This window comes from Heloderma suspectum, chromosome 14, assembly GCF_057233095.1.
Source record: "Heloderma suspectum isolate Gila_16-S chromosome 14, 16-S_ref, whole genome shotgun sequence".
NCBI lineage: Eukaryota > Metazoa > Chordata > Lepidosauria > Squamata > Helodermatidae > Heloderma > Heloderma suspectum.
The window spans coordinates 5,085,148-5,145,328 of record NC_139471.1 but is presented as its reverse complement, the minus strand read 5'-3'; the positions used below and the strand labels follow the sequence as shown (position 1 = coordinate 5,145,328).

General features: G+C 49.0%; 1 protein-coding gene across 1 annotated transcript; it reads left to right on the top strand.

Annotated features, from left to right (window-relative positions):
- The first annotated feature begins 1,869 nt into the window (after positions 1-1,869).
- On the top strand, positions 1,870-58,745 carry NSMF (NMDA receptor synaptonuclear signaling and neuronal migration factor). Its single transcript, XM_084821454.1, has 15 exons — positions 1,870-5,005; positions 22,234-22,295; positions 23,446-23,982; positions 25,077-25,152; positions 27,868-27,936; positions 34,862-34,914; positions 35,309-35,398; positions 38,215-38,336; positions 38,959-39,042; positions 43,416-43,449; positions 44,443-44,513; positions 45,359-45,438; positions 46,188-46,290; positions 48,881-48,956; positions 50,909-58,745. Exons 1-15 carry the CDS (start codon positions 4,935-4,937, stop codon positions 51,004-51,006), a joined length of 1,626 nt encoding a protein of 541 aa, XP_084677580.1. The 5' UTR covers positions 1,870-4,934; the 3' UTR covers positions 51,007-58,745.
- The last annotated feature ends 1,436 nt before the right edge of the window (positions 58,746-60,181 follow it).

Sequence of the window (60,181 nt, the reverse complement as noted above, 5' to 3'; positions counted from 1 at the left end):
TAGGAAAACAGTGCCACGATTATACTGCCCTTCATGATCCCGGCACAGAAGATCAAGGTGGTGGTGGGGGGGAGCATTTTTCCAAATGGTGCCCAGGAAATGTTGGGGCCAGAAAGTCCAGATTCCACAAGGCCATTCCAATGAGGAGGCAAGAGACATTTCCAGTCTATTCAAATCTGCCCCGTCCCAACATGTGAAGCAAGGAGACACATATTTTCCTGATTGACATCATTTCCCCCAATCATGCTATTTGGATGTTTGCTAATGAGCAGATCCTTTGAGCGTCTCAGCCCCTGAGTGATCGATTGTGCCGCCTCACTGGTAACAATGGCTCGGGAGAACATCTGCTTTAATTTGCAAGCTGGAAACTTTTGCTATGACTGGCAGGTAGAGCTGCATCTGCACCGGCTGCTGCCTCTGTGTCAACCCAGGGAAATGATCTATGACATAGTCTGAAGGCACATGGGTGCAGCTGCCTTTCAAGATCTAGGCAGCTGCCTGAAAAGGCAAACTGGAGTCCCTCTCCGTGAGTAAACTTAGTCCCTGGTAGGTACCCAAGCCTGTATTTCTGCACATCTTTCATTCCTTGTGATGTCCAGGTGGAGCTTTGTACCCATTGGACTGTTTTGGGGTTCCCCCTCAGGGTTTTTACCCCCCTAAAGATTTTTTGGACTTCTGAAAGCTTTGCGGTTCTCCTGAGCCTGCGGATACCTCCCTCTTGTGTGTGAACAGCACCACTTTGGGCTCTATAAGGATCCACAGAGAATGAGCCCTGAAGGGAGCCATTTTCAAAGGTGTTCTAGGGCAGAGTAGGGAAATGGAGTGTGTGACAGGCAGCTCAGAAAACACCGGGCTGGGGGTGATGGCTTGCAGACAAGACTCTCATTGTGCAATCTCCCAGCTGCATTCACAGAATTTTAGCGGGGTCCAGATGTCTTCTTCCACAGCGTGATTTTCCACTGCTTATTCCGTTGTTTTTCTTTCCACAAAGAAGTCCATTAAGGAAGAAAAGACAGAATAGCATCATGTTGCCTGTGAGTCCTCTGCCTGACAGCGCCCCAACACTTCGTGGAAAAGAACACCTGAAAGACCATTCTGGAGGAAAGCAAAGACAGGTGTTTGGGGCTCAGTCCTGCTCTCTTTGGATGAAGCAGCCTCCAAACAACAGGGTCAGCTCTAATTCCTCAAGGCCAATCCTTACAGCTTTGGTGTACACTGTACACCAAGGGTGTCAAACCTCTTTCAGCCTGAGGGCCCCAGAGAGGCACTCTGGGGTCACATTCCAGTGGTGGGAGGAGCCAAAGGAAAAAGAGGTGGGGCCAAAAATAACAAAAAATACCGGCACGTTGGCGCTTTAAGGCTAACAAAGGAGTAACAAGCAGTAACAAAGGAGAGGCATTTCAACCTTTTAGAGTGGGGAGGGGGGAACACAAAAGCTGGGGAGTCAGAGAAAGGGGCTGGGCCAAGGGAAGGGCACCAATCTGCAGTCAGGGAAAGGGGCGGGGCCATGGGAACAGGGCCACCTGGAGGATCAGAATGGAACTCCAGGCAAGCTGGATTTGGCCCGCGGGCCAGAGGTTCCACACCACTGCTGGGCACCCAAGAGGTTTTAACTGCACCCCTAGAAATGTTGCGTGCGAAAGCGGCAGCTGTGTGTTTGCACAGAGGTGTCCGACAGGTGCGCTCATCAAAACCAACATCAAAAGGGAACAGCTGCACCAGCTGAATTCCCAGCATGTTTTGACACTTGGTCTGGATCAAGGGAAAAACACTTGGAGATTCTTTCGGAGGATTCCCTCCCCTTGCTTTCTGTATCAAGGGAAGAAGCAAGGGAGAGGGAATCCTCCGAAAGAATCTCCAAGCGTTTTTCCCTTGATCCAGACCAAGAGTGGAGACGCGTTGGGAATTCAGCTGGCGCAGCTGTTTCTATTTTGACTTTGGTTCCCAGCCTTGCAGCTGTTTTCCCTGCCCCCCCATTGGCAGTGCTGCGCGCATCAAAACACCTGCGACGTTGGGAGTCTGCCGCCTCGAGTCTGATTTTTATTTCGTTCTCCTGCTTTCCTGCCACACCCAAAGCAGCCAATGATCGAGAATCAGTTGTGTTTGCATCTTAAAAAATAAATACGCATAAATATAACATCATGTTATTGATAAGATATTGAGAAAGAGCCCCGTTTGCAGTGGGGCACAGCCAAAATTCATTTGCCTGTCCTGAGCAGAGATGGGAGAGGCAGCGAACAGGTAATGGGCACAATACTTTTTCTGGTGCTCTCTACGGAATATGGTATTGTGGATCTGTTTGCCTGTTTATGACTGATCGAAAAGCAGGGGTGGGGAACCTCAGGTCCGGTGGCCAAATATGGCCCTCTGGGATTCCCCTGATGCCATCAGTAATTTTAGCATTTTAGCATTTTAGCTTTCTGAAGTTTTAGCTTCGCTGTTTTAAACCTGTATTTTAAACTCCTGCACTGCTGCTAGGTTTTATTGTGGTTGCATTGTTATATTGTGGCTTTAATGTTCTATATATTTTAAATTGTTTTATTGTGTGCTGTTTGGTTTTAATTTTTGTGAACCGCCCAGAGAGCTTTGGCTATTTATTATTTTATTTATTTCATTTCTATGCCTCACCTACCTCATAGGGTTGTTGTGAGGATAAAATGGAGAGGGGGAGGAGGCCCACGTAAGCCACCTTGGGCTCCTTGCAAGAGAGAGAGAAAAGGCAGGATATAAATGTAATAATAAATAAGTGGGTGGGATTGGCAAGGAGGGGAATTTTGGCTAAACATTAAAAGAAATGTCCTAGTGGAAAGAGCTGTTTGATAGTGGCCAGCTTGGTTGGCGATGGCTTTCCTTCAGCAGAAGCATTTAAAAGGAACTCTTTCTCCACACAGCGCATAGTCAAACTATGGCGTTTTATGCCACCAAATGTTGTGATGGCTGCCACCATGAGTGGCTTTAAAAGGGGATTTGACAAATTCATGGAGCAGAGGGCCATCCGTGGCTACTTGTCCTGATGGCTACAGATTACCTCCAGGAACGGAGTACACCTTTCACTACCAGGAGCAGGGGAACATGGGCGGGAGGGTGCAGTTGCGCTCACGTCCTGCTTGTGGGCTTCCCACACGCAGCTGGCTGGTCACTGTAGGAGCAGAATGTTGGACTAGAGAGCCCGTGTGGTATAGTGGTTTGTACACCTCTATCGCGTCTTCCCTTCCCTTCCTTTTCTCCACGCTAAACAGTCCCAGCTGTTGTAACCTTCTCTCATAGGGGAGTTACTCCAGCTTAGTTGCCCTCTTCTGCACTGTTTCCAGCTTAGTTGCCCTCTTCTGCACTGTTTCCAGCTTAGTTGCCCTCTTCTGCACTGTTTCCAGCTTAGTTGCCCTCTTCTGCACTGTTTCCAGCTCTACGTTATCTTTTTTTTAGGTGTGCTGACCAGAACTGGACACAGTGAGTGGGGAGAAAAACTGCCAGGAAATAATTGGCAGTTGGGGAAAGGGGCGTGGCATGGGGAAAGTGGTGTGGCCTTCTGGGGACTCCCAGAGAGCCGGATTTGGCCCATAGCCTGAGGTTCTGCCCCCCTGGCCTAGAGGGAAAGAACAGAGACCACGCCTACTAGCGCCTTGTAGGGAACAGTCTCGTGATGGCGGCAGGGATAGGGTCACGATTTGTGGCCGCCCAAAGCTTCCTGAGGTGGAGCAGAGGTGGGCCCAATTCCCTTGTTGACTCAGGCTGTGTTGGAGAAGGAACTGGGAAACCCGGGGCCAGCTTCGTCATGGGGAATGAGCTGCTGCTCATGCACAGGGGCACTCTTTTCTTTGCGGGTGCTTCTCCGGTGGCTCGAGGATGGAGAAGGGCAGCCGTTGGTCAGCCCCAGGAAGATGGAGATGGTGGCGGCCAGAAAAGGGAAGGGGGCCTGCCGTTTCATCCAAGTCGGGTCTGAGCTAGCTGGGTGTAGTCCATCCTTTCCCAGCCAGGGGTCTGCCAGATGTCTTGGACTACAAATCCCAGCATCCCCAGCCAAATGGGAGTTGTAGTCCCAGCCATGTGGAGGACCCCGGGTTGGTGTGGTCTACCTCCCCTTGCATTCCCTGTCCATATGTCAAGCTTGGTGGCAGCCCACTTTCGGCTCGGCTTGCCACGTTCCTACCCAGGGCTCGGAGAATGGGTTCCAGGGCAAAGCCCCAGCTTGCCTCCCCCACCTCTCAATTACTTCCCTTCTTTCCCCGCCATCACCACCACCACCCACTTCATGCCAACTCTGGGGCGCCAGGGCTGCAAACACAGTCTGCACGTGCTCAGAGGCGTCGCCGTTCCCTCTTCGTCTGTGGCTGGAGCTTTAGCGTGGGGGCAGAAAACAACAACCACCCAAAACGTTCCCGGGCTCCCACGTCTTCTTCCACCAACAACGCCTCCTCCGGCGGGATGGGGACAAGAAGACTACGGCCTTGCATTCTGCGCTTCCTCAGAGGCACTCAATCCGTTTGCCCCGACGATTTGCACCCCTTAGCTTGGGCATGGCCGGCGCGGGAGCGCTGCCCACCGCAGCCGGCCCCCGCGCCTATCCTCTTGGGGAAGGAAGGGCGAACGGGCGGGGCGCCTCGGCTCCCCAAACAGAGGCATGCCGCCACCCGGGCTTCCTGCGCCGCGCCCGCCCCGCCCCGCCGGGCTCTCCTGCGGCGCCGGAGCCGCAGTCAACGGACAGCCGCGACGCGCGCCGAGGGGCGGCCGGATCGAGCGGCTCCTCCCCTCCAGCGCCACTCGCGGGGCCCGCCCGGCAGCGGGAGGAGGACTGCGCTCGGCCCGCGGAGGGGGCAGCGGCGGCAGCGGCGGCCCTCGGCAGCCAGCATCGCAGCCCGGCCCCGGAGGGGCGCGCCGGCATGGGCGGCGGCGCGGCGCGGCGCTGGCGGCGGCGATGAGGCGCCTCGCCGGAGACCATGGGCACGGCTGTCTCCAAGCGCCGCTCGCTCCGCAACGAGGCCGTGGCGTCGGTGGCGGCCAAAGTCAGGTGAGTGCCCCGCGGGGGCGAGAGCGGGGCGGCGGGGAGCGCCGAAGGGGGCTGGGGGCGCGCGCCGCCGCGCGTCGAAGGCTGTGCGTAAAAGCGAGCGCGGGCGCAGCGGAGAAAGGCGCGGGAGCCGCCACCCCACGCATCCTGCCCGCGGGAGAGGGCGCGCTTGGGGCCGGCGGGGGCTGGGAGGGCGAGCGTGCAAGCGAAGAGGGAGGGGGTGAGCGTGTAAAGCAAGGGCGGGGGGGGTGCGAGGGTCCAGAGCGTGCACAGGTGCGGACAGATACGGAGCGGGAGGCGCTGGGGACGTGGACCCCCTTCCAGGCGCGTGCCTGTGCAAGCGAGGGGAGCGGGAAGGCAGAAGGGAGGCGAGTGTGCCGGGGGGGGGTCGAGCAAGCGTGCAAGAAAGGCTGGTGTTTCAAGGAGCGCCCAGCCCTGGGGAGGGCTCCCGGCCACGGCTGGTGGCCCTTCAGCGCCGCGCCGAAGCCCAGAGTGGACTTCCCGTCTGCCAGGGCAAAGCGCATCCCAGCGTCGGCGCTGGAAGGCCGCGGCGCGGAGCGGAGCGGGGCGGCGGGCGCGGGGCTCTCGCGTGCCCTGCAATGAGCGGAGCGGGCGCTGGGGCCTTACCGTAGGCAGCGCTCTCCCTCCGACCCGGCCCCCCGCGCACCACTTCTGGGGGGCAGAAAGGACGGCCGGCGAGCGGCTCTCCAGCGCCCCGGTTCTCGCGGAGGCGCCCCGGGCACTGCGCCTCCCGCGCGCGCGGCGCTGGGGCGGCCGGGGGGCGATGCTGCGGGCGCGGCGCCCCCTCGCTGTCGGCCGGGCCGGGCCGGGCCGGCGAGCGCCGCGCTGTATTTTTAGCCCGGCTGTCGCCCCGCGCCGGGTGGAAATAGCAGCTGACGTGAGGCGCGAGGCGCTTGGCGGGCTGCCTGGCGGCGGGCCGCCCTCGGCCGAGCCCCGAGGCTGCTGCTCCGCGGGCTTCCCCGGCCGCGGCTGCCGCCCGGATCTGCGGCGGGGGCGGCCTGCGCAACCGTGGCGGCGCCCGGGCGGCGAGCGAGCCGCGGCTGCTCTCCTCCTGAGCCCGCCCGGAGGGGCTGCCGGGGCCCCGCGTCGGGCAGGGGGCCGCGCCCTCGCCGCCACCTTCCGCGCGCCTCCTGCGCCGTGTGCGCTTCTGCCCCCCCGACCTTTAGCTCGGGCCAAGGGGCACAGCAGGGCGAGTACGTTGAGAGGCCCCGCGGAAGGGCGAGAAGGGCACGCGCCACAGCAGACGCTTCGCGTGTGAGTGCAGCAGCGTCCTGTGGCACCTTAAGGACAGCCGCGTTTGTTCTGGCGTAAGCTTTCGTGCACCATCCGCTGAAGCGCGCGGCGTCCCGGAAAGCTTCGGCCGGAATACAGTCGTTTGTCTTTAGGATGACGCAAGGCTCTTCAATGTTTTTTGCTGCACAGGCTAACAGAGCCACCCCTCTGCAAAACGGAACCGGGCCCTCCTTGGAGGGCTGAAGTCATTAAAACCCCCAAAAGTTCATAACATAAATTTCGAGTGCCATCCTGTGTGTGTTCAGGCGCAAAAATTCCTACAACTCCCAGCGTTCCCCAGCCAGAGCAGTTAATTCTGGTTTGCTGCATTTTAAAATGAAATGGAGAGGGGGGGAGGAAAACAGCACCCCCCAAAATGAGGACCAAAAAAAGAGCAAACTCAGGTGCTGGATAGTGCAAATGATTTAATATAGCTATATTGAATAATAGAAATAGCTGCATTAAAAAGAGCAAACTTAGGTGCTGTATCATATAGCTATATTAAATCATTTGCAGTATCCACCGCCTGAGTTTGCCCTTTTTTTTTAGTTCTCATTGCTGCATTTTAAGAAGGAGGTGATTGCTGAAGAAAGGATGAGAAGCTGACTTTGCATCAGACAGGGAACTCTTTTGCAAGTGCAAGAAGACTTAGTGGAACAGATTTCCAAGAGCAGTAGATAACTTCATCTGGGAGAATGGTCTAGATCTTCTAGCAACCGTCTTCCAAACAGGGTCACCCTTGAATTTCTGCCTTCCTTCCTGATTCTTGGATACCTTTTCTACATTAATCTGTGGTATACGAAGTTGATCACCAACAGAAATAACCTCTCCTCTGCCACATTCACGGCGGGAACAGAATCCCTTATTTGTGCAGTGCAGTGCCGTGCTCTGAGGACCCCAGTTCCCAACAAGTACAGGGTGTAGAATTCTCAGAACCTTGGTTTTCATTGCCAAAAAAGTTTCTAGCCCTCATTGTCCTGAAGATAGGCCTGCAAAGGTGTGGGCGGTGCTTGCTGAATTCTCAGAAGCCAGGATACGGGGGCGGTATTTCAGATCTCTTTGCCCTCCTCTGTAACAAGCCGAAAAAGTTGTTCCAAACTAGCGAATCACGTGGAGATTGGCCTCAGTCACAGAAGCTGCGTCTTTCCATCATCTCCTTTTTCTTCAACCCCCCCCCCCCCCAGCAGGTTCTGACATTTCAGCAAGCACTACCTTTGCAAACTTATCTCGGAACAATGAGGGCTAGGTGCTTTGTAATGGAAATTGAGGTTCTGAAAACTCTACACCCTCTGCTAGATTCCATGCATGGTGCGACATTAGGGTTCCGGGTTTTTTTCGCACACTGAACCCTGGCAGTGCCAGCACCAGGTTTTGGAGGGCCCTTCTCCAAGACACCCTCAGGGGGCCCTTCTCTCAGTGAGTTGATTTTCTCACCGCCATTGTCACCAGCTGCTCTTGCTCCTTGTCCTCTCTCTTGTCATTGCTCCCACTTGCTTGCTTGAGAGCCAGGTGGTCGCGGCATCTCCTCCTCCTCCAGGTTGCAGTGGGGAAGAGGAGGGGCAACTCCAAGGGGCTCTGGTCAGCGGGCCCCTGCTGAGCTGTGGGCCCTCAGCACGTGCCCCATTGTGCCTGCCCTTGGCGCCAGCCCTGAACCATGGCCTTGACCCTGGCAGTCCTTTGGCTTATGTCATGCTGTGTGGCTTCCACAAAAGAGGGGGGGGGGATGTGAGCATGTGTGCAGTTACTCTAAGTCCAGGTGCTTTGGGTTAAGACAAGGGGGAGGAACAGTCCGTCGGGATCTGCTGGTTTTATAGACCTGATCTGTAGGTCCCTGCAGAGCTTTCTTGGTGACAAATGGGCCACAAGCGTTTTCTTGCTCGGGCGCCAGCAATGCTGAAAGCATGGGGTGGGGATTGTTGTGTGTGTGTGTGTGTGTGTCTAGCCTTGGGCAGTTAAAAGGGCCAATAAAGAAGAACGTAAGAAAAATAGGAAGAGCTGTGCTGCATCAGACCAAAGTACCGGCTAGTCTAGCTTCCGAACAGTGGCTACATAGATGGCTCTGAGAAACCCGTGCACCAGGCATGGGGTCGTAGCCAATGTTAGTCCTGTGTAGAGTAGACCCATTGAAATGAGTGGGACTTCAGTTAGTTGTGACTAATTCATTTCAGCGGGTCTACTCTACACAGGACTAACATTGGATACTACCCTGGGCAGTAACAGCTCTGTTGCTTTCTGCCTACTAGAAATGTGAAGGCCTGGAAAAATTCAGGGGGACACACGTGGTTTTCTTCTTCATCATGTTTTTTTTTTCCTTCATCGTCATCTTCTCCTTCCTCCAAGGACTTCTTTTTTCTTCAGTTTTTCCAACGGAAAAATGGCAAATTCGGGATAACACTGGGGAGGAAAAAAGCCTCTTCTATGAAATATTTTCTCCTTTGCAATGAGCAAGACGCTTTTTTCAAGATGAGGTTTTACTCCCTTGAAATGTGTGGCTATGAAGGTGTTTGTGTAAGGCAATCGACAACATTGGAGAATCATTCCCGTGTATGCAGGCAGAGACAGTGCTGACATCCAAAATGCATTTCTGCACCTAAGACAGCTGCCGTCTTCATAATGGGAGCATACAAGCTCTGTGTGAATCGGTTTCTGTCCAAATAATACACTGGCTTTTGTTTGCTACAAAACTGTGGTTTCTGTTTTCCAACTTTTATTCTCCCCCCCCCCCAATCCCCTTTCTCAAGTGGCTTAGGTAGCATGTGGTAGAGATACTGTGCATCTCTCTCTGTTATTGGGTATATTTCCCGTTTTGCTTGTACAGAATGAAGACACTTATACTTTTTCAGGCTGCGGTCTAACTGTCAGCCAGCGCCACTAAGCAGACTTCTGAGTAAACGTGCATGGGATTGCTCCGTAAATGTCATGCATTTGTCACAGAATGGCATTTTGTAGGCTAACTCACGTACAAATGATGCACTGGATGATACAAATGATGCACTGGATGATACAAATGATGCACTGGATGATGCGAGCGCCATAAACTAAGGTCAGGTTTTTATTGTTGGGTTTCTGGTTCAATTGTTTTTAACTTCGTACACTGCCTAGAGTATTTTGTATATAGGGGGGTTATAAAGCCAACAAATTAATAAATAAAAGAAATATTTGCAATAAAGAAGTATTGCATGTATTTCCATCCCCCCAAAGATCGGGCCCTCCAGGGCTCCCCAGAAGGCCACGCTCCCTTCCAATGGCCTCAACCCCATTTCCCCAACCACCAGTCATTGGATGGTTTTCCAGCTTTTGTGCACCCCCCCCCTTCTAAAAGCCTTCTAGAGTGGCTCACTCCTAAGGCTAAATTACTGCTAATAAGAGCAATTTAAGCTAAAGGTTGCTGTTATTTTTGACCTGCCCCTTTTGCTTTGGCCCCGCCCACCACTGGCATGCAGCCCCCCGAGAGCTTCTCCGGACTGGGCTTTGGCCCCTGGGCTGAAAGAGGTTCCCCACCCCCGGCCTAAACCTTTATACCTGGACCAGATGCATCGGGTGGGCTTCCCCCAAACAGCAAAGCTTTCCCCATGCAGCAGTTGGGCTTTTTAAAACAAGCATCTGTTGGTGCCAGTGGAAACTTTCCCCGCAAGCTGAGTGTATGCGTGTGGGGTGATTTTCAGGGGGCCTGAAGCCAAGAAGGCAAAGGTTTATTTATTACATTCATATCCCACCTTTTTCCCTCCTGCAAGGAACCCAAGGCGCCTGACACGGTCTCCCTACTCTCTGTTTTATCCTCGCCACAACACTGTGAGAAAGGTTAGGCTGAGACCCAGTGACTGGCCCAAAGTCATCCAGTGAGCTTCATAGCTGGGTGGGGATTTGAGCCTGGGTCTCCCAATTCCCAGTCCAACACTAACCACTACACCGTGCTGGCTTTGGTCCCAGGTGCTGCTGGTATGTGGCCCGTGATGGAGTTTCACGGAGGGAATGTAGCCATTCCACACTCCACTTTATGAGAATGCCCTTGCGGGAGCAGAGCAAACCCAGAGACCCCCGGCCCTTTTGAGATGGGGGGCATAATGGGAATTTTGAGAGCATGCCATGGGCACCTTCACAAAATGGCTGCCACAGGGGAGTTGGCTTGCCCACTTATTAGATGGCTGCCATGGTGGGCATGGCCGGTCACGAAACACCCATTTCCCAGCAGGCGTACTGGTGAGACTAAACAAAAAGCAGCTTCCCCGAGACCCGACATCCGAGGCAGTGGTGGAGGGTCAAACACAAAACCACTCTTTGGAGCCAAAATAAAGATGGCGCTGGAGGGCAGCACTTTGCTTTGCAGTGTGGCACTCTCCCATTTCATTTTTTTTAAGGTTAAGAAATAAAATCAACATCTGGAGGGGCAGGGAGCCTGGCGGACACCAAGAAAGGTGTCTGCGGGCACATGGGTGCCCCTGGCACCATGTAGGAGACCCCCAGAGCAGTGGTTCACCAAGCCCAGCTCCCTGTTTCCCAGATGCCTCTCTGATGCAGGCGGCCTCTGGGTCTGGAGATAGCATATTGTCATGTCTCGACTGACCGCATCTCGGTCATTTTCTCAGGACGTGGTCTAAAGCAGCCTCTCCCAACTCACATGCACCAGATGCTTTGAACTACAGCCCCTATCATCCCTGAACATTGGCCACGCTGGCTGTGTGTGATGGGAGTTGTAGTCCCAAAGAGCTGGAGGGCGCCGGGTCACGGAAGGCCGACAGCAAATGTTTTGAGCACAGAACGTGCTTTGTGGTTCATCTCTGGCTCATCTTGCAAGATCAGATGCCACAGTTCCCATTTTGCAAGGGCACAAGGAACTGAGGGAGAGGGTCACTTTTGCAGCCGCCCCCACAGCGTGTCTTTGGCAGAGAGAGGGCTTGAATCCAGGTCTTCCATGTGAGGACGTGGGCTCGGCCGTAAGGGAACAGCACATTTCGCAGCGGTGTGTGCTTCTGTGTGAGTTTACAGCAATGTTGACCGGTGTGGTGCACAGTTGAGAAGAGTGATGCTCAGCGAAGGGACGGTTGTAGGATGAATACACCGTCTGGGCCCAAGGACAGATCACTGCCCTTCTCCCCTGCTTCCCCCACGCACCAGAGGTTGCTGCAAAGCCAAAAGCATCTCCTGGCTGGCTGCTTTTGTTGGAGATGCTGGGAATCCGAGCTCAGAGTCTCTGGAGTTCCCCAGAGCTCTGAATTTCAATCCCAGCTCACCCGACCAAACGCTTCCCAAGATGGCTAATTAAGTTCAGCACAGCTTTCATCTTGACCTGGGTCCTTGTAAACAACCGGATTGCAACACCAGTTTGGAGTGTGGTGGTGGGTAGGAGATCTCTGGTTGCCACGGGGCCCTTGGGAGAAGTTACCCCTGCTTCTCCCAGTGGTATGCTGGCCCATGGAGAAAGGGGTGATGTATTTGGGGGGGGGGGTAATTTCCTGTAGCCCTAAAATTTGGGGAGTTGTATGGATTTAAAGTTGTAATTCTTGGTATTATTATTATTGTTGGTCTTGTTGTTATTATTTTCAGTATTATTATTTAGATTTCTTAGACACCTTTCTCCAAAAGGAGCCAAGGCAACTTCCGACAAAATTAAAAGATACAACATTTCAAACAGCTAGAAATGGTGATTCACTGAAATATCCCCCCCCCCCCTTAAATGACTAAAACATCAGTGGACAACCAAACCAATTCAACTGAAGTGTTAAAAAGCCCATCAAATGCCTGGGTGTTGTGAATCTGAATTAGGACCGTGTGTGTGTGTGTGTGTGTGTGTGTGTGTGTGGTTAAGGATGGCCTGATTGAATTGGATTGCTTGGGGAAAATTGCTGGGGTTATTTCAGCAGTGTCTTTCCCTCTCTTCTCAAGAGTAGGCCTGCGCAGGAGTGGAGGGAATAGACAAATCCTCGCAACAATCAGATGTGTGTTCTTGAGTAGCTGCTGCTTCTGGCTTTTGAGATCTCTGGGTTTTTTGTGGGTGATGATTTGACATCCTGAAACTGTCTCGTGGAAATGCTCCTGAGTTCCCTCCCCCTCCCCACACCTTCCTGGCATCAAAGCCTGCTGCAGAAAGATGGATGCTCCGTGCTCACGATGCACAAACAAACATGCGCATGCCAGGTCCCAGCCCCAAGATGTTTCATGCCTGAATTTTGCCAGTGGTGGGCAGGTGACAGAGGGCGGCGAGGGGTGAGGAATTTACGCGGATGTGGCTCTGCCAACACTCGTTTCAGGGAGTGTCAGAGAGAAAGAGAAGGGGGTGTCAGAAAGAGAGAAGTAAGGGGGTCTGTCAGCTTTTGGCTCTAGACCCACTACTCCTGGCTTTGGCCCCCGAAAGATTGCCCTTGAGAGAATGTGGCCTTTGACGGAGAAAAGTTCCCTGCTCTGTTCTAAGTAAATATGTGTAGACATGGGCTTGTTGTCAGTGTGCGCATGTGAAAGGGAGTGATTGAGCCCAGTTTGTGCTGCTAGAGCAGTTCAGCTCATTTTTGAAGATGACATGCTAGTGAGTCATCCAGGAGTCTTCGTTGCCAGCCAGGGACCCTCTAGAGGTAACTGTGGACTCTCACGGTGCCTTCAGAAGATGATGCAAACGCAACTCCCAGATAGCCTAGGAGTCATGCTTTTTCAGCCTAGTGCTCACATCCGCCTTCCCCATCCTGGTGCCCTCCAAATGTGTGGGACTACAACTCCTAGCATCCCCAGCTGTAGTCTGGGAGTTGTCCGAAAAGGCTGGGAAAGCCTTTGAATTTACTCAATCAGAAAATAAGAGACAGACACTTCAGCACGCTATATCTAGGTAGATTTAGGGGTGACCGTGGACAGTGAATTCATATCCACTCCGGTGCCATGGTGGGCATTCTTATAGGATGGCTGTGACTCCCTTTAACAATAAAAAGGCTTTAAAATATGTAATTTTTATATAACTGATGGCATTGATCCTGTTGCGGCTATAGCTGGTGACTCATGAAAAGAAGAGCCATGACTCTTGTATATTCTGGCTGTTTGATCTGTTAGAACAAATAGCGTTTAGAACAAATAGCGTTTCTCAGGGATCCCTTGGGACTTAAAACTGCCCCCTGCAGAGACTGAATTGACCCCCATAGGGAAAGAATAGAGAAAGAAGGTTGAAGATGCTGTTCGAGAAAATGCAACAAACCAAGGCAGCCCTGTGGGCCACAAGAACATCAGAAGAGCCTTTTCCTCCAGGAATTTGTCCAACCCCCTTTTAAAGCCATCCAAAGTTGGTGGCCATCACTACATCTTGTAGCGAATTCCATAGTTCCTCTGCGCTGAGTGAAGAAGCCCTTCCTTTGATCTGTCCTGAATCTCCCACCAATCACCTTCATGGGTTGACCCCGTTGGGTTCCAGTATTTTGAGAGAGGGACAAAGAAAAATGCCACAAGAAAAATGCCAAAATCCATGTTAGTGGAATATGTTCATTAGGCCAGCTTGAAGATCACCCCCCCCCCCAATGCACAAGCTTTGGAGATCTCCAGATCTCTTCATCAGGGAAGGGGTTATAAAAAAAAAACAAAAAACAGGTTTGGGGACGGAGAGGAATTGGGAGGGGAAAGGGGTGACTAGATGTTGTAGTCAGGGGTGTCTGCATGGTCAGAGCCTTAAGATGATGATGAGGGTTTGCAGATTGGACTCTCCCAGGGGATATGATGCTTTCAGGCCCCTAGGACCCCTGGGAAGAAGAAAGTCACAGACAATTGTCAATCCTTCATTTCTGAAACTATAACATCCAGTTGTTAACTCAAATCTGTCTCCATCCTGGGTGAACCAGACAAGTTCCTTGGTTGGTGGAAAACAGAAAAAAAAAACCCAAAAAACCAGTTTCCAGAGGGTAGCTGTGTTAGTCTTCTGAGCAGGGGCGCAGAACCTCTCTTAGCCCGAGGCCCAAAAAGCTTTTGGGGGCTGCATTCCAGTGGTGGGCAGGGCCAAAGGCAGAGGGGGTGTGGGCCAAAACACCCACGTATTTTACCTTGAAGCTGTTACTGCCAGTAACTAAGACTTGGGAGTTGCATTTTGACCTTTTTAGATTCGGGGGTGGGGGGTGCAAATGCTGGGAAAACAGCAAGTGACCAGTGGTTGGGAGAAAGTGGTTGGGACCAGGGGAAGGGAGCATGGCCTTCTGGGGAGCCACAGAAGGCTGGATTTGGCCTACAGGCCTAAGGTTCTGCACCCCTGTTTTAGAAGAAAATCACATATATCCCCCAGGGAAGCAGCTGTAAAGGGTTTCACCTCCAGGGGCTTCTTGAGAGAAGGGGCTTTTGAAGAAGGATTTGGGGGCAGTGCTGTATAAATGTCCTGGGAAGGAGCTCCAGGTTTGAGAAGGGGCACGAAGGGCGAAAGAGCAGAACTGCTGAAAGCAGGGTGATGCCTTTGTGGGCGGCAGAATTGGACAAATGAAGGTCACAGGCAGGGACCTTGGGGTAGATTGTGGTGAATAACCCCTGCCCCCACCGATCAAATTGGCTTAGTGGCCTGGGAGGGGGTAGATTCAGCCCCCTCTTGACCTTCCTGAAAGGGGGCCAGGCAATATTTCAGATTCCTACAATGCCGTTGTATATCTTGACACCCAGACTTGCCTAACCCCCTTCCTTCTTTTTCATGCGCTTGTGTATATATTTTTTTAAAATTTTGGATCATTTTTAGTTATTATTAGAATTGGAAAAACTAAACACTTCTGGACTTGCCCATCTTTATCAATGCTCCTGGTTCTGCGAACAGACTCCGTGCATTGCTTTTGAGTGCTGCATCTTGCCCAGGGCTGTGTGCGGTTGGCATGAGGGTCGGTGCACCTTTGAAGGGAGCCATATTGTTCAACCTGGAGTGGGGGGAGTCAAACAGTCCTTTCTCGTGGCTTACTTTCTGGGCTAAGGCCAGCTTCAGATATCTTTTCCTCTGCTGCTGAGTCTTGTTTTTTTTAATGTGTTCATGGTTTTGGGAGCATCGCGCATAGTAGAACCTTGCGGACTTTGGAAGGTTAAACACATGCCCCAAACTCCCCCTTACTCGGCTGCCATGACCACGGAGTCGTCTCTTCAAGCTCTGGCTTGTTTTGCCTTCCGGCATCTCGTGCTTGCTCGGTTGGGCACCCGCCCGCCCCCGCTCTAAAACTGCATCGCTCCGTTGCTAGAAACCTGACCGGCCGCTTTGTGCACTCGCGCCTTCCCTTTCTCCTTCCTCGGCTTCTGTTGCCTCTGTCCGTCATTTACCTCTGGTGCGGCGAGGCGAAGCCCGTTGTCTGTTCTCTACGGATCCGTCAGCACGGTGCGACCGCCGTTCCCCGGCCGCAGACAGGGCTGCCATGTCCTCACGCCTCTGGAAGTCTGAGCCAAGCTGCTTCACAGAGCACAGCTTGCTTGCCAAATTACTGACTGCCGTGATAACAGAGCTGGAACGGAAAACATGATTTCTGCATGATTTCTCTCCAGCCCTGGCCTTAGGATATGTCCTTACCCAGCAAATCTTTTTTTCTTTTTATTTCATTTTCTGGTTCTAAAGTGCCTAACGCTTTTAACCCTCCACACTGCACTTTACATGCAGTTTATCTTACATTGTCAGTACTGGTAGATATGGGAGACTTTGCGGTGAGTGATATGACTGCAAAATAAGTTTTGTCTTCTATTGCTACTAATGGCATTCCTGGTTCAATTCCCAGACTTCCTAGTTAGGATTTCCTTCCAGAAGTATGGCCCAAATATTTGGTGGGTACTGGTCTATGGAACCCATGTTAGCAAAAATTATGAAGGGAATCCACCTTTCCATGACCTGGCCCTTTTTAATCGTTCCTCTGATGAATCTAATATGCTGTGTTAACCTTTCAGCTAAAGCTACTGTCCACATTTTGAAAAACTGCCCTTTGTTGTCATTGTTAATGGTGCATATATATTGTAGGAGTTTTTGGATACCCCTGTGCTACTCCTGGCATGTTCCCATATTTACCTGATTTTTCTTCTCAGGATTAGACAGCTGCCCTTTTGCTGGAGCATGGGGTGTTTTGCTTTGATTTTTGTCTTAAAAGGCGGATGCTGGCAACGGTTCCTCTTGGTGGACGCTGGAAACTTTGCTGAGATGTACAAAAAATGAGCACAAAAGCAGTGCCCAACCTGGAAGGACATGGAGGCCTCTGTGCAGGATTGAGAAGCAGGCAGAGGTTTTCCAGTGTCACTGGCGAAATTAGATCTCTTTTGGGGAGAGATCAGGGAACAGAGGGACAGCTCTTCTTTTCTCTGTGTTGCTGGGTTTGTTTGTTTTGAAGCAAAGGAGGAGAAGTGTGGGAAGAATATTAATCGAAGCACAAAATAAGGGACAGGTTCACAATTAGCATGGATAGAAGACTTCTGGTTGTTCAAAGTGCTTCATGTACAGTCACTCCGTGATGCATAGAACAGTCCTTCTGATGTAGGTCAGTGTTAAATGCATGTTGCGGCCGTCACAGCAGAGTTAGTACTTGCGATGTGGCATTAACTTTCCCCTCAAGGGCTACTCTTCCCAGTCCCACTCCCAAATGTGCTATTAACACACACACACACACACACACACACACCCTGGTAGATCTAGTCACAGCAGCTTGCCCATAAAATGTGTCATTTGGCCTGAACCAGAACCAGCACATTGATCGGGACGAGATACGGCAGGGGTGGGAAACTTCAGGACCGTGGGCAAAATTCAGCCCCCTCGGAACTCCGGTATGGTTCCCCTGGGTTCCAGAGACGGCACTGCCCCCTTTCTCCCTCCCAACAGCCCATCAGGTAGGTGAGGCTTAGAGTCAGGGACAGGCCCAGAGTTACTCAGCTTCGTAGCCGAGTAGCGTCTCGAACCCAGATCTCCCGAGTTCCAGTCCAACACTCCAACCACTACACCGGACTGGCACATGTCACTCCAGAAAGGACTCTGATTATTTTCTAGCCCCTAGCAGCTGCTGCTTCTTCCTCATTATCATCATCACCACCATTATTATTTCTATACCATCCCATAGCTGAAGCTCTCAGTGGTTTACAAAAGTTAAAACATGAAAATACAATATACAACATTTAAAAACCATTTACATAAAACATGCAGACAAACAACTTTGAACTAAAAACAGTTTGTTTTAAAAATCCAGCAATAAAACACAGCTTAAAATAGCACTGCTTAAAAATAATATACAAGAGTCAGCAAAAGGAACAAGAGTTCTAAGAAGGGGAGGCCTGCTGGAATAACAGCGTCTTTAATGCCTGCTTATAAACCTTCATCGAGGTCAGCAGGTGCATTTCAACCAGCCAGTCATTCCATTTAAGTTTAAAACACACAGCTGGAGTAGACAGTACTGAGCACAGTGCATCAGTGGTCTGACTATGTATAAGACCATTTCATTTATGTTCTATCTATAACAGTAAAAGAGGACGCGTGTCTGTCTGTCCCTCCATCAGTGCCATCATGCCAAGACCGTGACTCCTAGACCCTTGAAACTTGGCACGCATACTAAGTTGAACTCTAGCGGTGTCACTTCAGGGTTATTTTGTTTTTAAAACACATTAATTAATGTTAATTCATGTAAATGTGTCCATGTTCTTGAAGCCTGCTGAAATATCTTTGGCCACACGGTGGCAGACTTCCCTACCCAATGCATAGCTTTGCAGTCCATACAGGGAGATTAGGAGGCCGAGGGGTGGAATTAGATGGCTGCCCCCTCTCCCCTGCAGTGGGGCAGCCTCTGTTCAAGGAAATGGAGCGGACGCATGACTCCTTCAGGGGGCTATAGCTGTGCCCCGTGGCAGGGGCTGTGCCTAGGGGTGCCACCAGGCGTAGCTTCACTCAGGTGGGGCTGGCACAGTGTGTCCAACTCTTGACAGCTGCATAAGCTTGTTTGAAGGCTTTGCTATATCATACTTTGGGCTACTCCAAACCTTGCAAAGCTGGGTCTGTTTGCTAGTATATTATACATAATAGACTACGTTACATCCCGTGGCCTGAGTTGATCTGGCTGCTTGGTGTTCAGCCCTTGGGCAAGGCCCCCTCCATCGGCCCCCTCCTTCTCACTGCCATGGTCACCAGCTGCTCTTGTTCCTCTTCCTCATTGCTTGCTTGCTTGACAGGCAGAGAACCAGGGAGCAAACAGGCCATGGCATCTCCTGCTCCTCCTCTTCCTCACTCCCACCGTTGTCTGGGCCAGAGCGAGAGGCAGGGGAACACGCAGGCTGCAATGGTGAAGAGGAGGAGGACGTCCAGGGGGCTCTCGCCAGTGGGCCCCTGCTGGGGTGTGGGCCCTTAGCAGGTGCCTGGCCATGCCGACCCTTGACACCGGCCCTCTGTTCAATATTGCTAAAGAGGCATTCATGCTTATCCATGGGGGTGCGCCACCGGCAGTGAGAAGTAGCTTTTAGCAAAGTGCTGGGTGTGCAAAATATAAACGTTTCAGCACCATTATTTTTCCAAAGAGCGTAGGCCAAAAAAGAAAGAAAGCATTCTCGGTGATCATGATGGACTCAGATGTGATAAGTGCTGAGTTCTCACGCTACTGCTGGGATTTTTCTCATTTGTCTCCTCTGTGAACAGAGCCGTTGATGGTGCGCCTACCAAATTATTTTCAGCAATGCCAAAATGTAGACTAGAGGGGATGACTAACAGACACACACACACACACACACACACAGAAAGAGAGCAAGAGAGAGAGCAGGCATGTGCCTAGAAAATTGTCACAGCAGTTCCCTTGGTCAGATGCCCATTGTGCAACAGAGGGGTGAACTTGTACGTTGGTTACAAGGGGACCTGAATTGTGTTGGGTATTTAAAATAAAATGCCAAAAAACAATTATGCCTGCATTGAGTAGTCACGCTGCTTGCGTTTGTACAGAACCACTGGGGAAACTGTCCTCTTGGGGGACCCACATCTTAGAGAAGGATATTGGAGAGGTGGAAAAAATGCAGAAAGGGGCAACTAAAACTATCAAGGGGCTGGAGCAATTCCTCTGTGCAGGGACGTTTACAACATCTGGGACTGTTTATTTATTATTATTATTATTATTATTAATTACATTTCTATACCACCCCATAGCTGAAGCTCTCTGGGCGGTTTACAAAAGTTAAAACATGAAAATACAATATGCAGTTTGAAAGCCATTTTCGTAAAAGCACACAGACCATATACACAAAGGACATATAATTAAAAACAACATTGAACAGTCAGTCGTGACTAAAGACACATCCAGGTCCAATTAAAACTCATCATGTGCTGTCAAATGCCTGAGAAAAAAGAGAGGTCTTAACCTGGCCCTGAAAAGATAACATATAATACTAATATACTGCTTACTATAATAAAAACCATGTGGTTTAGCTTAGGAAAAAACAGGCGAATAAGAGGAGACATGATAGAGGGCTACAAAATTATGAGCGGTGTGGAGAAAGTAGATAGGGAGAATGTGGGGGGGTTGAGCAAAAGTGGGGAAGCACCACAAGATTGGGGGGGGGCAGGGGGCAGGGGTGTTGCCATCTGCAGAACCCAGGCGGGCCACATTGGAACCCAGGAGGGGTGTATGTGGCCCCCTTGCCCAAAGTTCTGCAACCCCTGTCGTATCCTTTACCTCCCAACCCCAAACAATTGAGTACAGAGACTTTCAAAGGATCTGCCCATTTAACCCATCATCCAGCTGTGCCTGGCAGGGCTGGGAAAATATTTCAAAACCCTGAGTCCTGGCATCAACTTTGTGTCCGCTGGCTTCGTGCAGACAACCTGAGAACATACTTAAATTTCTCAGTGCCAGCATCCTGTTTGGTTGAAGGAAACCAGGTATGTGGCTTTACATTTTGTTTTATTTGGGGGATGCCAGGACAAGGTGCCAGTTCTGGAAAGCTCGAGACTGAAATCCCCTGCTCAGTTACTAAGGAATAAGCCCTGTTGAACTGAGTGGGACTTCCTCCAGAGGCCTTTCCCACACCTGGTTCTCTCTCTTTTAGACAATGGCTCTGCACGGGACACTGAAATGTGTGGAAATGTTGATTTTTGCGAGGATGGGCTGTAACTTGGTGTAGAGCACGTGCTTCGCATACAGGTGCAGTCCTTAGCATCTCCAGTTAAAATGATCAGATAGTAGATAAGAACCTACGAACGGCCCTGCTGGATCAGACCAAGGGTCCCTGTAGTCCAGCATTCTGTTCACACAGTGGCCAGCTGGCTGCCCACGGGAAACCCACAGGCAGGGCAGGAGTGCAACGGCACACTCTGGCCCATGTTCCCCAGCACCTGGGGTACATAGGCACACTGCCTCTGATACTGGAGGTAGCACAGAGACCTCAGCACTGGCAGCCTTGATGCTGTTAGCCAGAAGCTCAGCAAAATGCTTTTTTGCATCTCTTGTTGTCTGTGTACATCTCCTTTATGCAGGCTTGTGCTCCCTTCTGTTTTCCTCATTTGGGCAAGACTTCCATTTTCTGAAGGAAGCCGCCTTCTCTCTAATAGCTTCCTTGGCACTGCTCACTAGCTGTGCGGGTGGACTCTTGGGCTTGGACTTTCCTAGCCTGTGGGATACATTCTAGCGGAGCTTCTGTTATTGCGATTTTGAGTGACCTCCAAGCATTTTGGAGAGATTTTAAGCCTCTTGACTCCCCCTTTCAACTTCCTTTTTACCAGTGCCCTCATTTTAGAGAAGTTTCCTCTTTTGAAGCCAAATGTGACTGTGCTGAATTTCCTTGGCAGTTTCCCACTGAAATATATATTAAGTCGGATAGCACCGTGGTCACCGTTTCCAGCTGGTTCGACAACCCTCACGTCTCGCACTATGTCCTGGGCAACACCACTTGGGATTAAATCCAGGGCCACCTCCCTTCTGTTCAGTTCCATGACCAACTGTTCAAGGCACAGTCATTTAGGGCATCGAGAAATGTAACCTCGTTGGCGTGGCTGCAACATGCATTTATCCCGTCAACGTGGGGGCAGTTGAGGTCACCCGTTATTACAACACTACCTTATTTGGAGGCCTTCCTGATTTCGTTTTCCATCTCAAGATCACCCTGGGCATTCAGGTCTGGGGGACGAGAGCATGTTCCTAGTTCTAAGTTAGTTTTGGAGCCTGGCATTGTGGCGGAGTCTGCTCCTTTAGGTTTTCGAGTCTGCTCAACGCTGTGTCCTCTTCGACATACAGAGCAACATCTCCCCTGGTACACCCTTGCCTGTCCTCCCTACAGAGCTCCTATCCAGAGATGACCGTCTCCCACTGGTTCTCCCTGCTCCACTAGGTTTCTGTAATGCCCACTGTATCCAGGTTCTCCTTTAAAACCAAGCACTCCAACTCTCCCATTTTGGCTTGGAGGCTTCTAGCATGAGCATAGAAAAACCTATACACGTTGTCTCTCCCCAGATGTCTCTGGTGTGTGCATCTTCTGTTATGGCGCTGAGGCCTCATTGACTGGCTATCATGTTTCACCATATGCTCATGCCCCCTTTTCTGTCCCTTTCAGCCACCCCTTTTCTCTCTCTCTTGGCCGCCCCCTTTTCTCTCTGTTTCCCCCTCTTCCTTCCTATTGAGCAGACTGCCAGGAGGGACAGTTTGCTTTTGCCAGATGTGTGCACTGAATGCTTGCAGGTGTTTTTTGAGTGAGAGTGAGGTGCAGGGTGTGTGTGTGTGTGTGTGTGTGAGCGAGCAAGGTGTGTAGAGGTGCGTATGTATGTGTAAGTGTGGGGGGGGGAGAAAGAGAGCGAGGACAAACACGAATTTAGCTAAAAATTAAACGTGGGGAAATTCCATCACTGATCTCATGTGTCTTGTCTCTCTTTTTAAATTGCCCTTTAATGAGTGGAGATAGCTGGTGGCAAAGTGTTTTGGAGCTGGATTTTGCTGATTTAACTAACTTTTTTTCTTTTTCTGCCCCTTCCCTTCTGTTCCCCCCCCCCCCCCGCTGTTCTGTGCTTTCATACCTCTGGCTACATGAAGAGCGGCAAGGGCGTTTGGAGATTATCTCTCCCAAAACCATCCAGAGGGCAAGAATGGTTCAGGTACAAAGATTTCCAAAACACCCATGCTGGGATTGTACGTGTGTGTGGTTTTGTTTCAAACAAATGCTGGTACACATGCAACTCCTCTCTAAATTTTGGTCAGTAGAAGCAGAATATGCAGAATAACCTAGCACGTATGCTTAATTTGTGTGATGTATAGGGCTAGTCTTTGCTGCAGTTATTCAGGAGTGTGGGAAGGGCTGAATGTAGCTTTATGCTAAGAATTCCCCAGCCTGAGACCCTTGGCTTTGCTTTTGAGCTTTAAAGTTCCTAGTCCTCATGGATGAATTCACTGAGATATTTATAAGCCATTGATTTGACAGGTAAACAACAGGTAACAACAGTGACAGTGGTAACAGTAAGTGTGTTTGGACTTGAGTGGTTAATGTTAATTTTGGCGAAATTTCAGAAGAATGAGGAATGGCTGAATATGTTTCCAGTGGTGTGGCCCTCCAGTGATTTGCATATTTGTTAGTTTGTTTAAAATATTCTTACACCACTTTTAAAGTTGGAAAACCTTCTCATGACAGCTATATTATATACATACATTTCAAAACAAGTAACTAAAATAGCAGCATTAAAATTCCACTCTAATATGTATATTACCTACCTTCACCTTGATGAACACAAGCAGAATAAATTAGGGTTAGGGGAGAAATTAGTTCTGTTTGCATTTTAACGTGAACTTACCTAATTTTGCATTGTGAAACGAATACGTGAACCAGAACTCAGGTATCTTTTGAAATTCACACTTCCCCAAATTTTGCAGTGGACTTCTCCATTCAAAAAACGCATATATTCAAGGGAAAATAATGTTCAATAGTGTATTATATTAGATAATTAGATAATAATGACTTGCAAAAAAAAAAAGACTATTAGGCAAAAATGCATACGAAAATGCACCTGTTCAGAGAAAATGTACCTGTTAGGAATTTTCATGCAAAGTTTTCTAAAAAATCTCAAAGGTCAGACCAAGTCAAGCCTAAGACTGGAAAAATGAGAGACAAAGAGAGACCGAAGCTGACAGATTCATCCCTCCCTAGTCTATTACAGATTTCTGTGTACTTGCCACAGGCCTGTTTGCATTGTTACATGCCAGTGGCCCTGCGTGTCTGTTTACGTTGTTACCTGCCCATTGCCCTTCTTTCAGATCACTTGCTGGCGGAATCTTACGTCGGGCAGGAGGACTCCCCAGAGATGCACCAGGGAGCCCAGAACAAGCGGCGGCTGTCGCTCATTTCTGATGGCAAGTTTGAGAGGAGCTTCTCGGAGGAGCGTGGGGAGAAGCTGGCAGGAGAGGGCCCCAAGCCCCGCGTCTACACGATCTCCGGCGAGAGGCCTATGCTCTCCCAGCACCAGAGTGAGAGCATGGAGCTGGTGGTCATCAAAGGAGCCGAGGCTGAAGAAGAGGAGGAGGAGGTGGAGGAGGAAGACGGCTCCCAGGGCCAGCCCCTGCAGAATGCCGGTAGCTCCCACAACATTAGCAGGCACTGCAAAGGCAGCTGGGCGGCCAGCCGCGAGGTCTCCAAGGAGTGCCCCGGCTGCGTCCAGCTGGCCGCTCCTTCCCAGCACGCCTTGGACTTAGAACACCAGCACCACCATCACCACCACCACCACCATCAGGCTGGCGAGACCGGCTGGCGCCGGAAAAAGCTGGAGAGGATGTATAGCATTGACCGTGTGTCAGGTGGGTGTGGAATGCAGGAACTGCCGTGTTTTGCTACATCAGTGGCCCGGTGAGCCCAGGGTTCTGTCTCCAGTGGGGGACAACCGGATATCCCTGCGAAGCTCGCAGGCAGGGATTTGTTGGCGATAAGAAACCCTTACTCCTAGCAGCTGGTAATTGGAGGGCGGGCTTCCACCGAAAACAGAGCTATCCAAGGGATTACCTCTGCATAGATTAGCCATTGTGAATGGATTGCATCCTTTTTTTTTTCAAGGCACGTGTACTAACGAATGGCGTAACAACAACCTGTAGCAATTAATTCCATAAGGACACAATCCTATGCCTGTTGAGACAGAAAAACATCCTACACTTCCCAGCATGCCCCAGCCAGCAAACTAGTGACCCATTGCCACATCTTCTGACAGCAGATTTCTGAACTTCATGTCTGCTCTGTCTGAAGGAAGTCCATTCTTTCGTCTGTCCTGAACAGTGGTGTAGCAGAGCCAGGACTCAGCACGCCTTGGACTTAGAACTGGGACTGGGTGCTGGGACTTTTTTATTAGCAGGGATGGTGATCTCAGCTGCCCCCTGACCCCCAGGCTTCCCCCTTCCCTCTGAGCTTTGCTGCAATCCTCACAGTAGCTGGGGAGGGGGGAATTATTTCCCTGTTGTAATTTAAAGCATTTTGGGGCGGCTTGGTCTTGAATGAGCAATGAAGACCCATTGGCTTTTCCAAAGACCTGCTCCTGGTGGAGATGAAAACTGCTAGAACTGGTGTGTTGATCTGTTGAACACAGATGCCAGCAGTTTTGGACTCTTCCTGGGGGTGTGGCTAGAGGGATGGTCATGATGAATGCCTGCACTTCAAAATTTACTGTTAAAGCCCTGGTCATGAATCTACCACCGTTCAGTTTTATCAGATGGTCTCCCACTCTCGTAATACTAAGAGGGAACAGGAGGGCAGCGTCTTCAGCTCTACTTTCTCTGCATCATGCATGATGTTTTATAAACTCCAATCACATCCCCCTCCCCTTGTCCGGAGTGAGTGTTCCTTCTGAGAGCTCTCTGTTTTCTTCCCTCGGATGCTTATGGCTGTGGTTATATTCTTCTTCCAGACGATGTCCCCATCAGGACCTGGTTTCCCAAAGAGAACCTCTTCACCTTCCAAACAGCTACAACAACTATGCAAGCGTAAGTTAAAAGACATGGCGGGTCGGGGGGAAACACTACGGGCTGTTTGAATCTCAAAAAGTCTGCATGTCCCTTTGCTTCCCCCATCCGTTCTTCTTTTTCTTTAGAGAGTGTGGTTTTATAGCACTGCCCAGGTCCAGGGCTCTTAGAACAGAGGTGTTGAACCTCTTTTAGCCAGAGGGCCAGATTCCATTTCAGAGGAGCTCTCGGGGGCCACATTCCGGGGGGGGGCAAAGGGCAGCGAGCCAGGATCAGAAAATAGCAGCACATTTTTTGCTTAAAGCAATTCCTGCCAGTAACTAAACCTTAAGAGAGGCATTTCAACCTTTTAGAATGGGAAAACACACACACGCACACACACACTGGGAAACCACCATACAGTTTTAATTCATTGATTACTTTTTTTGTTAAGATATTTTAATTAAAAAAAATATTGGGAGCCTGGCTTGATGCAAAGCAAAATGCCGCCCTCCAGGGCCATTTTTATTTGGATTCAAAAGAGTGGCTTTGTGCTTTGGGGATCAAACCCCCACCTCTGCCTCGAACTTCGGTTCTTGAGCAAGTTTTCTTTTCGTCTCACCAGTTTGGCTTCTGGGAAATGAGTGTTTAATGACTGGTCATCCCCAACAGGGCAGCTGTTTTATGGATGGGCAAGTGCCCCCCCATGACAGCCATTTTGTGAGAGTGACCATGACATACTCTCAACATTCCAAATGTGTCCACCGACTTAAAAACATTGGGGGGCCTGGTCTACCCATAGGTTTTGTGTAAATTCCCACATTAAAACACACATACACACCTCTCTCCCTTAAGTTCTGGTAGTGGTAGGAATAGAGTTGCCTCCTGCCATTCCATTTCATTTCGTTTGTTATAATTCTGTACCTCCCCATAACTGAAGCACTCTGGGTGGCTCAGAAAAATGAAAAACCATTAAAAATACATTATACAAAGCGCAAAACCAGACCTTTGAAACGTCATGATTCCAAAATGTAGGTTTTGGAGGGGGTTTTTAAATGAACCTTTGGTGTCAGGTTTATTTATTTTTTTTAGAACTTCAAACTACTTTGCTGCTGCAGAAAAAGCTCTAGCCTGAAAGGCCTTCTTTACTAATACGTCTTCTCTCGCTCTCTTTCTCTTCTCCCTGCCTCTCTGCTTTTTCTTGGATCACCAGCATCTCGTAAGTACCGTTGCTGCTCCCCGCAGTTTGCGTACCCTTTTCTTAATTGTATGTTGGCATTTTGGGGTAAGATCCCACAGTTTCCTGCTGCTTTTGTCCATACATAGCCGCACAAAAAGAAATCAAAAGCATTCCAGCCTCGCCTTGGGCATCTGTTCTTGAATCTGGATAGCTGGAGACGAATTAATTTCCAGGGTATATGCCTCTATTTCCTTCTCTACTGCACTGCATACTCCTGGGCTTGTCTTGCAACAGAGTTCAGCAACTGGAGGCCTGAAGATCGAACCAAGCCAGCAAGCGAACAGCACTCTGTGTTTTTTCCTTTGTTCCTTTTATCCATTATCGTTTTCACCGATCGTCCCTTCTGGGAGACGGAGATGAGGGGATCCTTGGGGCTTCCTTCTAGGTTATTTGTAATGCAGGTGGGAAGAACAGTGTGGAGGGGGTTGTCAGGCATGGCAAGAGATGTCGCCTTATTCTATTTATTTAGTCATATCCGGCTCCTCAGCGAAAAAAAGAGTCCCCGGAGTGGCTTAAAACCAGCCAGCACCCCCCCCCAAGCCATTCCCTGCCCACCGGCTTGCAGTCTAAAACAACATGACACACAAGGAAAAAGGGAAGAGGAGGGAAGAGGAAAACACTCAATGTGCTGAATTCTTGTGCCCCTCTAGAAGGTTTCCACTGAAACATCTTGGGCATTATACTATTTTATTTAAGATCCCTTACATTAAGTAACCTTTTGCGGCTTGCCTCCTTTCTTCTTTATTGCTCTCCAGGGTTGTAAGGCAACCATAGAATTTTAGACTTCGAAGGGGTGTCAGAGATCATCTAGTCCAACCCCTGCTCAATGCAGGCTCTGTACTGCAGGGTGCAGCTGCAGCATCCCTGACAGATGGCCTCCCAGCCTTTGTTTAAATGCCTCCCACGAAGGCAAGGCCACCACCTCACAAGGCCATCTCTTTCATTGACAAACAGCTCTTGCTGTTAGGAAGTTTGCCCTAAGGTTTAGCCGAAATCTGCTCCCATCTCATTATTTCCCCTCTGCTTCTTCCCTCTCCAGTTGCTTTTGTGATGGTAGGGGAGGAGTACCAAGTGCCCCCCCCTTTCCTGATACTGTAAATTCCATGGTGGGTAGGAAAAGCAGGGGGAGAGAGATAAAATCTTGGCCTGCTGCCACAATGGCTATACTAAATGTGACCCTCTTTCCCCATGCTCTTGCGATGTGCCACTTCGTGGTCTTTTCTGCCCCCCTCCGCTGCAAACCAGTGTGGGACATACACGTAACATCCCTGTTCTCTCGTTCAACCCGCCCTGCCGCCCAACTTTGTGGTTCATTTTGTGGCTTGCGTCTCTTCCTCCCCTCAGGGGTCCACCTCTTCTCTCTTGTCTGGGAGTTTGCGCCCCCCCCTTTCTCTCATATTCTCTGTTCTGTGTGGTGGTGGTGGTGGTGGTGTCGTCGTTTTTCTCTCCTCCCTGTCGTTCCCCAGTTTTCGAAGCTGTCCTAGTTTGGTTTTAATGCCTTAAAACTGGTTTCCCAGGGCATTCAGGGGCTACGCGGAGAGGAAGAGACGGAAGCGAGAGCATGACTCGGCAGCTCTGATCCAGAGGTACGAGGGCATCTTTTCCTCGCACGAGTTCGATCCTTGCCTTGTGGTTGCATGGGCCAGCTGCAGGTGGGGGCTCTGACGTTGCTTTTTACAAATTGTGCCGGTGCATTGTTGAAAGTGCCGGGCGCCTCCATGCCGGGAGTTGCTGCAGAGAACCAGACGCTGAAGGAAATAAGATGGGCAGCTCCTTTCATTCTTAACGGGACACCGTCACGCCCATAGCAAACTTGGCGAGAGCCTGAGGCCAAAGATTTAGTAATCTGGTGGGGTTCATGTGTCACAATTTTTTTTTTGCCCTTCTTGGCTAGCAGCAAACTGAAATGCCCCAAAGGCCGTTTGTGCATTCACCTGGATCCAAAGTACATCGACAGCTGCCACGATCCAGCTGTGACAGGAACAAGTGTGTCCCATGACCAATGCTCACCAGCACCTGTGGGCCATATCTTCCCAGCAAAGCAGTTTTATTTGGCCCCTGACAACCTGACTGAATTTGAATCAGGCTGTAGGGGGGGAAATTGCCCGTATTTTCACTTGCAAGGATAAAAGGGGAGGAACGTGCAATAACTGTCTCCGTAATTGAGACACCCTTGCAGCTAGATAGGACGGGGTCACTTGTGAGAGGGTCCATGTGTGTAGCAAAATGTGCTACCCTCCCCTGGACCGCTGTCTGAAGATCGGAGGAACCCCAGGAATACAGATTTTGCTACCCAGGCCCAAGGTTGCAAACCTGCCTCTCAAACTTGCCAATAGCAAGTCAGGAAAGCATTCGCCCTTCAGATATTGTCGAAGCAAAGCTGCCACCGCCCCTGACTGTGAGCCATGCTGACTGGGGCTGATAGGAATTGGAGTCCCCCCACCCGCAATGCATCCTTTATTTCGGCATTTCTTACAACAACCCCATAAGGCAGGCCAGTTGTTGTTGTTATTACTTTTGGCCAGTTGTTATTATTATCATTATGATCATCCCTATATTATTATTGTTCTTGGCCAGCTGCTATTAATATTTTTATTATTATTATTATTATTATTATTATTATTATTATTTATTGGCCTGTTGTTGTTGTTATTACCATCATCATCCTGCCCATATTGCAAACAGGGAGGCTGCAGTAGCGTGAAATGCCAAGGGCGAGATGAGATTTGAATTTGGGAGTGTCCCAGCTCCCTCCTATTGCCACACCCAGGGCTAGCGTAGAGGGTCAGCATGGCTGGGCCCCTGCCCAGGCCCCTCACCCCAGCAGGGGCCCACTGACCAGAGCCCCCTGGAGTCGCTCCTCCACTTCCCCATGGCAACCTGCTTGCTCTCCCGTGTCCCGCTCTCGACCAGGTCCAAAGCCGAGGTCGTTAATCACTTTGCAGCACAGTATACGAACCAGGGATACTGTTCCCGCTCAATGGCAGTGGCGAGAAGGAGGCGCAGGAGATGCCGCGGCCTCCTGGCTCCCTGCCTGTCAAGCAAGCAAGTGGCGAGAAGGCGGATAAGGCGCAAAAGCAGCTGGTGACCATGGTGGTGAGAACACCGCAGACTCGCTGAGGGAGAGGACTCATGGAGGGTGTCTTGCCCAGGCGCCGTCCAAAACCTGGAGCTGGCACTGACCTCACCAGCCGTCTCTAAAGTGGGGAATCGGCAAATATTCCTGGGCTCTTCCAGCCTTGGTTCTGATGGGCTAAGCAGAGAAAGTTTAAAAAGAAAAGGAGAGGTAATGGTAACGAGTGTCCCGTTAAGAAGGCCGTGACGGTGCGGAGTTCCTCTGAATGGGCTGTCATTCCCCCTTGGAAAAGTCGGACGCCGCAGGGCCCAGAGAGACAGTTGTCCTCTGGACGTCAGCTGATGTGGTGCGGTTCAGTTCTCCCTGCTTTGTCTTTCCGGTTTGGGGAGAGCATGTGGCTGCGTGGGGCTTAGGCCTTCCGCTTTTGGCTTCGTCTCTTTTAGCTTGGCAGTGGCAGACCTTGTGAGGGGTTGGATGCAGAGCCCGTCTTGTATTCTTGTTGCCAGGCTGGCTTGGAAAACTCTGCTGCCTCATCTTGGCAAGAACCTGTGCTGCAGTGCTAAGCTACCCCTGCCCTCCACCCCAGACCCGCTCGCCCGGGTCCTGTTCGCACGTTTGGTAGCAGAGCTGGGCTTGGGATGGATGCTACCCTCCCGCTCCGTGACCTTCGATGCTATGCTGGCCTGCTCCGTCTCCTTGGCTATGAAGGAGAAGCTTTAGGCCAGCAAACCGTGGCTCTTGAATTTGTGCCTGGTGCAGCCTGTAAGGCAGGGCAAGGCAAGGGATTATCTTGGCTGCTTTGGTCATAAAGTTTGAGGCTTTTGCTGCAGTGGATGGGGAGGCCTTTGCTTCAGGCTGGCTGAGAAACTGATGGTGGTGGTGGCAGCTTGTGTGTGTTTTTTAAAGAATTTGAAAAGCCCTTCATGCTGCTAGTCCACAGGAAGATAAGACCTTGTGAGGGAGGGAGCCTGGTAGGAAGGCAACCGGGCAGAAAGACCCAGAGCAGAAGCATTCTTGTGTTTCTGCCAACATTTTCTCTCTCTTTCCAGTGCTGCCCAATGGCAGTAAACCCTGGGCCACCAAGGGTTGTCAATATGCCTGCCGCCTTTCAGTATGTCGCAAAAGGAGATGGGGAGAGAGAGGATGACACGGAGATTTGGGGCGAACAGCATTGCCCTGCTCTTCGTATGTATGTGGCAAGAGGCAGAGAGAGCCCCGCCATGATCTCTAGGCTTTCTGTCGTGTGCTTTTTCTGTCCGAAGCAGGGCTTGCAGTTGCGCACACGGCCGCATCGGTCCAAATAGGGTCCCCCTGGCCCGGCCTAATTGGGCGTTCGCTGCTGCATGCCTGGGCCCAGCGAGGGGCTGCGAGTGTCTCCATGGTAACTGGGCCTAGCGTGGATGTGACAGCTGTTGGCCATTGTGTACTCTTAGAAGAATGGGCTGGTTCTGTTCTCTTTCTCTCTCACACGCGCGCACGCAGACATGGCATCCTTTCTGTGATGGAGATCTGCCCTTTTTGCTGGGGTTGTTTAAATGCACCCACCCCGCCACCCACCCCTCACATACAGTGAGGGAATTCCTGCTCCGTTACAGTGCCACTAATGGACGTCAGTGGCTTTTCCCCTCTCCTGTTTCCCCAGGGGGAAAAGGACTGGGGTGTCCATGTGGGACCATTTGCTTTCAAACGTGTCTGAAGGGGATGCAGCATCACCTCTGTCCCCCTCCCCACCCGCCTTGTGTTCAGTTTTTCAGCTTTTAGAGTAGAGCCAAAACGCAGGTCGTCACGAATGGCAGAATTCAACCCAGAAAACATGGAACAAAAAAGGCCGTTTGCCGCCCTGAATTTTAAACACCTTTTGCCTTTTGAAATTCATTGTGGAAGGAGCTGTTCTCTCCCAGAGCCCCAATAAATCTTATGCCTTGTGTACGAATTGTAAGGCAATAAATATCAGCTTCCCAAATGTGATGCTCTCCCTCTCCAAAACCCCTAAATCTAGCTGCTTCTGTAAATCAGGAATGCTTTTATAAAAGAGAGAGAGAGAAGTTTAGTTAGGAGAATATAGCTTTTATGAGGAAATGTAAAACATAGTGTGCCTGTGTTTGCCCAGACTAATTTTAGCTCTAAGTATGCGGTCTCCAATGTGGTGCCCATCAACCCCTCTCTGATTTGTATTTTATTTCTTAATACTTCTTTAATTGCACTTCTTTTTAACTGGGAGGCTGGCATGCTGCAAAGTGCAGTGCTGTCTTCCAGCACAATCTTCATTTGGGTTCAGAAGACTGGTTTGCAGTTCAGACCCACCTTTGCCTTGGACTTAGGCTCTAAATGACTTTTCTTTTGGCCTCACCAGTTGTGTTTTGTGACCAGTCGTGCCCATCATGGCAGCCATTTTATGAATGGGCAAGCACCACCCCTTGGCAGCCATTTTGCGAAAGCACCCACGACACTCTCAAATGTGCCAGCTCCCATTGGGGCCCTTCTGAGCTTGCAGTTCTATGAGTGAAAGGTGAAATGACCATTTTTGTTTCTGGAGGGGAAAATCAGCTGTTGGTTTTAAAAACTCCTTCGCTGGATCAGACCAGAGGCTCACTTGTTTGCAGTGGCAGCCGGGATCTGGTAATCAGATATACTGACTCTGAATATGAAGGTTTCGTTTAGGTATCAAGCATGATCTCTGAAGTATCTCTTTTGGAGCAAGCAAGTGGTTGAACTGATGTATTTCCTCTTGTGCTTGCATTCACACAAACAAAGAGGAAAGTTCTGTGTTGGGTATTTTATAGGCCTGGAGACTCCTTAGACATCTTATTCCAATGCAATGGTGGCCCTGTAACACACAGTGGAGAACTCCCTATTTCTCCTATTCACCCCTCCCTAGGAAATAGCATAGCGGTTGTTTCTTAATTTGGACAATAAAATGTGCTTTTAAAGAAACAAACTTCGGGCAAACCGCAGATGAATGCCTGCTAATGATACTCATTTACTTGGCAGAGTACCAGATTTCTGGTGCCTGATAACAGGAAGATTTGTACCTGGTGATATTTATAGCATTTTTATGTATTGAATGCCTCTATACATGTGTTTCTCTTTGTCTCGCAACGTGAGCGTTGGGCCTCTGTATGTTTGTTGCAGAGGATTCTGGGATGCAAACCTTGGATTGCTCGCTGCAGATGTGTGGGGTCAAATATGGCACAAGGTGTTTTGATGCCCCAAGCAGAAAGTCCAAAATGGCTCCCCCATGGTGGTAAAATAGGCCAAATCTCTGCCCTTCGGTGATACATCATAATCTGCCGTCTAAAGCAAACTGCCTCACCCTGTGTGAGTTGACTGGCTGTGTTTGGAATGACAAAGTATTCCCCCATTCCAGATGTGCTAATTTCCATCTGGATGACTCCGAAAATTCTTCATCCTCTCCCTCAACTATGAAGAAGGCCCTGAATTGTGAAGCTGTGGTGAAGGACACAGGGAAAAAATACAGCCCTGATGTACTTCAGAGTTCTTTTCCTAAGCCCTTGGAGACATTTTGTTCCCTGGAACAGAAAATCCAAGTCCTTTTCTATTCTTCCCATTCCAACCCCCGTGCCAGTAAAAATCTTAAGAATCGCGCTTTTTAATAGCAAACCATGATGGGGAGTGCCGACAGAAATGGAGCCAAAATGGGGCTACTGAAAAACAGGAGGAAGGCACTGGCATGCTCAGGGGAACCCTGAGGTTTGCAGAAGTACAAAAAACACCCTCCTTAAAAAAAATGGAAGGGAAACCCCTCCCCAAAAGACAACCCAGTGCTGACTGAACATGCTCAAATAAGCACAGAATGCTGGGTGTCAATTGGACGGGGGGGGGGATATTGTGGGCTGGTGGGAGATGGAATACTCTGCTTGAACCTTTTACAAGGTTCATGACTAGCTGGCCGGAACCCTGAACAAGCGCCACGCCTATTGAGCGTAAGCATACGCTACAACATTTTCTTGCAGCTCCCCACTTGCAAATTCGGTGATTTACAATTGGCTCGTACTTCCAAATGGGCCACTTGATGAGGTAGGTGGCCTCTCCCCACATTATCATAACCCTGTGTGCCTGGGCTTGTTTACTCCACCGTGTACTCTGCGATCACAACCCTCGAAATTATCTTCCACATGAGTTCACTCGTTCAAGGGGTGACATGGATCTCCTCCTGGTGTTACAGCTTGGGGGGGGGCGTGATTTCCAGCAGAAAAATACTGTGAGGGGAAAGGGCTCAGAAACCTCTCCCCTGCCCCCCCATGCTGGCCGAACCCTTCAAACTGCAACCTTGACAGGAGCACTGGAGTAAACAAAAGCCGTCCCTAAAAAGAATTGTAGAACTGCGCGGAACGTCACCCTTGGCAGAAAAGCCAGTTCTGGACCGGATTCCAACAGACACATGTAACATTGGTGCCCCCTACTGGTTCCTGCTGGTGTGAACATGCCCTGGCCGAACGGCGCAATTGCGACTCTCTGCCCGTTGGCATCCCGGTGAGATGCAGAGTGAGGTGAAGTTGCAAGTGTGCACGGGGAGCGAGTGTTTTCACGAGTGGTCACTTCAGCCGTCGGTTGTGTGTTGGGGTATATTTGATCGGGTTTCTGGGCAGCTCCAGAAGCTCCGGTTGGCAGTGGAAGAGAAGCCCATTTTCCTGTTTCCATTTTGACTCTTGTTTACGTATTTATTTAATATGAGTATTTCTATCCCGCTCATCAGCCAAAATGCTCCCTGCAGCAGCTTACAAAAAATCAGTAAAAGAAGACAGTCCCTGCCCTGCAAGCTTACAATCTAAAAAGAAACAACACAAGGAAAAAGGAATAGGGAGGGAAGACGGGGAAAGTCTTAGAGCAGAGCTTCCTGGTTTCCCCATCATCTTCCTCTGTACAGCCTGCTAGAACAGCTGCTGGAGTTGAGGGAGGAGGAACCTTCATGGAGGTCATCTTCAGGGCTGGTGGAATAGCTGCAATTCCCCTCACATCTCCTCAGCACAACCTGCTGGAGTCACTCACTTTTTGATGTGAATTTACCTACTTTCGAACAGTTCTGTGAACTGAAAATCCATTATCCTTCAAAATTTGCACTTCTCTGAATATTTCAATGGATTTCTCAAACCCCCAGATGTGTACACTGGGGAAAATAATGTTCACTCATGCATTATATTAGGGAAATGGCTTGTATATGAGGCAAAAAAATGCATGTATTGGGAGAAATATCCACAAAAATACTTGTGAATTTTCCATTTCCAAAGAAAATATTGCTCAAAAGTTCAGGATGAACTGAATTTAAGACTGAAGAAATTTGCAAAGTTCAAGACAAACCAAACTTAATAAGACTGGAAAAATGAGAAATGGAGAGAAGGCAAAATCGATAGACTCATCCAGCCCTGTTCCCCAGTACTGATGGCCTTCTTTTTTGTTTGTTTGTCATCTTTCAGAAATTTCAGGAAGCATCTGCGCATGGTCGGGAGCCGTCGCATGAAGGCGCAGAGTGAGTGAGGGAACTGGGGTGGTTATGGGATGTGCTCTGTTGACCTGTGTCCTCGGGGTCCTGGATCTCTAAGCCTCGGACCTTACTAGACCAGACTTCCCCAGCCTGGTTCCCATCCAGATATTTTCAATTACAACTCCCATCACCCCCAGCAAGTATGGTCAAGGACAATAGGAGTTGTAATCGAAAACATTTCTGGGGGACCCAGATTGGGAAAGGCTTCCCTGTTCTCATCTGGACCAGTCCATATCAAAACGACATAGCAGTCCTTTCCCGTACCTGTAACGGAGTGGTTAAGGGCATGAGCTGTGAGCCAGGGATGTGTGTGTTTGCTGGTCATAAAACCTGTCATAATTAGTCCCTTATTGCTACTATTATTATTTAATTCTTTTAGCCTTTGCCGATCGGCGAGAGAGGAGCTTCAGCCGGTCCTGGAGCGATCCCACTCCCGTTAAGCCCGAAAACCTCAACGATTCTCGAGAAAGTATGTTCCTTTTTTGTCCTCCACCCTCTCCAACTCCCAAATTGAAAGCATCTGGGTTGGCATGGACTGCATCACTAGATTGGATAAGCAGCTTGTGTTGTCTGTGAACGCTCCTGGCCGATGCTTAGATTAGGCAGGGTGCTGATCTCTCAAGTTTGCTGTGGGGATTAATCCTTCTACGTGTTGGCCTTGATTCTCGTTGCTTATGGTGAGTGAGACAAAAGTACGTTGCAATGTGTCTGTGTGAGGCGGGGGGATGTTCCGGGCGAGGGGTTTGCGTGCATGCCTTCGTTTTGTGGACCGGGGGCGTGCCTGTCGGGGATGGGCCGTTGCTCAGCGGTGGAGTGTGTGCTTTGCATGCAGAAAGTCTCACGTTCAATTACCTGGATCTCCAGTTACAGGGTAGGTGGTAGATCATGAAAAGGACCCCTACTAGACATGTTGACTGGCTGCGTCAGGGGTGTTATACCTCTTTCACTCCGAGGGCTGAATTCTGCTTCGGAGAATCTCTCGGGGGCCACATTCAAGTGGTGGGTGGGGCAAAGACAAAGGGGCAGAGCCAAATATACAGAAAATACCAGCGTATTCTAGCTTAAAGCTCTCAATGCCAGGAACCAAGCCTTAGGAGAAGCATTTCAACCTTTTAGAATGGGGGAAAACTGCACAACAGCGCAGGATTTATTAATGACTTGGAGGAGGAGGTGCAGGGAATGCTGATCAAATTTGCAGATGACACAAAATTGTGCGGGATAGCTAATACTTTGGAAGACAGAAACAAAATTCAAAGTGATCTGGATAGACTGGAGCGCTGGGCAGAAAACAACAGAATGACATTTAATAGGAATAAATGCCAAGTTCTGTACCTAAGAAAAAGAAACCAAATGCACAGTTACAAGATGGGGGATATGTGGCTCAACAACACTACAAGCGAGAAGGATCTTGGAATTGTTGTCAATCACAAGCTGAATATGAGCCAACAGTGTGATGTGGCTGCAAAAAAGGCAAATGCCATTTTGGGCTGCATTAATAGAAGCATAGCTTCCAAATCTCGGGAAGTACTAGTTCCCCTCTACTCAGCACTGGTTAGGCCTCATCTGGAGTACTGTGTCCAGTTCTGGGCACCACATTTTAAGAAGGATGCAGACAAACTGGAGAGGGTTCAGAGGAGGGCAGCAAAGGTGATCAGGGGACTGGAAACAAAGCCCTGTGAAGAGAGACTGAAAGAACTGGGCCTGTTTAGCCTTGAGAAGAGAAGACTGAGGGGAGATATGATAGCGCTCTTCAAGTACCTGAAAGGTTGTCACAGAGAAGAAGGCCAGGATCTCTTCTCCATCATGCCAGAGTGCAGGACACGGAATAATGGGCTCAAGTTCCAGGAAGCCAGATTCTGGTTGAACATCAGGAAAAATTTCCTGACTGTTAGAGCGATACAACAATAGAACCAATGACCTAGGGAGGTGGTGGGCTCTCCCACACTGGAGGCACTCAAGAGGAGGCTGGACAGTCATCTGTCAGGGATGCTCTGACTTGGATTCCTGCACTGAGCAGGGGGTTGGACTTGATGGCCTTGTAGGCCCCTTCCCTACTCTTCTGTGATTCCATAAGCAATTGGTGGGTGGCTGAAAGGGGATGTGGCCTTCTGTGGAACCCCCAGCAGGCCAGATTGGAGCCACCAGAAGGCCAGATTTCATCCCTGGCCGGTGTTCTGCAGCCCTGGCCTAGATGGACCAATGGTCCCACTCACTATAAGATGGTTTCATGTGTTGTTGACATACTCAAGGTAGCTGTGACTGGCAGGCATTTCTCCTCTGTGTGTGTGTGCGCGCGCGCATGTGCGTGTGATGTTTCTGGAGTCCAGCGTCCCAATGATAGCCAGATTCATTCCCAAATCGAGTCGGGGATTAGGCAAATGCTGTTGCTAACCAGGGGGGAGTCAGGTTCCAATCTGAAAAAAAGGCAATTTGTAGTCAGGTGAGGGGATGGTGAGAGCACAGACCAAATAAGTTGTCTTAAGGCACAATCCTATGCATGTTTAGACAGGAAAAAGTCCTACAACTCCCAGCACTCCGCAGCCAGGAATGCTGCGAGTTGTAGGACATTTTTCTGTCTGAACTTGCGTAGACTTGTGCCTTTAGTTGTGATTCCCAAAAGCGTGATCAGAACTCAGGTTTGACCTGACCCAGAAGGGGTTATATGGAGCTACTGCGCGAAGAGCCAAGATCAGAGCCGATATGTCCTGTATAAGGCCAGTTAGCCAGCACCTGGTCTTGCTTTTTGGTTCGAGAACAGATCTCTTCATGGCTTTCTCCCTGATCGTCTGTAGCAGGGGTGCAGAAACTCTTTCAGCCCGAGGGCCAAAGACAGAAACTCTCAGCCCGAGAAGCCCTCGGGGGCCGTGTTCCAGAGGCGGGCATGGCCAAAGTCAAAAGGGTCAGAGCCAGGCGTGCAGCAGATATGTGCATACTGTGACTTAACTCTTCCTGCCAGGAGCTAAGCCTTAGCAGAGGCATCTCAGCCTTTTAGAACGGGGGTGGGGGGATGATGCGCAAAACCCAGGAAACCACCAAATGATTGGTGGTTGCGGGGAAAGGGCCAAGGCCATCTGGGGAACCCAGGAGGGCTGGATTTGGCCCCCGGGCCTGAGATTTTCCACCCCTGATCTATAGATCCGCTTAGGGCGCAGTCCTATGCTGCATGTTTAGACAGAAAACATCGTACAACCCCTACCACTTTGGGATATATGGGGCTGTGTGTGTGTGCATGCGTACAGGTGCACAAGGACCCTTCCAATGCTGTTGCCACTGTGCACCCCACAGGCCATGAGCTTCAGGATTCCTGCTGCGCGCTTGACAAGGGTGTCGACTTGAACTGGGAGGCAGAGAAAGAGCTCGAAGCTGCGGCCTGCAGCGGAGAGGACTTCATTCCGCCCAAGATCATGGTAAGCGATACACAGGGCGGGCGCAGGCCGCTGCCCAGGGCAGGGGTGTCAAACCGCTTCCATTTTGGAGAAGCTCTCGGAGGCCACGTTCCAGGGGTGGGCGGGGCCAAAGGGGGTGCAGTCCAAATAAAAGGGGGTGTGGCCAAAAATACCAGCCTGCCTTAGCTTAAAGTTTGTCCTGCCGGGAACAAAGCCTTCAGAGAGGCATTTCAGCTTTTTGGAAGGGAGAGGAAACTGCACAAATGCCGGGAAACTACCAGATGATCAGTGTTCAGGAGAAACATGGCAGGGATGGTGGAAGGGGGCAGAGCCTTCTGGGCAACCACATAGGGCCAGACTGAGGCACCAGGAGGGCTGGATTTGACCCCCGGGGCTGAGGTTCCACAGCCCTGCTATAAAAGAGGAGACTGGACGCCCAGCTCTGAATGATGGTGTAGGGCCAGATTTCCTCAGTCTACAGGGCTTTGGCCTAAATGGCTTTTGAGGTCCCTTCCAGCGTAGTGGAAAATGTCCCCTGGGTACAGAATACGGCCTGCACACTCAGTGTTTGCTGCACCCGCTTGCTGCTCCCATTGTACCTGTTCTAATCCTCTTCTTCCTTCACTTCTTTTTCCCCTTCCAGCTCATTTCCTCCAAGGTGCCCAAAGCCGAGTACGTTCCGACAATCATCCGCCGGGACGACCCATCCATCGTCCCCATTCTCTATGTAAGTCTGTTTTGGGGGCCGTCTTGGTAAATGTTGTGCTTCAGAACAGCCCAGACTGGAAGTGGGGGAACTCTTATCTCGGTTATCTTTCTAGCATGGCTGATGCTGGTTTAAAGTTTCTGGCCCTGAAGTCCTCGCATGAATCCTTATGCCTCAGAGTGAATATTGGATTTGTGCCACTCAGGGTCTCCTTCCATTGCCGTGCAAGGTGCACCGCACCTAAAAAAGATACTGTAGAGTTGGAGAAAGTGCAGAAAAGGGCAACTAAAATGATCAAGGGGCTGGAGCATCTCTCCTATGAGAACAGGTTACAACAGCTGGGATTGTTTAGCTTGGAAAAAAGGGGGTAAGGGGGCATCATAGAGGTCTACAAAATTACGCGTGGTGTGGAGAATGTGGAGAGGGAGACATTTTTTCTCTCTCTCTCAAAATACTAGATCCCGGGGTCATCCTATGAAGCTGATTGGTGGGAGATTCAGGACAGGTCAAAGGAACGGCTTCTTCATACAGTGCAGAATTAAAGTATGGAATTCGCTACCACAGGAAGTAGTGATGGCCACCAGTTTGGATGGCTTTAAAGGAGTGTTGGACAAATCCTGGAGGAGAAGGCTATCAATGGCTACTAGTCTTGATGGCTATGTGCTACCTCCAGTACCAGAGGCAGTGATCCTCTGTACACCAGTTGCTGGGGAACATGGGCGGGAGGGTGCTGTTGCGCTCATGCCCCGCTGGTGGGTTCCTGGTCGACAGCTGGTTGGCCCCTGTGTGAACAGAATGCTGGACTAGCTGGACTCTTGGTCTGATCCAGCAGGGCTCTTCCTATGTTTATTTATTTATTTCATTTCATTTCTATACCGCCCAATAGCCGAAGCTCTCTGGGCGGTTCACAAAAATTAAAACCAAACAACACACAATAAAACAATTTAAAATATACAGAACATTAATACCACAATATAACAATTGTTGTTGTTCAGTCGTTCAGTCGTGTCCGACTCTTCGTGACCCCATGGACCACAGCACGCCAGGCCTTCCTGTCCTGCGCTCTCTCCCGGAGCGTGCTCAAGTTCATATTCATTGCATCCGTGATGCTATCTAGCCATCTCATCCACTGCCGTCCCCTTCTCCTTTTGCCTTCAGTCTTTCCCAGCATCAGGGTCTTTTCCAGGGAGTTTTCTCTTCGCATTAGGTGGCCAAAATATTGGAGCTTCAGCTTCATTATCTGTCCTTCCAATGAGCACTCAGGGTTGATTTCCTTTAGGATGGACTGATTTGACCTCCTTGCAGTCCAGGGGACTCGTAAGAGTCTTCTCCAGCACCACAGTTCGAAAGTATCAATTCTTCGTCGCTCAGCCTTCCTTATAGTCCAGCTCTCACAGCCATACATTACTACTGGGAAAACCATAGCTTTGATTAGACGGACCTTTGTCGGCAAGGTGATGTCCCTGCTTCTTACTATGCTGTCTAGGTTGGCCATAGCTTTCCTCCCCAGGAGCAAGCGTCTTTTAATTTCATGGCTACAGTCACCGTCTGCGGTGATCTTGGAGCCCAAGAAAGTAAAATCTGTCACTGCTTCCATTTCTTCCCCTTCTATATGCCAGGAAGTGATGGGGCCAGATGCCATGATCTTCGTTTTTTTAATGTTGAGTTTCAAACCAGCTTTTGCACTCTCCTCTTTCACCCTCAACAAGAGGCTCTTGAGATCCTCTTTGCTTTCTGCCATTAGGGTGGTATCGTCTGCATATCGGAGGTTGTTGATAATTCTCCCAGCATTCTTAATTCCGACCTCTGATTCATCCAACCCGGCATTTCTCATGATGTACTCTGCATATAAGTTAAATAAGCAGGGTGACAATATGCAGCCTTGTCGTACTCCTTTCCCAATTTTGAACCAATCGGTTGTTCCATGTCTGGTTCTTACTGTTGCTTCTTGACCCTCGTACAGGTTTCTCAGGAGACAGGTAAGGTGGTCTGGTACTCCCATCACTTTCAGAATTTGCCACAGTTTGTTGTGATCCACACAATCAAAGGCTTTAGCGTAGTCAATGAAGCAGAAATAGACGTTTTTCTGGAATTCTCTTGCTTTCTCCATGATGCAGCGAATGTTGGCGATTTGATCTCTAGTTCCTCTGCCTCTTCTAAACCCAGCTTGTACTTCCAGTAGTTCTCGGTTCGCATACTGCTGAAGCCTAGCTTGTAGGATTTTGAGCATCACCTTGCTGGCATGTGAAATGAGCGCAATGGTGCGGTAGTTTGAACACTCAATATAACAATACAACCACAATAAAAATAAAAATAAAAAAATAAAAGGTGAAGACCTTTTTATTTTCCCAGGCATTTTAGCATTTTAGCTTTCTAAATTTTTATCTTTGCTGTTTTAAATCTGTATTTTAAACTCCTGCACTGCTGCTAGGTTTTATTGTGGCAATATAACAATACAACCACAATAAAACCTAGCAGCAGTGCAGGAGTTTAAAATACAGATTTAAAACAGCAAAGATAAAAATTTAGAAAGCTAAAATGCTAAAATGCCTGGGAAAATAAAAAGGTCTTCACCTGGCGCCGAAAGGAGTACAATGTAGGCGCCAGGCGAACCTCACTAGGGAGCTCATTCCAGAGCCGGGGTGCCACAACAGAAAAAGCCCTCCTCCTAGTAGCCTATGTTCTTATGATACAACCTTTCCCCACCAAACCTGTGCCTGTTGGAATTATTTGTTCGTGCATTTCCGGTTTTGTAGCTGTGCTCATTCTGCTCGGACTTTATTTATTGCAGTCTTTACCAACCACATCTCATTTTAGATAGTTTACAAAAGTAAAAGTAGTTTACAAAAGAATTAAACACACAGATCGTGAGGCTAGTTCAAACATAGCAAATGGACCTGTGGGAAGCCAAAGGAAATGGATACGATTTCAGTGAACACCAGAAACATGCCAGTGTTGAGGCAGAAATGTGCCGCAAAGGGGAGCTCATCCCACAGGGAAATCCATAGGCTGTGGCCGTGTAATATGCGTGCGGTAAGGCACCCACTCAGTGACCTGGCAGCTGCATTCTGCGCTAGCTGCAGCTTCTGGACCAGCCAAACCATACCACTAGGAATGTCAGAGAAATGACAATGGATTCAAATTACTTTGGATTTCTGGGAATCTGATCCTCGGATTCCAGAGCAGACCAGGTTTTTCGAGTCCCACAGATTCCGCAGACTTGCAGGCCATTTTTTTTACTTTCCGGAATTTTACACACACTTTGTCGTGCAAAAATACAGAAGTTGCTGGAAAATAGAGTAATACATACACAATTTAAACACACACACACACTTTCTACGTCTCTGATCTCTCTTCACCTTCTGCTGCGTAGCAGTCTTTTTGGTGTGTGCACTGGGCTCATGGATCGCATGCTGAACTAAGAAAAATTCGCAAAATGCCTCATGCCTGCGAAAGTTCCGTAGATGGTGGCGGAATTTTTTGTGTGGCTTTCCAAAGCAGGGGGAAATCCAAATCTGTCGATGCGTATTAGCGCCTTCCAGATGAGCTGGGTCTGCGACTGGCCATGATGGCTGGGAATTATGGGAGTTAGAGTCCCAACACGTCTGCAGGACATGAAGGTGGGGAAAGTTGCTCTAAGCAGTCTACATACAAATTGAGTGTTGCGTGTCTAGCTTAGGGGATACTTTGGCCAGTCCTATTGGGTTTGAGCCCTTTTTCTGGCATTTCTCTCATATGGCAGGAGCTGGAGACAGTAGAAGCCAGAGGCGGAGCAGTGAATTGGCTCTGGATTTCAGTCAGAACTCTAAACTCCTTTAGAGTTCTGGCTGAAATCTGGAGCCGATTCACTGCTCCACTGAAATTGGAGCACCTTGGATAGCTCCTTTAGTGTTCTGGCTGGTTCTGACTGAAACCCAGAGCCGATTCACCACCCCACTGACATCGGAGACACCAGCCTCCACTGGCTTTTATAAAGATTTGAAGGTATTATTATTATTGTTATTTCATGTATTATTATATTTCTATACCGCCCCATAGCCGAAGCTCTATTGTTATTATGCTTGTTATGCTTGTTATTATATTTATCATCATCAGTAAAAATAACCAAATAATAATAATAATAATAATTTACTTCAGCAATGTATATTACATGGTGCATAATAGTGTGCTTTGGATGTTTATACTGCTTCCAAAACTGGCAAGACCTCTTTGAGCAGAGCTGACAAAGGAGATAAGTACATTAAACCTTGCAGGCAGCAAAGGCTCTGTCAGACCATTCCAAATTCCTGTACAAAGAAAGAAAGTCTTGTCCCGAGCTTAACACAGCGGGTTCCTGAGCCTTGTTGACAGATACAGTCTGGAATGTTTAGCTGTGCCTCTCTGTTTACTTTCAGGACCACGAGCACGCCACCTTTGATGACATTCTCGGTATGTGAGTGTTTGGTAACAAAGATGAATGGAATGAGGCCGGGCTGTGTGTGTACTGCTGGAAGCTTTGGTTGGAGTCATGGGGTGGGCTACAGGGCTTGGATGCAAGGAAAGGGGGGAATCTCTGTAGACTTCTTCACTCCCTAGAGCTGCCTTCCTTAACCTGGTGCCCTCCAATTCCTTTGGCCTCCTCCCCACCTCCTCTTCTGCCTCCTTCCCCCTCCTCCTCCTCTTCTTCTTCTTCTCCTTCATCTTTGTCTTCATCATCGTCTTCTTTGTCTTCTTCTGTCTTCTTTGTCTTCTTCTGTCTTCTTCTGTCTTCTTTGTCTTCTTCTTTGTCTTCTTTGTCTTCTTCTTTGTCTTCTTCTGTCTTCTTTGTCTTCTTCTGTCTTCTTCTTCATCTTCTTTGTTTTCTTCTTCTTCATCATCATCATTTGTATTTCTATACTGCCTTTTTAAAGCCAACCAAGGCAGCTTACAAACATTTTGGAAAATAACCCATAATCAAGTAAAAACATAAGAAGACATTAAAAACCATAACAATTTAAAAAGCCAAATGAAAAAGATGCGTCTTGACCCCTTTCCTAAATGCGGAGCGAGCTGGACGTCAACTCCCATGTCATCCCTCGCCATTGACCATGCTGACAGGGGCTGATGGGTGTTGTAGTCCAAAGCATCTGGATAGCTTTAGGTTGGGGAAGGCTGCTTTAGTGGCTCTGTAGGTAGCTTCAAATGTCAGTGCTGGCTCCAGGAATTTGGGGGCCTCTCACCCTCTGTGGGTGCTCACTCCAGAGTTGAGGACGTTGGGTTCTTTTCTGGTCTCACAGCCCAGCAAACAGCTGACCTCAGCATCCTTCCTCTGGAGCCTGCCCTCAACAGACAAGATCCAGCCCTTTCCATCGAGCTCGGGACTTCTTTGCCATGCTTCCTCTCCCCAATGTGCATGGCTGACATGCTTCTCCTCTCTCTTCCCCCTTTCCTGTTCCTCCGCAGAGGAGATCGAGAAGAAGCTAAACATCTATCGGAAGGGCTGCAAAATTTGGAAGATGCTCATTTTCTGTCAGGTATGTGAGTAACTCCTCAGAAGGTGGCCCGTTCCTCACTTTCTCACGCAGTGGCTGTGCTTGCCTCAGCTTCCTGCAGGCACAGACCTCGAAGAAAACTACCTCTCTGAAAGAGTGGCGGATAGTGACAGACTGCTCTCATAAAGCTCTTCCTTATTTTATTTATTTATTAAATTTATTAATCGCCCATCTGGCCAGTCACCCAGCCACTTCCTTCCCTCCCCACCTCTAATTTATGAGACAGGCTTGACTACACTCTGTCATCTTCTAGGCCTGGACCATTTCCCGGGCAACCACTGACACCAGGTGCATTTGTGGTGTTGCTTGTTTTATGAAGAAGGTTGGAAGGTGTATACTTCCCTTCCATTTCCACCCTGTTCCCTAAAGGCCTAGAAAATGTGTTCCCTACCCACTCTGGCTTACACAGGACTGGCTGTTCTCTTCTTCTAAATGCCACAGTCCTTATTTATCTCTTTATCCCATGAGCCTCTTTCAGCATCGTGGCCAGGTTTGATTTCGAGAAGCTCTCCGAGGCCTCATTCCAGTGGCTATCGGCATCCAAATGCCCAAAATACGAGCATATTGTAGCTTAAAGCTCATACTTCCAGCGACCGAGCCTTAGGAGAGGCATTTCAACCTTTTAGAGGGGGGGGGGATGACGTAAAAGCCGGGAAACCACAACATGCTTAGTGGTTGTGGGAAGTGGGTGGAGCCAAGAGAAGGGGCGTGGCCTTCTCGAGAGCCCAGAGGGCCTAATTTGGCCCCCAGGCCTGAAGTTCTACATCCTTGATATATGGCAAGCACCAGACCATTTGCTGCAGGCTTTTCCTCTTTTGCTCTTACAGGGCGGCCCAGGCCACTTGTACCTTCTGAAGAATAAGGTTGCCACCTTTGCAAAAGTGGAAAAGGAGGAAGACATGATCTAGTGAGTGAGAGGCTCTGGGGCTCTTTACGTGGAAAGGCTTTCGGTTTGTCTGGTGTGTTTCTCATCTGGTTGTGTGTCTTTCCCATGTTTGGAACTCAGTCCGGACTTTGCCCATTCTGAGAATCTCAACTTTCAATTAATAATAATAATAATCACAATAATCATGTTTTTAAGGTAATTCAAGGGTCTTTATAGTTGTGCTGTTGAGCTGGATTTGGTAGGGCAGGGATCCCCAACCTTTTTGGGTTGGTGGGCACATTTGGACTTTTGAGAGAATGTTGCGGGCGCTCTCACAAAATGGCTTTCCCACTCATAAAATGGCTGCTATGTTGGGCACAGCTGGTTACAAAACACTCATTTCTCGGAAGGCAAACTGGTGAGACTAAAAGAAAAGCAGCTTTCCCCAGAACCGAAGTCCAAGGCGGAGGTGGGGTCTGCGGTCCAAAACACAAAACCACTCTTTGGAACCCACATGAAGATGGCGTCAGAAGGCGGCTCTTTGCTTTGCAGCAAGAGGTGTCCATGGGCACATCGGCACCCATGGGCACCATGTAAAAGACCCCAGTGCTAGGGGAATGCTCTTCTCCCTGGGGCGCTGCACGAGTTTGCTCAAGTGCCAGGACTTCATTCTTGTTAGTGACGTAACATGCGTGCCACCTCGCCTTTAGTGCCTCCTGCCAGGAAAATACTGCGGGTAGACTCTTGAAATTTGAAGTGCAGCTAAAGCGTTCTTCCGCCTTGTTTTGCAGTTTCTGGAAGCGCCTGGGCCATCTGATGAGCAAGCTGAACCCAGAGCCAAACGTCATTCACATCATGGGGTGCTACGTGTTGGGGAACCACAATGGAGAGAAGGTGAAAGAAAACAACCTTTTTCTGCCTTGGAGAGATTGTTCTTCATGACTGCGCTCTTCTTCCTTCCCTCTCCTTCCCTCTCTCTCTCTCTCTCTGCTCCTTCCGTCTTTACTTCTTGTGAAAGATGGTGCTGTTTCTCCTCGACCCCAAGAGCTAGGCAGAGGAATAGGTAATGCTAGCAGTCTGGCCCTCTTGTTCTCCATGCTGTTTCTTTCTGTCTTTCTAAGGATGGGTGCAACCTTGTGTAATTCTGCTTTCCTGCTCTAAGAACATTTTTTATCATCATCATCACCCCGCCTTTTTTCCTCTTGCAAGGAACCCAAGGCGGCTTACATGGCCCTCCTCCTCTCCATTTTATCCTCACAACAACAACCCTGTGAGGTAGTTTAGGCTGAGAGTCAGTGACTGACCCAAAGTCACCCAGCGAGCTTCATGGCCAAGTGGGGACTAGAACCTGGGCCTCCCCAGTCCAACGCTCTAACCATTACACCGCACTGGCTGTTTAACATAAGAAGAGCCCTGCTGGATCAGACCAGAGGTCCATCTAGTCCATCCGGCATCCTGTTCACACAGTGGCCGACCAGCTGCTCGCGGGAAACCCACAAGCAGGACACAAGTGCAACAGCACCCTCCCGCCCATGTTACCCAGCAACTGGTATTGAGAGACATACTGCTTGTGATACTGGAGGTATCACAATACAGCCATCAGGACTAGTAGCCATTGGTAGCCTTGCCCTCCAGGAATTTGTCGAACCCCCTTGTAAAGCCATCCCAGTTGGTGGCCATCACTGCATCTTGTGGAAGTGAATTCCATCGTTTAACTCTGCGCTGTGTGTCCTCTAGTGAATCCCTGCTGAGACTTCTCGAAGCCTTCCTCTCCCAGACAGCACAGTGAGGAAACCTATTTGAGCACTGCATTTTAAACGAGGAACAAACTGATCTGAAGAGCTGACCACAGTCCCAGGAGAGGAGGAAGGGCGTATGTACGGGAAGTACGCCAAAGCCAGTTCTGGAGCAAACAGGGACAAACTGAAATGCTACCAACAGCTGGTGTAAACATAGCCCTGGAGACTTCCAATGTGGTGGGTTGCTCTCAAGGGAGGGCGCAGAAACATAGGAAACCGTATGCCAGGTCAGCTTGTCCATCTAGTTCAGCATTGCCCACTCCAGGGCATTGAACGTCTTTCAGCCCAAGGGCGGAATTCCACTTCGGAGAAGCTCTTGGGGGCCACATTCCTGTGGTGGGTGGGCCAAAGGTAAAATGGGCAGAGCCAAAAACCACCAGCCTGTTGTAGCTTAAAGCTCTTACTGCCAGGAGAGAAACCTTAGGAGAGGCATTTCAGCTTTTTAGAGAACCATGCAAAAGCTGGGAAACCAGAAATGATCAGCTGTTGGGTGAGAGGGGATGGTCAAGGTGAAGGGGGTGTGGCCACCTTGCTACTTCCTCCCCCCAGATGTAGAGGGGAGGGGCTTTGTCAAGCCAGCTGTGGAGGGTCTACAGCAGCAATGGAACAAGGAATCGGAATGTCCTATTTTGTCTAATGAATGGACCGCCGTTTTGGCGTCTGTATCGGATATCTCTATGGATCTCCGGTTACGCTGTATTCAGCAAAAACCTTTGTTGCGGATCTATTGGACGCCACAACGTCTCTTTAACAAAGGTTTGTCAAACCCGTCCAATTGTTGGCGGTGTAATGCAGTTAACTCTTATTCACATGTTTTGGAAATGCCCAGTTGTTATTCAGTTGTTAAGTCGTGTCCGACTCTTCGTGACCCCATGGACCACAGCACGCCAGGCCTTCCTGTCCTCCGCTCTCTCCCGGAGCGTGCTCAAGTTCATATTCATTACATCAGTGAAATGCCCGGTAGTTGCCTCCTTTGGGGAGGAAGTTATTATACAGATAAATTTTGTATTGGAAAGCTCTTTAAAATTTACTGACGTACATGTTCTCTTAAACTATTTACCTGGTTTTGGAATGTAACACACGGTCAGCGTAAATGGATTTTTGTGCTCTCTTGGCTGCTAAAAGACCGATACTACGATGCTGGAAGGATAAAAGCTCACTGCCTATAGTGCGATGGGTTGAAGGCTTAGCAGCACTAGCGACATTTGGAAGAGTGGTATATAGGTGTAACTTGCAAATGGACTTAGATTTGGATATCTGGTCTGCTTTTACTGAAGTTTATGTGTAATCTATTCTTTTTCTCTTTTTCTCTCTCTAGAATATTGTAATATTTGCAACTGAGGATTTTAGAATACATTGTTACATTTTTAATTTGTTGGTTTTATTAAAACTCATTAAAAAAATTGATTACAACAAGCCAGCTGTGCAGGACCCCTCCTGAGCCAGTGCCTGCCAGGCGTGATATACACTCCCTCCTCCCCACTTTTCAGGAGACATCAGGAGACACGTTCCTGCTGCCCTGAGTTGGGCCGGGGCTCCTGTCTCCACTCCTCGGCAGCGGCTGCTGGCTCTGGCATCGCTGGGCACATAAGCCCCTCCTCCCTCCCTTGTCGCACATGCCGGCCCAGTCAGCTATTCCCTATGATCGCAGACACCAGTAACTTTGGAACACCTTTGCCTTTCAGCTGTTCCAGAACCTGAAGAATCTAATGAGCCCCTGTCGGGTTACCTTTGAATCTCCGCTCGAACTCTCTGCTCAAGGTAAATGCTGGGTTGGTGGGGCTGAAAGCTGATTTGCCGTTCATGTGCTGCTACGGGCATTGGCTGCGGTAAGCGGGTCAGCGGTGAAGGGGAGGTTCAAAACATCCTGGCGACAGGCTCTGTGATTGATGGTTGATCCTCCCTGCCATTTGTCTGCTGCGTACCTTCATAGAATCACAGAATAGTAGGGTTGGAAGGGGCCTACAAGGTGATCGAGTCCAACCCCCTGCTTAGTGCAGTAATCTAAGTCAAAGCATCCCTGACAAATGGCTGTCCAGCCTCGTCTTGAAGGCCTCCAGTGTGGGAGAGCCCACCACCTCCCTAGGAAATTGGTTCCATTGTCAGATTGCTCTAACAGTCAGGACGTTTTTCCTGATGTTCAGCCAGAATCTGGCTTCCTGTAACTTGAGCCCATTATTCCGCTTCCATTATTTGGAGGCGTCCATCTCACGCTTGTTTACGGCAGCACCCTTTCCACAGCGCTGTGGAAAGGGTGGATGGCTTTCTTTAAGAGCAGCAGGGCCTCTTTGTCCTGGTAACGGATTCCACATAAACTTCTTGCCCTATTCAGGACACCGTTTTGAATTCATCCAAGAGTTTATTCTAAGATGAGATCTTTTTTTTATCCCCAAAGTTAGAGGAGGAAGCATTTGTTAAGCTGCGTTTATTAAGGCTTCTCAGTGCTGAAGGCTGAGTCATTCCGAAGTGCCATTGCAATGCATGGTGGGAAATCAGTTTGGCCATCTCCATGTGTTTCAGCCCCCAGCATGCACCTTTCTCCCTGCAGGTGATGACATGAGACAGTGTAGCTGGTGATGCTTTGGTATTTGTGGATCTCATTCATTCTTTGTTTCCCATTGGACAACACCACAGTCAAGACCCGCCTTAGCTAAGGTTCCCAGTGGTTGCTCCAGATGCAGCGCCTGCTGTTTTAACTACTTTGGGGCAGCAGCAAGACACTGTACAGGAATGGGATGCTGTAATGAACACCATTAAAATCACAGCTCTGAAATCACAAATACACAGTGGATAGCATCCGGTGCTAGTCCAACGTAGAGTAGACCCATTGAAATGAATGAGAATTTAGTCAAGACTAACTTAAGTCCAATATTTTTCAATGGGTTTACTCTACATAGGACTAATGTTGGATACTACCCAATAAAATGCAATGAAATTATTGCAACACCAGGAAACGGATGTCACATGTACCTATACACCAAAAGGTTGTGCGAATAAATACATCTTTAACTCGTGCCTGAATGACAACAGCGTCTTTTAAACAATACAGTGCCTTTCAGTGTTCACAACACTTTACAAAATAGAAGAGGACAAGGGTGCTTCAGGGTTCCCGGTCAACATCTGGTTGGCCATTGTGTGAGCTGAATGCTGGACTAGATGGACCCTTCGTGTGATACAGCAGGGCTCTTCTTATGTTCTTATAAGTCCCTGCCCCAAGGAGATTACAGTGTAAAACTCGACACAAGGGAGAGAACAGTGAAAGGGGAGGGATAACAACGCAGGAGTAAACTAGAGGCAACGGTGCTTTTATTTCAGTGACATATTCCTAGGCAAAGTTGCAGTGGGATATGGGCACGAAAGGGCTGTTGTTTTTGTTGTTATTATTTATTTATTAATTTATTACATTTATAACCTACCTGTTTTCCTCTTGCAAGGAACGCAGAGTGGCTTACATGATCCTCCTCCTCTCCATTTTATCCTCACAACATCCTTGTGAGGTAGGTTAGGTGGAGAGTCCATGACTGGCCCAAAGTCACCCAGTGAGCTTCAGGGGTGAGATGGGACTAGAACCAGGCCTCCCCCGTCCCAGTCTAACACTCTAACCACTACACCACACCGGCTCTCCCAAAGGCTTCACAGAACAGGTGGTTTTGTAGGTGTTGACGTACCCTTTCTGCATGGAGTTGACTTGGCCTTCTCGCTTCCGCTTCCAGGGAAGCAAATGATTGAGACTTACTTCGACTTCCACCTTTACCGCCTCTGGAAGACCCGCCAGCACTCCAAGCTTCTGGATTATGACGACATCTTATGAGGGCGATCGACGACACAGCCCAGTGTGGCTGAGTTTTATCGGAGCCCTAGTGGCTGAGCTCCGTGCGGAGAGAGACCTTTTCACGGCCGCAGGAAAGGCCTTTGGAGCCCAGCGGTGTGGCGGGGCTAAACAGGCATGTTGTCGGGCTGTCGAGAGATTCGGAGGGGGCAGCCTGCTACGCTCAAGCCAGCACGTCTGCCAGATGGAGGGAGTGCTGTGAAACGGGACGGGACGGGATATCCTCATGGGACTGAGCTCACTGAGGTCACAAAGGGCCAAACTCCACTTCAGGTCCTTTTAAAAAGACATTCCAAGCTCAGGTTTTCTTAACTACAGAAACTCAACTGATTTTTTTTTTTGCTTCCCTTTTTCTTGCGCTACTAGATAAGCCGGGGGAAGGCATCATCTGTGTGCAAAACCCCACTGTTTCACGCGCGGACGGTGTCTCTCTTTTGGAGGCAAAGTCCACCATGCTCGACCCTGTGCGCTTTGAGATGTGTGGCCCGAAACCTTCGCACGGATCAGAGGAAAACTCAAGACTTGTCTGTTTTAATGGGGGGGGGGGGGAACAAGTGCAATTTTTATATGAATAGAAAGAATATTTAATTAGCTGTTGCCGTAAACACACACCAGTAACCAATAGATGAGATATTTTTGGTCTGCTTGAAAATATATTTGAAATAGTAATATATCTTCTGTAGACATATCTATATATATCTATATATATATACATATATATGTAATCACCAGCAGGATGGATTTTTTCACACGCTTTTTTGCAGACCCGCATGTCTGCAGCGTTTGATTTGGTTTCTGGTTGAGCTGCAGAGGGACACTTTAACTGTAGGTTCCCTCGTCCGTTGTTATTTCAACTTAGGAGCCATCTCCTTCTTGGGAGCTTGGCAAAACTAGGGGTTTGCAGGCCGTTTTAGTTTAGAAATATGGCAACATGGCCGAGAATGATCTTGGTCAATTCCATTTACAAACTAGAACTGAATAGCCATGTTCAACAGACTCTCTCCCTCTTGCTGCACTTAACCTTGCTGTTTTGTTTTTTCAAACGATGGATTTTAATACGTTGACTGCTCTATAGGAGGCCAGCAACGGCAGGTTGATTTCGGAGGGAAAGTCCTCTGTGTGTAGTACAGAATTTCAGCACCAGGGTATGGTCCCCTTTTTTTTGTGTCTTGGCACAGAGAGGAGAATTTGCCAACGGTTAATTGGCAAAATTGATCTCCGCTGTAGCTACATATTGGGCTTGTCTGTTGTCTGTGGGTGGTCGTAGTGTGGAAGATCCAGATCTGTGCTCATTACCTTTTGGAAGAAATACTTTGAATTAGCTACATGTAGGGTTCTTTTGTCTTCTACCTGTTCAGGTGACATGAATGTCCCAGGAAATCTGCACTCTCCGACAGAGGTGTGGTCTCCCTGGTTATTTTGGGTGGAGTCTACAGTAAAGTACTTGAGAGATTAACCTGTTAGCCTACCCCCAGTTTTTCCTATTTCCTAAGAAGATTGTGGAGTGAAAACAAGTATAAACTATAAATCTTCCTTGTGGTAAACTTTAGCCAGTTAAAGTGACAACCTCACTATAATGCCATAACCCCAGTTTGGTGGTGATATCCATCCATCTATCTTTGTGATTTGTATTGCTGATGGTCACCACTTGAGCAGAAAAATGAATCTCAGCCCGCATTTTCTGTCTATAAAACCAGTCCAAGAAGGTGGTTTAGAGAGCAAATTACATGGCTTGAATACAAGCTGTGACATTCAAGATATGGCTCTCCTTTAAAAAAACATGCTTTTAAAAAACATGTCGTTCAGATTCTGGAATTTTCCTGATCGTGAAATTTTTTTTAAGACATTTTTTGGGGGCGGGGGAACTGAAGTCTTTTGGGTAAATCCAATAATAACAGACCTCTACAGTCCCAAGTGGGGAAAACGTGTAAAAAAAAAAAATCCCTGCCCTAAAAATGTTAACTATAGAAGCTGAAACATGGAGTCGTTGGAAATAATAATTTGAGAACAAAGGGAGGCAGTTTATTTGGTAGAGGTAACACTTCCCCGTGGACAGTTTGCTACTTTATTTTGGAAGACCGCGGGGTGTGTGTGCGCGTGCGTGCGGGGAACATGTCCCTTAATCTGGCTTTCGTTATTGGTGACTAAGTTAAGCAAAAAATTGTACAAGACTATTTTTTTAAAGTGATTTCTATTGTCTCCTCTCAGTTGTGCCACTAGGAGGCATCAGATGCTTCTTCCGTGGCACAATACCGCTTCAGACAGGTGAGGGGATACAGTCAGCGCATTTGTATGTGGCTCTTTTCCTACGCGGAGGTGCATCTCCCTGTACAAGAAAGCATGTACAGAGACACCGAGTCACGTTTGCAGCACAGCGCCTGTGTGTTGTGCCCGTGCCTTCACGGATTGGGAAGCCAGTATGCATAACGGCCGTCCAGTCCGTGCACCCACTTGCATCACGCTTCACGTGCAGACCTGAGACTTTGCCGTGGCAGGTCAGATCAAAGGTCAGTCGAACCCGGCACTCAGTCAGTCTCCGGGGGATGTGATGGAGGCAGTCAATCTGTGTTGTTTCTCTCCAGTGTCTGATTCTCCATTTGCCTCTGAACTTGGAGGTTCAATCTGTCCGGGTCCATGTATTTATCCTCTTAAAGCCCTGTCTGCTAGTGGCTATTGCAGCATCTTGTGGTAATTAACACGTTGCATGTTACATTTTTTCCTTGACTATCAAAGGGGAAGAAAGAGTGATGTGTGGAATGTCCCTTAGATGCTGCCCTTCGTGCGTGTTGCAGAACTATGCCAACGTTGTCCTTGAGAACCTCCAAGGAGAGGGAAAGCCTGTATCCCTCCCTGGGCACCTTTTTCTGTTCATGAACTGACTGCTGCTTTTGCAGTTGGAAAGTGTTTCCTTATGTTTATACCAGATCTACCTCCCTGTAATTCAAAGCCATTGGAACATGTCTTCTCTCAGTGGACAACGGGAACAGCACTTTCTGGCATTTTCTTACAACCCCTACCTACACCTTCTCTTCTTTAGGGCATGCCCACTTCCTTCACATTTTCTTTATGGACTGTCTTCTATAGCCTCTTTTGCAATGTGTTGTGACTCTCTCTCTCTCCTGAGTCCTTTCCCAATGGTCATCGTATCCTTCCCAAAGTCTACTAATTTAGGGCTGAACTCCATGTTCCAAAAAAGGTTCACCCTGGAGAGATATGTATGCCACTTCCTCCTTCCTTTTTTTTTTTTTTTTGCCATTGCACAGCATTTGGGATTCGGTCCATTTCATTTAAAAGGAGAGAAACAAGTTTCTAGTCCTTAAGGATAGGAAAATAAGCCTGAAACGTTGCAGGCAGTGTCTGGTGTTGACTCTGAAATTGGAGGGTGGGGGGCTTGGGAGTGGCTGACCTTGGTTTCTGAGGGGGTGGGATGTCCGTGCCCTGTATAGCTCTCATCCCCTCCGTATGACTCGTGGAAAAAGAACAGTTTTTATGTGAAAAAAGTAAGCAAATATACAGAAATGTGATCATAGTGCCTAATTTGTACAGCTTGCAAAATTCACCTTTTCTTGGAATGGAATGTGTGTTCCCCTTGGGGCAGAATTGGTTTTTACTTTATTAGTGCGAAGTACACTAATAATCCTGTTGATTGTTGAAAAAGCCACAATGGTGCAATTTAAACAGTCCCCAACAGTCCTGTGTCTAGCACATGATTCACTATAATCCCCATGTCTTTCTCAGAGGTGCCGCTGAATATTTGTAGCCAATGGCCGTTTCAGTATGAATCACAGACCCTATCAAATACAGTTTGTTTATTAGTAATAATCTTTATTCATATGCTGCATAATGAAATCTGAAGTGCTTTATGGATGGAAAATCCCTGCAGGCTGTCAGTCTGTGAGAAAGAGTGTGTGTGCGTGTGCACGTGTGTGTAACACACGTACACACACACATACAGAGAGAGAGAGCACTTTTCTTCAAAATACATTCTCAGTGGTTCACAATGCACATTGAACACTGAACAAAAGGCAGGGGTCCCCAACCTTTTTGGGCTAGTGGGCACATATGGAACTTTGAGAGAGCTGTTGGTGCTCTCACAAAATGGCTGCCAAGCAGTGGAGCGTGCCCATCTGTGAAATGGCTGCCATGGTGGGCACGACCAGTCACAAAAGACACATTTCCCCAAAGGCAAACTGGTGAGACTAAAGGAAAAGTAAGTTGCCCGAGAACCGAAGTCCAAGGCAGAGTGGGGGTCTAGGCTCCAAAACACAAAACCACTCCTTTGGACCCAGATAAAGATGGTGCTGGAGGGCAGCCCTTTGCTTTGCAGAATGCCAACCTCCCAGTTAAAAATAATAATAATAATAATTTTAAAAATCTTAAGAAATAAAGTGAAAGGCAGGGAGCCTGGCGGGTACTAAGACAGGTTTCTGCAGACACCTTGACTTCCTCTTACACTGTCACTTCAGTTCCCAGTGACATGAACCTCGTACAGCCACCACAATCCCATCTCTTTGATGCTGGAGAGCCCTCCCAGACATCTTCGGGGTTTCTGGGCTAATGCAGATGCCTCCTGCCGTTCTCCGGAGAGGGTTTTGGTAAATTCACATCGGCTGCGTCTATGGCTGTGCTACCAGGCTTGCTCAGAAATGCCTTATTAGCAAGGCAGAACGAAAGGCACTTATTTTGCATGACTGCCTTTGACACAACACAGCAACATCCAAGTGCACCGGGTGGCAAGATTGGTGCTGGGCGCTTGCTTCCCAGTTCTCCGCTTCTGAGAAATTATACACATCCTTCACACGTGAACACCTCCTTTTTACTGAGTTAGATCACTGGTTTATCTGGTCCAGTACAATCTTGTGAGTAATGTCGGCTCTCCAAGAGAAATCTTTTTCCTAACTCTGCCGCCAGAGATGCCGGGGATTGAATCTGTGATCTTCAACATGCAGAGGATGTGTTCTGCCACCAGGCCACGGGCCCTTCTGTTAGTGCTGGCTACCTACAGAGCCTACATGGTAGGCTGCATTCGTCCTGATGTCCCAGTGTGCAGATTTCTATGCTCTGATCCCGGGAGCCAGGAAGCTGCGAATGGCCAGCTCATTTAGTAGTAGTGAACCTAGGGAGGTGGTGGGCTCTCCCACACTGGAGGCGTTCAAGACGAGGCTGGACAGCCCTCTGTCTGGGATGCTCTGACCTGGATTCCTGCACTGAGCAGGGGGTTGGACTCGATGGCCTTGTAGGCCCCTTCCAATCCTACTATTCTGTGATTCTATGAACCCTCTTTGGCAGAGGCGGAGAACTTCAGACCAAGGCATCAGATCTGGCCTGCCTGGGTTTCCCTAGATGCCACACCCCCTTTCCCCCCAAACTGATCGTTTGATGGTTTCCCTGAATTTGCACATTTTCAACCCATTCTAAAGGGTTGAAATGCCTCTCCTAAGGCTGAGTTACTGGCGGGAAGAGCTTTGAGCTACAAAATGCTGGTATGCTTGGTCTTGTTGGGCCTGCCCCTTTTGCTGTTGGCTGTGCCCTTTGCCTTCAGCCCCTCCCACCACTGAAACGTGGCCCCTGAAAGTTTCTCCGAAGTTGAATTTGGCCCTTGGGTAGAAAGTGGTTCTGCACCCCTGCTGTTTGGTCACTTTATGCTCCTCGTGGATGGCAGTTCACTTAAATTCTGCACTGCAAGCTCCATGCTGGATTATAAAGCCATGCTGGATTGTAAAGCCGAGAGTTTCAGAACGTTGTCCCGAGCCTAATCTTTATTTTTCTTTCAATAACTGAGGGGTTTGAGCAGTGGATGTCTGACAAGGTAGCATTTCTGCTCTTATTATATCTGGTAGAAGGTATTGTTCGTTGCTGACCAGAGAGCTGGACCGTAGCACGGATTGTTGTTGCTCTGGCCTTACCCATTCCAGTAAATAGCAATAAGATATTGGGGGTCTCCTATGACAATAACTCAGTTTTTTCTTACTTTTTGTCCCTCTGTGCAAGTCCATTTTGTGAGGGTTTCCCCCCCTGTGTTTACCATCTCGATCCGCAGGAGGACGGCAGCCTCTTCCCACTAAATGGGAATAGTGCATTGGTTCCAATGCCAGTAATGATTGGACAGGCAGAAGATTAGATTTGGACCAATTCGCAGATTTCTGGATGCACGGATCCTGACAGCTATGCTTACTGTTGCTGTGTCCTGGTGCCACGCCATTTTTGGCTGCGAAGGGTGAGCACTTGAGCAGATCTGAGCATCTCATGACTTCCCCTCTTTGGCTCGAGAGTGAGATTGAGGCCTGGGATGTGAAGGCATTTCTGTAAGATGTATTTCACAAATGTGACCACCTCGGCTAAATGCCCTTGAGGTGTCCCAAATATTTAGGAAATTGGAAGGCAAGATTAACCACTTAGAGATTTTATTATATTAAATGGTATATAAGTATTACCAATACATGAATAAAATGAATCCACAGTGGGGATGCTGATAAGGGTGGAATTCTGATGAAGAATATCAGGCTAATATATTGATCAGTGGTTTTTATTAATAATCAAAGTATGGATAACGATGCCCCATCTTGTATGGGCCACATCTGGCCCCCACTGCGACCAAAATTTGCAGTGCTAAAAAAGGGCGGTATACTGCTGTGGATTGGCAAAAAGGTCACATTTAGCTAACTTCAACTATTTATTGCTGTGTAGCGGTTTGCCACCATTTTTTTTTTTTGCCACTACAAATTTCAGATATTTCCCCCTGATCTAGATGCTTAGGATGATCTTCCTTGGCTAGGGGAGACCTGCAGGGAAAAAAATCCAGTGTGGTGTAGACTTTAGAATGCCAGGCAATGACCAAGTAGCCCCAGGTTCAAATCCTCACTCAACCATGGAAATCATTGGATGACCTTGCAGTCAGCAACTTTCAGCCTAACCTACCTCACAGAGTTGTTGTGAGGATAAAATGGAGGTGTGGGGGGACTCTGATGCTGCTCTGAACTTCTTCAAGGAAGGGCAGAATAAAAATGTAACAAATACAGATAAGGGAAAACACACATTCTTCATTGCCATGCATTAGAGAGTTTTGGATAGTCATGGATGAAACCTCTGGTACTGAAGAGCTTTTGCAGTTTGGGCTGCTTTGTAGCTTCCAGCTGTGCTTTTGGTGAAAGGCTGTGATCCAAAGAATGGGCATACAAACTTGGATACAAACTCTCGATGCAGTTGGAAGGTTTGCTTGTTATTTTTGACATGACTTTTAGCTGCTGAAGAGACAAGCCACCCTTTGAATGGTGGCTTGTCTCTTCTGCAGTGAGAGCAGCTGGAAACAACAGCCTTCCAGCAGTGTGTGCAGTTCTCTCCTTTCAGTAGCGGCCACTGACCTCAGGGTTATGGGGTGCGGTCTGTGAACATAAGAATCATCTTGTCGGATGGTACCAAAGTCTGTCTTTGCTTCCATGATCTTTTTGTAAGCGCCCAGTACCTCTGACGGAATCAGAGTGCTGGATTTTGGTATGATCCAGCAAAAAGGTTCTTTGTTTCACTAAACCTTCTCCCTTTAGTGTCCTTAAGTCTAAGACTCACTTTATTGGTTCATTGCCAAGGAGGCCATCTTCTGTCTGCCACTTCAAGCTGGGCCTCTCATCTCCTGTCTCACTCCTCTGTATTCCAAGCATCATTTCCCCAACAAATGGACATTTCTAGGTTTTAAGATGTGATTTAATAAAAAGAAACCTTGAGGATGATGGATATGTTGCTCTTCTTTTCTCTTGTTCGTCTCCCACCCTTCAGCTTGTTCCCATTATGAAAAAAATCTGTGATGCTCATCTTCTCCAGAGGTGCAGAATACCTTTCACGCTGAGGGCCGTATTCCATTTCAGAAAAGCTCTCGGTGGCCACATTACAGTGGTAGGTGGGGCTGAAGGCAAAAAGGGGTGAGGCAAAATACTAAAATTACTAGCATATTTTAGCTTAAAGCTCTTCACCTAAACAGTTCTTGCCAGTAGCTAAGCCTTAGGAGAAGCATTTCGACCTTTTAGAATGGTCGTGTGTGGAGAAACCTGCACAAAAGCTGGGAAACCACCAAATATGTCAGGGGAAAGGGTGCGCGGCCAGGGGAAGGAAGCCTGGCCATCTAGGGAACCCTAGAGGGGCCAGATTTGGCCCTTGGGTGGGCCAAATATTCTGCACCTCTGTGTTAAAACAGCTCACGGAGGGGGGACATTTAATGCCAATTTCACGTGCAGACCTATGCTTTTGGTTGGTAATGGCTTTTCTTGGTTGGAGCCAGTGGGGCCAGAACAGCACACAATTGCCTCTGTCCGCAATTCCCCTGTGCGGTAAGCCAGCAAAATTGTGGTCTGGAGCAGCTATCTGGGCAGTGAGGTATTCTCAGCTTTTAGGCTGGCTCTTTGGGACAGGAAGGGGTATAAAGGACTTCCTGTTTGGGCTGGGGCATTGTCTGAGCCACAGTGGTCTTTCTGGTTCTGGTGTGTTCTTTGGCTCTGGCTCCTGGCTTGGTCCCCTGCCTCTCTGGTACAATTCCTTTGTTCCTGCCTCCTCGAACCCCTCAGCTGCCTTCACACACCTGACACTGGTTCACATGACACCTTTCCCATCTGTATCCCAGTTCTACACCCAGCATTTGTGTCTTCAGTCTGACAGTTGACTACCATTGAGACGGTGCCATCTCCTCTGTTCTCTGCAGCCAAGGCCGGCCCAATTATTAGGCTGAGTGAGGGGGTCGCCTCAGGTGGCAGCAAGGTATTGGAGGAGAGAGCTGTGGACCTCACAGCCTGCCCTTTGCCCCCTCAGCTATTTGCTTTCTTCAGGTATGCTAGAGGATGTTGTCCCATTGACAGAAGAACAAATCAACTGCCAGTCCATTTGGTTTTTGTACAGGGAATGGGAGGGGGAAACATAGGAACATTGGAAGGTGCCTTAGACTGTGTCAGACCCATAGTCCATCAAGCCGAGTATTGTCAACACCGACTGGTAGCAATGGCTGTCCAAGCTTCAGGCAGGAGTTTTTCTGTCCTACCTGGAGATGCCAGGGATTGAACCTGGGACCTTTTGCATGCAAAGCAGGGGCTCTACCACTGAGCTACGACCTCTCCTCCTATTTTGTTCTTCACCTCAGGGAGCAAAATGTCTTGGACCAGCGCTGCCTGCAGCCCTT

What these genes read in the sequence shown, in the direction of transcription:
- NSMF (XM_084821454.1), top strand. Translation starts at nt 4,935, where the DNA reads ATGGGCACGGCTGTCTCCAAGCGCCGCTCGCTCCGCAACGAGGCCGTG. An exon ending in AGAGGGCAAGAATGGTTCAG is followed by an intron (nt 22,296 to 23,445) that starts GTACAAAGATTT and finishes CCCTTCTTTCAG; the next exon opens with ATCACTTGCTGGCGGAATCT. An exon ending in CCGTCGCATGAAGGCGCAGA is followed by an intron (nt 34,915 to 35,308) that starts GTGAGTGAGGGA and finishes TAATTCTTTTAG; the next exon opens with CCTTTGCCGATCGGCGAGAG.